This window comes from Melozone crissalis, unplaced genomic scaffold, assembly GCF_028551555.1.
Source record: "Melozone crissalis strain CALT ecotype California unplaced genomic scaffold, PUWL_Pcris_2 ptg000029l_1, whole genome shotgun sequence".
Taxonomy (NCBI): domain Eukaryota; kingdom Metazoa; phylum Chordata; class Aves; order Passeriformes; family Passerellidae; genus Melozone; species Melozone crissalis.
The window spans coordinates 707,291-777,480 of NW_026535807.1; the positions used below are offsets into that span (position 1 = coordinate 707,291).

General features: G+C 54.0%; 1 protein-coding gene across 1 annotated transcript; it reads right to left on the reverse strand.

The window, feature by feature from the left end:
• Positions 1 to 519: 519 nt before the first annotated feature.
• On the reverse strand, positions 520 to 20,077 carry LMCD1 (LIM and cysteine rich domains 1). The gene is made up of 6 exons (XM_054280808.1): positions 20,060 to 20,077; positions 10,009 to 10,097; positions 8,566 to 8,821; positions 4,585 to 4,914; positions 1,536 to 1,751; positions 520 to 729 (listed from the first exon to the last, which is right to left on the reverse strand). The coding sequence occupies exons 2-6, from the start codon at positions 10,095 to 10,097 to the stop codon at positions 574 to 576; spliced, it is 1,047 nt and encodes a 348-aa protein (XP_054136783.1). The 5' UTR covers positions 20,060 to 20,077; the 3' UTR covers positions 520 to 573.
• Between the last annotated feature and the right edge of the window lie 50,113 nt (positions 20,078 to 70,190).

The window sequence follows — 70,190 nt, forward strand, 5'->3', positions numbered from 1 at the left end:
TGACCAGCAGAGCCTGCCCTGCCCTCTCACCAGGGTGAGCCCCTTGCCCCCTGTGCCCACTCCTTGGCTTTTTTTGTTGCACAGGACAAAGCCCCAGCTGCGTGTGGCTGCAATTTTACACCATTGCTTTCAGCAAGCCGATCACATTCCTCCAACCCACTGCCTTGGCACAGTGGCAGCAGCCTGTTAGCCTAATTCCAGTAGGGATTTAAAAACCACAAACACCCCTTGTTTTTGACCACAACTCTAGGTTTAGTATGCCAGAAGTTACTGCTGAGATGTGTTATTTCCAAAAGACTATTGCAAGATCTTAGTCATCAGAAGGTTGGACAGACTTGACAAAAGCCAGCAGAGCCCAGCCCCTCCTTTGCTTTCCTCTCCAGGTGCTCCTGGCAGGTACACGTGGGCACAAGGGCTCCCTGGCAGATCCAAGAGGGCCCCAAGGAAACACCTTCCTCACGCTGTGCTGGATGCCAGGGCACAGGGCACAGTCAGACTCTTAAATTGGCAGCCTTCCCCTCGTGCTGTGTTTCCCAATGCCCCCAGTCCAGGTGGGAGCCCCTCTGGCCCTGCTCAGGCCCTGCTCTGGCTGCAGGTGCTGCACAGCAGGCTGGCGTTGGCCAGGGTGAAGGGCTTGCCCGTCAGCAGCGTCTCACACTCCAGGCAGGCAAAGTGCTTGTGGTGCCAGGCCAGCCCTTCCACCTGCTGGTAGTCCTCCGAGAAGATGATCTACGGGACAGACAGACAGACAGACGGACAACTGCTCATTTCCACCACCCCACCAAGCTGGAGCATGGCAGGAGCAGGGAGAGGCACCCCACAGCTCCCACCAAGCCCATCAGCCGTGGAGCTCAGGAATGGGTACACAGAATAATCCCAGGATGGCCTGGGCTGGAGGGGACCTGTGAAGGTCACCTTGTCCCACTCTCCTGCCTGGGACAGGGACACCTTCCACTAATCCAGGCTGGTCACCTTGTCTGACCCCACTACCCAGGGCAGGGACACCTTCCCCTTGGTCACCTTGTCCCACCCCCCTGCCCGGGACAGGGACACCCTCCCCTGGCACAGGCTGCTCAGAAGCCCTGGCTGAGCCTGGCACTGGCAGGAGCAGAGGGCCACTGGTGGCTCCCACACAGCACAGGGGGGATCAGAGGAGCTCCCAGACACCACCAGCACTCTGAGCTCTCCCTGCATTGCTGGCCTCAGGCTTTTGGGAACAGTGATTAGTTTGGATCAATTGCCTCAGGATTGGATTTGATTCCAGGGCAGGAATCAAGCCTTTAACACCAGAGGAGTCCCCAGCTGATTCCCACCTGGCCCAGGGGATCCCAGGGGCTCTGGTTGTTCTCCCCCCTGGCCCAGGGGATCCCATTGGCCCAGGTCCCTCTCCCCCGGCACAGGGGATCCCATTTGCCCAGGTCACTCCCCCCTGGCCCAGGGGATCCCAGGGGCTCTGGTTGTTCCCCACCTGGCCCAGGGGATCCCATTGGCCCAGGTCCCTCTCCCCCGGCCCAGGGCTCCATCCCCGTCCGTACCTCGTCGCAGCCGGCGCAGCGGGGCCGCAGGCTCTCGCAGTAGTGGCGGCCGCACCAGGCGGCCCCGCTCCTCCAGAAGTAGATGAGGTCCACGAGGGGCTCGGCGCAGCGGCAGCACACGAAGCAGCCGGGGTGCCACAGGCGGGAGTAGCCGGCGCGCTCGGCGTACACCACGGGGCAGTCCCCGGGCACGGGCTGCTGGCACGCCTCGCAGCGCTGCAGGGAGGGTGCAGGTCAGCGTGGGCAGGGGATACACACTGCTGGGCCGCTCGTTCTGATACACACACTGCTGGGCCGCTCATTCTGAGCCGCCTCTGGGACCCTCCCAAACAAAACCCCCACCAAAATACAAAGGTTCTCCCAGAAGAAGTTAAGAATTCCCACAGTGCAGCACATCAGAGATGTAAATCTGAAAAGAGATCAGGAGCTTTGGTCTTTTCCCACTGTTTTCTGTCTGTGCCTAACTCAGCTGTCACCCCACAGACTTCAGCAAGTGTTTTCTATTTCTAACAGGCCAAAGAGCCAGCATTAGATGTGATTAATCTCAAGATTAATGGCATCCATGCACATTAGACACCAGACAAAGTAGGCCTGCTCTTTATCTGTGCCTGCAGAGCAATCCTGTGATTAGTGAAGGGCCAGCCTTAAAGCTCCGCTCAGAGGCTGGCAGGATGTTGCTCCAGCTCCCACTGAAGCTGGGAGCAGCCTGTGTGTCACAGGGGCTGTGGTTACACTGCTGTGCCCCACCAGAGCCTTGGCACAGCAGGGTCCCCTCCAGGTGGCACAGGGGCAGGGATGGCAATGGCCCTGTGGTCAGATGACGAGTAAAAACACCCCAATTGAAGTCAACAGCTTCTAACAGGTACAATGACAGCACCACAGAATGGTTTGGGTTGGGTTCTCCCTGGTGGGTCACTGACCTTCCTGCAGCCATCAATCACACCGAGGGCTCTGCACCCACCACACCAGACCCAGGCCTTTTCCCAACGCCTCCCTGAGGCCCCAGATTTGGGGTCAGCCCAGAGCCAGACCCCACAGCTGCCTCTGCCCTGCCAGCCCCAAGGGGCCACAGCCCCAGCAGCCAGCCCTGCTTATCTTGCAGGATCTAAAGCAAGAACAAACACTGCAGCTTCCAGCGCTGAGCTCAAGTTTCTTGCCAGCAAGAACTGTTAAAAAAACAACTTATTTTGCTGTTTCTTTCTATGGAAATTATTCACAGGGAAAATCTATTCACAAGGCTTTTCCCAAGCATTGTATAACCTCCACATCCTGCTATTTACACACTACAAAGAGGTGATCCTTCAGGTTTGAGGTGGGATTACAGCTTGGTGCTCCTACATCTCCATCATGCAGGCAGAGGAGTGAACACTTTATTAGCTGAGGTGTTGGCCAAGAAAGTGTCCTGTTCTCTTGGCTTTCCCACCTGCTCATGCCCAGCTCCTGCTCTGCAGTGCCAGCTCCCAGGGAAGGAGCCCCCAGACACCACCAGCACTCTGAGCTCTCCCTGCATTGCTGGCCTCAGGCTTTTGGGAACAGTGATTAATTTGGATCAATTGCCTCAGGATTGGATTTGATTCCAGGGCAGGAATCAAACCTTTAACACCAGAGGAGTCCCCAGCTGTGGGGGTCAGGATTCTGAGCTCTGTGAGAGCACCCATCCCGTGGGACAGACTTGCAGCAGGGATGTGGAGGCACGTGGGGTCAGTGTCCTCAGTCCTCCCCGGCTCTGCCATGCCTGGGCTGCTCAGCCTGGCTGTCCCAGAGGATCTGCCACTGCTCTGAAAGCTGCTCCATTTTTCAGCTCGTGCCTTGAGAGAAATGATGCTTCAAACTATGGAGAATAACATCACAGTTATGTATTTATTTATTTGAAAGGACAAACTCACAGTTTAAGTAAACCTTCATTGCTAGGATGACTTATTGATGTGTTTAAAGGAAACCTTCCTTTTTTGGATATTTTTTATCTTAAAATTCAGTGTTTTGTTGCAACAGTGAAAATCCTTACCGTGCCACTGGATTCAAAGTCAGCAGTACGCTAAGAGACCATGGCAGAGGGGAGACATTACCCAATATGGACTGAAAATGAAAACTGCTCTTTCATGTACAACCTCAGTGCAGGAATGGCAGAAAGAATCTCCTCTTAAAACCACTTGGACACCATTTGCTTTTCCAGCTTTAAATCCTCTGCTGCAAGTCACCCTCACAAGGACCAGGACAAGGTATTTCCACTCACCATATTTTATGATGAGCATCTGCTCAGCAGCACTCCAGACAGCGCTGGGGGGATATAAATCTAAAAGGGTGTTGAGGAATCTCAGCCATTTCACTGTGGAAATGTATTTGTGTGCCCAGGGACCCAGGGCAGCTGTTTCCATTTCCCCAGGGTGATTACAGCCCTGGGAACACCATCTCCATGTTCACAGCTCTGCTAACTGGACAGCCCTCACCTCCTGCCATCTGAGGTCTTATGGGGTAAGAAGCCTACTTGGAAATACTGACTTGCATCACAGAATAGTGAAGGTTGGAAAAGACCTCCAAGATCATCAAGTTCAGCTTTCAACTGAAACGCAGCCCACATCACCCAGGAACGTGTCATGCCCAACCTTTCAACCTGCCAAGAACCCAGAGCTCAAACCAGCTCCCACAGCGAGATTTCCCCGGCCTTGGTGGCCCAGCAAGGCTTTTGCTGCAGAGAAAGGAGATGAAGAAGAGGAGAACGCCCCTCATCAGCCCTGCCAATGGACCCTTGTGCTCAGCAGGGCTGGCTGGAGCAGAGGAGCCCTCCAGGCCCTCACAGTGCTGCTCCAAAGCATCGTGATGTGACCGAGCCTGCAGCAGGCATGGGGAATGCCCTGGGAGCAGGATGGGGACAAGGCACAGATCACCCTGCTGGCTGTGAGGTTTTGCCCCTGGAGTGGAGACCAAATCTATTCCCAGTGGCTCGCTGAGCCTGGAGCAGCCCCAGAGCTCCCGTCCCATTATCCCATCCCATCCCATCCCGTCCCGTCCTGTCCCATCCCATTATCCCATTCTCCCATCCCTCACTCACGTAGTGCCCGGCCGTGCCCTCCAGGGCCCCGTTGGGTGACTCGGGGGCTGTGCTGGGCTCCATGCCCTTCTCTTGGGCCTTCTCCTCCTCCTTCTTCCCGCCGCCCTGGCCCGGCAGCGCCACCTCCCCGACGCCCAGGGCCTCGGCCTTGTACCTCGTCACGAAGTCGTGCATGAGCTGCTGCTCGCCCTCGGCCAGGCCGCGGCACTGCGCCGGGTCCTGGTCGTGCAGCGGGAGCTGCCGTGCCAGCCGCCGCCGCCGCTGCCAGGCGCCCTCCGTGCCCGCCACGGGCTGCAGCTCCTTGGGCACCAGCTCCATGTACTGCATGGCCTGCAGGGGACACACAGACTGTGTATTGCAGGGGACACAGCACTGCATGGCCTGCAGGGGACACAGGGGCCTTGTACTGCATGGGACACACAGCGCTGCATGGCCTGCAGGGGACACACAGTGCTGCATGGCCTGCGTGGGACACACAGACTGTGTACTGCATGGGACACACAGCACTGCATGGCCTGCAGGGAACACACAGCACTGCATGGCCTGCAGGGGACACAGGGGCCTTGTACTGCATGGGACACACAGCGCTGCATGGCCTGCAGGGGACACAGCACTGCATGGCCTGCAGGGAACACACAGCGCTGCATGGCCTGCAGGGGACACACAGCCATGCACTGCACGGGACACACAGTACTGAAATCATCATAACACAGGAAGAATGCAGCTAGCAGCGAGTCTGTGACACGGACCAGTTCCACCTGACTGCTGGTTTCACAGCAGAGGGAAGGGTTTGGTCACCGATGCCCTGTGACACAGGAAGGAAATGCCCAGAAAGTGCCCCAAATGAAGGCTCTGATTTAACAGGACCTCAGCAGCAGATAAACCCCTCTCAGTCCGAGGCTGGTTGGTGCCCGTGGGCCTCGGGGGCTGCACAGTTAACTGCTCCTGGCCCGAGCAGGGGAAGGGAGTTTCCCACTCCGGCATTTTCCTATTGTAGTGTGAAGAGGGACAGGGCAGCCAGTTGGCTCCCTGCCATTCCCTGCTAGACCAGCATCCAGCTGCATTAGATTTCCTTCTTACTGGGTCAGCACTTGAGAACTCCAGCTTAAAGAACTTAGCAAAGAGATTGAACTGTTTGTGGCACACAGGCTGGTTCAGGCTGGGCTTTTCCACACAGAAATGCTTGCCCAGCGCTGAACTCTTCAGCATGTCAGGAAAAACTTCCAAGTGCCTTCCAGCCTGGCTCCTGTGAGGCAGAGAGCGCTGCTATGGGCGGAATTCCTGACAGGAAATGTGCAACAGCAGCAGATAATGATTCCACAGAGGCAGGGCTTCTTCCCCCTCTTGGGGTGCAAGTTAAATCACTGCACACTGGGATATCAGGCACGAGCATGGTGCATTGTGCCCCTGTGCAAGGCAGGGCTGATGTCCAGTTTCCTGGGAAGGCTGCTGCCCTGTGGGACAAGGTGGAGTTTGGGAAGAGCTGCTTGGGGAGCTGTGGGATGCTGGGCAGTGACCTGGTGCACAAATGGCTTTCACAGACCTTAGGAATCCCAAGAGGAATGAGGAGAAAGAGACAAGGATTCCCTGACTGCTCCTCCCAGGCTCTGCCCCACAAGTGGACAGGAAACAACTGAACTGATGCTGTGAGAGCAGGACCACCAGCACAGCAGAGCTCCAGCAGAGCAGCAACGTGGGGAGAAACCTCAATCCACTGATGTGCCAAGACTAATGAACATTTACACCAGAGCAAGGGGCCAGCACAGGCACCTGGAGCCTCCTGGTCTGCCCCACCTCCGGGATCTTCATTCCCAACACAAAGTGTTTGTGCTGAGAGTGAGGAAAGCAAAGCCTCAAGGCTTTTTTCAAGGCTTACTTAAAGCCTGCTCAGGGGCAGGTTTCAGTACCTGCCCAGACAGGCAGTGAGATTTCAAGGGAATGCTTGAAGTTATAATTGTAGATGTCAATAAAAATGCGTCCAGAGAAAAGACTAGGGGAAAAAGTCCAAAAAGTCCAACCTGACACCAAAAACTGCCATGAAGAATAAGAAGAAATTGCTACATCTGCTGCTATCACTTACTGTTATGGCCAGGGCTTCACTAGGCTGCCTGAGTGCAAGTAATTTGGAGGAAGAGCATTTTAGTTTTCACTGCTCACCACTGGATCTTGGGGCTATTTTATGATCTGTTCTTTTCACTGTCTCCAAGGACCTAAGTATCTGCTTCATGACGTCTGCAGGCACGGCTTAACGAGAATGCTCTGAACTTCCTCCTATTATTGACCGTCCACTTGAGCAAAACAAGGTGAAAAGGCGTCCCAGGTTGGCAGCCTGCCTTCAGGAGGAAAGCCCTGGAGCCAGGCAGTTGTGCACTAACAGCCTTCTGGCCCAAGTCCCTTTGAAACCATCCCCAGAGTGGCTGACATCCAACACCTCTGCCCAAAGCTTGTCAAGCTGTTCTGCCAGCCAGAATTTATCAAGGTTTCGCCAAAGCTCCTGCTCCTTGTTTACTTGAACCAAGAGATATTCCAGCCTGTCCTGGCACCATAAAGAGACCAAAAACTTTCATAAAGGTTTTGAACCTCCCCCATCAGGAGGGTGGGACTGGGCTGGGGGCTTGGGAAGCGAAGGGAAGGGAAGGGAAGGTTCCGGGAAGGGAAGGGAAGAGCCTTGATGAAGCATCCCCAGCACACAGCTCAGCCCCAACCCAGCCTGTCCAAGCCCACAGGACAACTGGCTTTAAGCCAAATTAACCAGTCTGGCTGTAGGGGCTGCAGCTGGACTTTCACACCTATATCCCAAATACTTCTTTAAAAAGGTCTCTGGTTGCATTTTCAGCAGCTTTTTTTGTTGATTGGTATCAATAGCTTGCAGCTATTTGTTTCATTTGAGGAGCAGAAGCTCTTCACTGCTCACTCCTAACAGTGGCACCCAGAAGGTTTTACACCACAGCACAGTGAAAAGCCAGCTAAAGGCTTTCCCACAAGAAATGCTCTGCTGGCTCTCACCTCCCCATGCTGAAAACCACTTCCACCCCTTCCCACACAGCTGGTCCAGATGGAAACCAGGCATGGCAGGGAGGTGGAGCTGGGCTGGGGGCTTGGTTTTGGATCCAGCCCTCGGAAGGGGACCACACTCCCTATCTCACCTTTTTACACTGAGCTCTCTTTATAACACTGTTTTTATTTGGACCAGATTATGCTTAAACTGTAAGGAAGAAATCCCCAGCTCCAGGGCTGAGATGAGAGTGGTGCTGCTGGCAGCAGCAGTGGGCAGAGCTGCTGCCCACGCAGGCAGAGCTGCAGGCACTGAGCTCAGCTCTCACCAGGCTCACACCCGGGCATGGGGAGCCCTCCCACCCCTGCTCCTGGGGCAGGAAGCTCCTCAAGGCTGCTGGAACAGGCCTGGGCTGCCAGCAGAACATCTGATGATGTTCTTCATCAGAGGGACTGTGAGGGACCCCAGGAATGGGCCTGCGAGCCCACTCCCCAGGCAAGGACTCCTCCAGCAGCACAGGGATGCTCTCTGAGAGCAGGAGAGGAGGGGCCCTGGGGCACAACCACCCAGCTGCCCACCAGCCCCACTCCTGCTCCTCTGCTTGCCCAGCCCAGGCACCCCCAGAAGGCCTGGAGGAGTCGTTCTTACATCCAGCCTGGGGCTTTGGAGCAGGCATGGGCTGCGCAGGGCAGCAGGACAGCAGGGATGGGGTCTCTCCCCAGCCATGCTTTTACTGCAGATGGGCTTTACCAAAAGACTAAGAGCTTTCTAGTTGTAAAACCCATTAAGACCTCTGCTAGAAATGTAAACGAACCCATAAACCCCAAAGGCATTCCATCCCCCTCTCCCACCAGCTCTGCTTACTGACAGTGCTCCAAACACGAGTGCTCTGCACCCCTCTGCTCCCCGGGGCGCACACGGTTCCTGTTTCTCCCCATACCCATTGCAGGGCACAGCTCTGCTCCCAGCCCCCCGGGTGCCCTTACCAGCTTCTGGGTGAGGCCGGGGGGAGCCCACTCGTAGGTGATGGTGTCGAAGGTGGGGTCCTTGCCCGAGACGTTGGGGTTGGTGACGATCATGCGGTTCCTCTTGTAGACGCGGGCGCCGTCGCCGCCCTTGAGGCGGGCGGTGAGCGAGGCGTGCCGGGAGCCCGCGAGCAGCCGCCCGACCTTGCGGTCATCGTCCAGCTCCGAGCTCGGCCCGTGCTCCTCCTGGCTGCACTTGCACGACTTGCAGATCTTCCTGGGAGAGCCCGAGAGAGCGCCCAGGGTGAGCTGGGCATGGGCTGCCAGCCTCTGCCCAGGGGCACACACGGCCTGGGCTCGTGGCACGGACAGAAGGCTCAGGGGGAATGGGATGGGATGGGTTGGGTTGGGTTGGGTTGGGGGACCTCAAATCCCACCCAGTGCCACCCCTGCCATGGCAGGGACCCCTCCCACTGTCCCAGGTGCTCCAGCCCCAGTGTCCAACCTGGCCTTGGGCACTGCCAGGGATCCAGGGCCTGCCCACCCTCCCAGGGAACAATTCCTGATTCTCAATATCCCATCCATCCCTGCCCTCTGACAGTGTGTCTGGCACATTCCCTGTGTCCTGGCACTGCAAAATCTGCTGCCTCTCACCCACGGGGAGCTGCTTCTTCCCCTGAACTCTGGAAACCCCTTCAAGCATCACAAGATTGGAGATAATTCTCCTCACCAGATTCCAACAGACCAGCACCAGCCTTGCCTATTATGAATCTTTACATGCCATTAAAAAAGTGACCGCTGGAAGGAATTGATGCTTAATTGACTGTAATTTGAATGATAATGGGTATAAATCACACAGACAAGTGTGTAAGAACACTCTGGTGGCCAGCACTGCCATCAAACACTAATAGCAAAAGGGGCAAAGTAACTCTGACACAACCCCGAGGATTTCAGCAGGAACTTGGAGTAAGAATGAGTCCAGCCAGCCTTTAATGGAGTCAATTAAAAAAATGGCTATACTTCCACCAAATGAGTGCTTTAAAGTTTGGATTTCACACAACTGAGGCATCACAAGGGGAGCTGAAGGCATCCCAGGCATTCCAGCTGCAGCAGCACAGCCGGACCACAGCCTCCCTGCCCCACCACCACGGGCCCAGCACCCTGGGGAGCTCCCAGGAGCACAGAGGAGCCCAATGTTTGTGAGGCAGCACAGAGGGCAATGATTGTCTTTTAATGAGTGACATCTGGATGTCTGCATTCCGTTTCACAGCCCCTTTGCTGTCCTGCTGGGGCAGGGAGCAGCCCCTGCCCTGAGCTGGGCACTGTCCTGGTGTGCTGCTGCTACCAGGGGCTATGTACCCGAATCTGTGGTTTTAAGAGGAAAAGCTGGGAATGGAGCATCATTACAAGGTGTTGTGTCAGCAGCAGCCCATTTCAGGCAGGATCGGGCAGGACCAACGTTACCTCCAGGAGTGCGGCTCGAAGCCCGTGCACAGCCCCCGGCAGCGCAGGCAGGGCGCGCCTCGTCCCACCTGCGGCTGGCTCCCCGACATCTGCAAAACAGAGCACGCAGCTGGAGCGGCGCACACACAGCTGGAGCAGCACACACAGCTGGAGCAGCACACAGCTGGAGCAGTGAGGCAGGGCGCACCTTGTCCCACCTGCGGCTGGCTCCCCGACATCTGCAAAACAGAGCACGCAGCTGGAGCGGCGCACAGCTGGAGCAGCAGACACACAGAGCTGCAGCACACACACAGCTGCAGCACACACACAGCTGGAGCAGCACACACAGCTGCAGCACACACACAGCTGCAGCACACACACAGCTGCAGCAGCACACAGCTGGAGCAGCACACACACAGCTGCAGCAGCACACAGCTGGCAGGGCTCTGTCCCCGGGGCTCCCTGGGACAGCACTGACAGGGCACACTGCCCTGCAGACAGCCATCCCCTCAGCCAGCCCTTGTGTCCCGTGAAACCCCAGATCCCCCAACACCATCTGACCACGTCCACACAGCCCTGCAAAGTTTATCTGAGGGCGCTGGGTGAAGGGTTTCCCTTCTAAGCGAGGGAAGGTGGAGGGGCTGGCACCTCAAACCCTGGGAGCATGCCCACACACCGGGCAGCCACCTTCACCCCATCCTCAGAGACCTCAGGTGCCATTCTGATCCAGCTTACAGAGTTCATGTACTGCAATGGATGTGTGTGAGTCAGAAGGTCAGGCAGGACACATGGAGGTGCACTGCCATAACCTGGTGCTGAACTTGCTTTACTGCGCCTCGGACCTCCTTGGTGTGTGTCCAAGGGTATTTTGGGAATGTGGGAGGGTTCCATGCCTCTGGCACTGGACTTTAGGGGTGGTTTCCATAGTGAACAGGAAATACAGTGGGGAAATGCTCTGGGGAGCAGAGGGGGTGCTGGAGTGACAGGGGGGGCTGTGGCTGTGCTGCACTTTTTGCTGCTCACTGAAAACAGACAAAAGTCACCCGTCCTTGGGTGATCACTGCTGCAGAGACATGCTAACAACCTCCCAACAGGACGAAGACGAGCAAAAACCCACACCAGGAGCCATAACACTGGAGAACAAACCTATTTCCTGCCTGCCCCATGGATTTATCAAACACGGCTTTTTGAGCGTGAGGAACGCAGCAGGGTACTGCAGGAGACAGAAACAAAGTGCTGCAGGAGGCACCAGGGCAAGGTGACACCAGCAGACGCTGAATTTATCTCAGCCTGGATGTTTACACAGGAGCTGTCAGGCTCCTGCCTGAAAGACACGCTCGTTCCCTGGAAAAACGAGCTGAGGGGAAGCAGGGACGGTGCCAAGCCCAGCAGGAGCGGCAGCACCAGGGGAGTGTGAGCGCAGCCTGGCAGCCCCGAGCCCCTGCAGCCAGGGATCAGAGCCCAGCACCTCCATCCCCTGCATCCCCTGCAGCCAGGGATCAGAGCCCAGCACCTCCATCCCCTGCATCCCCTGCAGCCAGGGATCAGAGCCCAGCACCTCCATCCCCTGCATCCCCTGCATGCAGGGATCAGAGCCCAGCACCTCCATCCCCTGCATCCCCTGCAGCCAGGGATCAGAGCCCAGCACCTCCATCCCCTGCATCCCCTGCAGCCAGGGATCAGAGCCCAGCACCTCCATCCCCTCCATCCCCTGCAGCCAGGGATCAGAGCCCATGGGCTGCCCCAGCACCTCCATCCCCTGCAGCCAGGGATCAGAGCCCAGCACCCCCAGCACCTCCATCCCCAGGAGGGACAGCCAGGTGTCCGGGCTGGGCAGGTTCTGACCACTGTGCCCACCACAGATTGCCCTTCCCATCAGGGCTGTGGCACACACAGGGCCCACAGCTCCCAGCCTTTCTGGGGCCATTGATCAGGTTTTATGAAAGGTCTTTATCTCCCTCGAGGCAGGAGCTTGTTCTAGGACCTGTCTCTTGAGTTGTGCACACACACTGGGAGCCTGTCAGACTGTCAGAATATCTGCCTTGGGAGGGGCCCACGGGGATCCTCCTGCAGCTGGCCCCGGAGAGCTCAGGGCTCAGCAGAGCAGGGTGAGGCTGTGGAGGTGCCCAGAGTGGTGCCTGCCCATGGCTGCAGTCCCTGCACCCTCTGCCCTGCCTCAGTCCTGCAGTGCAACATCATGCACTATTTAAATCACCCTTTGGCACCTCACAAGAGGCTAATTTCAAAGGGAGGGACCAAGAGCAGGGAAAGGACTGAGGCGAAGAGCAGCTGCTGCTCCCCAGCAGGGACCCACGGGGCCCTTGGGCTGACCCAGGCTCTGAATCCTGCTCAGAGGCAAACCCAGTGATGATGCTGCAGCTCCTCTTCCTCCTATGCCAGCTGTGCAGGACAGACAGACACTGAGGATTCCCACAGAGCACTCCCAGCCCTGTCCCAGGTACCACGAACTGCTGGGGTTCAGCTGGCTCCGATCTTAGTGAGTCAAACAGGAGCTGAGCATCAGCAAGGGACTGCAAGTGGTGGTTTATCTAAAATACAAACATCTGGATTAAGGAAACTCCTTTGGAAAAGGCTCATTCACTCAAGGGGAAGGGCACAGGGAGAGCTGTGCCCAGCAGCACAGGCAGCTCCCTGGACAAGCTGGCACAGGGCAGTGCCAGGGCAGTGCCAGGGCAGTGCCAGGGCAGGAACTCACAGCCCCAGGGGTGCCCAGCAGGCTCAGAGCCTGGGGCCAGCAGCTCTGGAGGCTCTGTCTGGAGGACAGTGCTCTCCTCACTCCTCCAGAAGGGAGAGCTGAGCCACTCTCACTCCCGTCCCTGCGCAGGGCCAGACACGACAGGCGCCAGTGCCCGGGCACTGCACGTCCTGCCCAGGCACTGAGCTGCTCCTCACGCTCCGCTGCAGCTCCTCACATCGGCATAAAAGGAGATTTCTGTGCAAAAATTATGCAAGACACTGCAAAAACCCCAAAGCCGGTGAGATAATGTGAAACAAATGCTCTGTCCCAGGCTCCACCTATGCCCAAGCCCATCCGAGAAGTGCAGTTGAACTTTGGCATCACCTTAAGATAAAGGGTTTGGAGACATTTGTAATGCTTTTAAAAGGTGCCAAAACCCCAAAACCAGGCCTGTGTCAACAAACTGGCTGAAGAAAAGCAAATCCTGCTCACCAGGACGAGATAGACGCTCCTTGCAAGATTTCTGTTTTGGCTTTCTGTGCCTCACAGCATTCTTGCTGCTAGAAGACAGAAAGCAAGTCAGGGCAGAGGAAATTCTTGGGTAGTGAAATGATAGGAAATCGAGGCTGTTCTACCCACAAAAACATTGCTGAGCAGTGTCAGGAGCACACCAGTCATGCCATGGGTTGCCGCTACACCAGCCAAAGGCACGGCCATCAGTCACTGAGCAGCTGGAAATGGAGAGCCTGGAGGGACAAGTGACAAGGGAAGAACCCAAACACAGCCCCAGCTGCTCCAGAGCTTGAGGACTCCTCTGGAAAGGAGCACTGAGCTTCCCTGGCAGGTCTGGCGAGGTGGAGCCCTGGCCAGGAGCCCTGAGCAGGTCAGGCTGCAGCTGCACAGCCTGCTCTGATTGCTGCCCAGCTGAGACCCCACAGGGCTCTGGTTCTGTCACCTTCTGGCCAGCACAGCCCACCCCAGCCAAGGACCCTTTGCCAAAGGCTCTGCTGAAACCAGTTTGACAGCTGGGTTTGGAGCCAGGGACTGTCCCCAGGGGCAGCAGAACCTGTGGAGCTCGGACCTGAAATCACGTTCAGAGTTTCAGCAAGCGTGGCCAGCGTGGTGGTTAATCCAGGACCATGGGGGATCCAGCACACCCGCAGCACACCCCCAGCCCAGCACACCCCAGGGGCAGCAGGGGACAGGCAGGACTCGGCTCTCTCTGCGTGCTGTGCCCGGTGCCAGCAGGGCACGAGTGCCACCAGGGCAGATCCTGGCAGTGCCAAGGGTGTCCCATGGCAGCCGCCCCTCCTGGCACTGCTGCCTGAGCCACCCACGGCTCTCCAGCCCCCAAAGGGCTCGGGGGACACAGTGCCACAGCCACGGGCCCAGGAGGGGCTGGCAGAGGGGGCCCTGCTGCTTCCACAGAGGCTTCTGGATCCCAAAAGCATTTATTGCACAACACCCTATTTGGAGACCGAAATGGTGCTGGAGACACGTAACCACCTCAAGTATGTTTTCCCCTCCTTTTTAGGGAGGGAAGAGGAAAAGCTGGTTTCCAAAAAGTTACTCCAAGTTCACAACAGCCCTTCAGAGCTGAGGTCCTCGTTTCACCTCTCCCCACAGCCAGGGCTCCCCAGTGGCCAGGCAAGCTCCATCCAACCCTTCCTGCAGCACCAACACCCTGCCCTCGGTCCCAGTGTGGCAGGAGAGAGCTCCAGGGAGGCTGAGAGAGCTCCAGAGCCCTTTGAGAGGTTCCTCCAGCTGCAGTGAGTCTTGGAGATTTACAGCTAACTCTGAACCAGACCCATGAACAAAGGAACGGGGAAAGCCACACAATATTCACAGGGGTGGGACCAGTCTGCTCAGCACAATTGCTGAGGGATGGGATGGAGAGCAGATCATTTGTCGTCATGATTTGACTATAATAGAGCTAAGCTTGCATAATAACAGCAGGCTGGCTCAAACTTCCTTAAGGACTTGGGGCCAGCTCAAACTTCCTTAAGGACTTTGGATTTGGGGCTGGCTCAAACTTCCTGATGGATTTGGGGCCAGCTCAGACTTCCTGCTGGATTTCCACTAACTGGAGGGTGCAAGGGTTTCCATCCAAGGGAATGCTGCATGCCCCAGCTCACATGTTGGCCATTTGGCTGAACTCTTCCCTTGCTGCTGCTGACCAGCAGACAGAAGGGTTTGGGTTGCAAGGGGCCTTAAGCTCACACGTTCCATGACTGCCCCCAGTGTCTGGTGAGGGCCAGCTCAGAACCAGCTCCCAGTGCTGGCACAGAGCAGCCCAAACGTCCCCTGGGCTCCTGCAGAGGCAGCTCGGGTGGGACACTGGGGGCTGCTCTGGCTCTCAGCAGAGGCTCCTTGACTGCAAGGGGAATAACTCTGAGCAAGGCAAGCAGCTGCCCCCAGACTGCATTAACCAATGAACACATTCGCCACCGCAGCTCTGAGAACAGCAAAGGGATGTTTTGATTTATTTTCTTCTCATTTTCATAGAAAACATCCATTGTAATCATGACCTGCAAGCAATTTGTTTCCCTGCCAGATTCCAAGCAAGCGTTATCCCAATTACCACAGTCACAGGAAAAAAGTTCCCTTACAAAAGGCTGTCCTTCATCCCAAATTCTCTCTATTGGATTTATTTCAGGCATCAGTGAATGGGTTGATATCATCTGGAATACTGGAAGCACTTATTGTATTAAACTCTGCAGAGTAAGAAGTCTGCTGCCTTTCATTTTAGCAACATAAAGAGCAGGTAAAGGCACTGATAATGAAGGAAACTATTTCAATGGAGCTGCCAGATCCCAACCCACAGGATGACAGAGCTCCAACAACCAGGGCCTCTGCAAATAGCTCCCTCCTCCAAGAGCACATAGCTGGCAGCATTCCTTTCTTCACTAACAATGTGTGAATTAATGATAAGAGAAGGGCAAATGCTGAAAAATCAGATTCTTTCACAAAGCCAGACAGTGCTTCAGATACTTGGACTCAATTATAAACCCAAAGCAAGATGTGAGGAAGTGTCTGGAACGGGAAGAGCCCCCCAAAGCTGCTGAACCAGCAGATGTGCTGAGTCCCAGAGCACCCAGGGAAGGCTCTCAGGGTGGTCTCCAGTGACCTGCCCAGGACCAGCTGGGTGCTCCCCCTCTCCCACCTGGGGAGAAGGTTCTGGGTGCCACTGGGAATGGGGAGCCCTCAGGACACTGACAGGAGCTGCTTCCACCAAACCTCCATATAACAACTGGCCTAGGGCTAAATCCCCTCTGAGCAGCAGGAGAGGGGTCTTTGGTGGAGAGAACGGGAGGAAGCTGAAGGTGGCACGAGGGCAGGGCCCCCTCCCCTGTCCCCACCCCTGTCCCCCCCCTTCCTGCACTGCAGCCGCTCTGTGGCAGCCCCACAGCCTCACAATCTCACACAGGCTGGACACAAAGTGAGGAGGTTTGGAGGAGCACGTTTGCAGGGCTCCAGAAGGAGCACACAAACAGAATCTTGAGGCTGCTGATGCCCTGAAGCCATGGCAGGACTGTGCCACCCCGAACACTGGCAGCCATCAGGATGCTTTGGGGAGAGCTCACCCTCCTGTGCCCACCTGGCGTAACCGAGCCATGGGGTGGGTGCTGGGGGCAGGTGAGAGGGTACAAGTGAGCAATCAGGCTGGTGCCAGCACTAGGGAACCCCAGCTCTCCAAAACTGCAAACAGCTGCCAGGACACATTCCCCTTTCTCTGAGCCCATCTCCAAACGGAACAGCAGCTCCAAGATGGGACATCTGAGCGCTGCCTTTCCTGCATGGCTGAAATACAGTATTTCCTCCTTTAAAAAAGGAGAAAATCCCCAGCCTAAGCAAATACTCCAGACACTGCCTCTCCGCAGGACCAGAGGGATTTTGTAATTTGTAAATTGCATTTCATTGGACTCTGCTGAGCTCTGGGTCCAAGTCCCAAAATAAGGTCTTTAACCCCTGTGCTGCTTTATGATTCCCTGTCTATAAATACTTGCCCAGAGCCCAAGTTTCTCCATTAAGATCCACATCTGCACACACCTGCAGAGGGCTCTTCAAGCACCCAGGGTTTGCTGATGAACAGGGAGCTCCTGCCCCTCCCTGAGGCAGCAAGCCCCCCAGAGCATACCCTGGAGCGCATGTAGCCCTGCCACAGCAGCCCTGCTCCGTGTCCTGCAGGAGGATTTGGGTGTTTGCCAGTCCCACGTGGAGAACCCAAGGAAGAAAAAGTTAAAGAACCAAAATTTGTATTAACTGAGTAAACTTTACCTTGGCTCAGACGGGTGCTTTTAGCTCGGTGGGTTATTTTGTTCTGACAAGAGGGACAGAGTTTAGTGAGAACAGTACACAAGCCCAGGGGCAGCCTGGCCAGCTGGGCCCGCTCCAGCCCTCACGCCGTGCCAGCCATCGCCTTCCCCCTGCTCTGAGCTCCAACTCTCCACTACAGTTTAATCTAAACAAGCCCCGTGCCAAACAGAACGCTGTCCCACTCATGCTGCTTTAATTTCCTCAGAAAGAATCCCAGAATACTCTAGGCAAGACATCAACAATAATTAAACCCAACGGTGATTGAAAATCAAATTTTCGGGGCCTCGCGACAAGCTCTAATGAGTTCCAGACTTGCCTTCCCGACTTGCTCAGACTGGCTGTGTGACACTGCCAAGCTAAATTAAAACTTGACAGTATTCCACACCATGCCCAGAAAAAGTGCCCGCCTTAGGATTCAGGAAATGAAACAGCCGTCTGCTGCAGAGACACCCATTAATGTTGGGACGTCATTATGCAGACACTGATACAGCGTCTGCATTGTTCTCTTTCCTTGTTTTCATTATGTCATTTCATATCCCTTCTGAAGTACAAGCTGGCTGGCGTGTCTGTTTTCCCCCTGCAGTGTCCAGGTGAGAGGGGACACTCAGCTGGGCTGTGCAGAGCTGTGCAGAGCCTGGCATGCCCTGCCCACAGCGAGGGTCCCCAGCACAATGCACCTTGGCTGCCCTATGAGCAGTAATTTAAGTGACAGTAAAGGTGACATCTTGTCCTTGGCCCTTCCCCAATGGGAGCTGAGCGTCCAGCTTCACCAGGGCTCATCCCACAGCAGGGATTTGCTCAGCCCTCCCTGCTGCCCAAACCCAGCCCTGCTCCTGCAGCCCCCCGAGGCACCCCCAGCCTGGGGCTGCTGGCAGAGCTGGGCCCCGCTCAGAGCCCCCTTGTCCAGACCAGGCAGGGATTGAGCTGCTGCAGGGCCAGCCTGACACAGCCCAGCAGCAGCCTCGAGGAAAGGCTCCATTTCCACTCCTGTGGCACCCATCCCCACTCAGGGCCTGGCAGGAGCTTCCCGAGGGCTGCAGTTGGCACCCAAAGGTGCCCTCCCCATGGCAGCCAGGACCCGTGCACATGGCTGAGGTGCCAGCCACAGGGACCTGCTGGGAGAGGACATTGCTCTGAGCCTGGGGTGACACAGCAGCAGGTCCCACCAAACCCTGACCACTCCTGCTGGGACAGGGCCTCTCTGTGGTGCCGCACCGGGGGTGCCCGCCCCTGCCAGCCAGCACTGACTGTCCCCCACAGTGCAGCACACAGGGAAGGAGGAATCCTGAGTGCCCCAGTCCCACCTCGAAGCATCGTGGATGTCAGGAGAGCAGGGCAGGGGGTGCTGAGGAACCCAGCCCAGCATCCGTGGGTCACACAGACAGCAGCTCCTGCTGCCAAACAGCAGCCTGTGCCCGGCTGGCCTGCCAGAGCAGCCAGCTCACGGTAACACCAGGTAAGGCTCACGGTAACACGGGGCAAAGCTCACGGTGACACCGGGCAAAGCTCACGGTGACACCGGGTAAGGCTCGCAGTAACACCGGGCAAGGCTCACGGTGACACCGGGTAAGGCTCACACTGACACCAGTTAAAGCTCGCAGTAACACCGGGTAAGTTTTCCTCGGGTTCAGCAGCGGCTCAGCTCAAATCCAGCGGGACAGAGGGGAACAGCCAGGCTGAGCTGCCCGGTCTGACAGGCAGGGTGGGACCCAGGGCCAGCACTGCCCAAATACCCCATGGCAGAGGGCAGCACCCCCCCAGGGCAGGGTCTGGGGTGCCCCAGGGCACGGCCCGGGGAGATGGCATCACACAGGCTGACAGGGCTGCGGAACTCACCCCGAGCCACGCGGGACAGAGGCGCAGAGAGGAAGGTGACGGGAGCAGCCGCTGCCATTGCACACTTGGCTCCGGCCCGGCAGCCAGAATCCTCCCAGAGCGCAGTGCCAGGGCAGCGGGGCACTGCGGGAGGAAGGGCCGGCACCTCCCGGAGCCGACACTGCGCAGGGTCTAAAGGGGACAAGGGACTCCCTGCCTGCCTCCCTCCGTTCCCCAGAGCCCAGCCCAGCTGTGCCGCACACGGGCTCGTTCACAGCACAAACCGCTGCCCTGCCCGCAGACGCGCCGCTGCAGCGATTTTGGCACCGGAATGAGCACCGGGCGGGCACCGAGCGCTCCGGGTGCCCTCAAGGGCAGGGAGGAGGGCAGAGCGGCGGGCTCCGTGCCCCGGCTCGCACTGCGAGGGCAGCACGGCCGGAGATGAGGGATACCGGGAATAACCCCGGGCTCCCTGAGCCGGGCGGGGCGCGCGGCGCGCCCGCTGTGCCCGGGCATCTTCGGGCGCGGGGATCGGTACCGCCGTGCCCCGGGACTGGGATCGCTCCGGGGCTGTCCCGGGACAGGCATCGGGATCGCTCCGGGGCTGTCCCGGGACAGGCATCGGGATCGGTACCGCCGTGCCCCGGGACTGGGACCGGGATCGCTCCGGGGCTGTCCCGGGACAGGCATCGGGATCGCTCCCGGTGTGCCCGGGCTGTCCCGGGACAGGGATCGGGACCGGGATCGCTCCGGGGATGTCCCGGGACAGGGATCGGGATCGGTACCGCCGTGCCCCGGGACTGGGACCGGGATCGCTCCGGGGATGTCCCGGGACAGGCATCGGGATCGCTCCCAGTGTGCCCGGGCTGTCCCGGGACAGGGATCGGGACCGGGATCGCTCCGGGGCTGTCCCGGGACAGGGATCGGGATCGGTACCGCCGTGCCCCGGGACTGGGACCGGGATCGCTCCGGGGATGTCCCGGGACAGGGACCGGGATCGCTCCCGGTGTGCTCGGGCTGTCCCGGGACAGGGATCGGGATCGCTCCGGGGCTGTCCCGGGACAGGGATCGGGATGTTTCCCGGTGTCCCGGCACGGGGATCGGGATCATTCCCGCTGTCCCGGGGCTGTTCGCGGGCTGTCCCGGCACGGGGATCGGGATCATTCCCGCTGTCCCGGCACAGGGGTGGGGATCATTCCCGCTGTCCCCCGCTCTGTCCCGCTGCCCGTGCCCCTCACTCACCTCCGGCCGCTCCGCCGCTCCCGCGCCGCCGCCGCTCGCGCTGCCCGAGCGCCGCCTTTCATTGGCGGGCGCGGCGGCCGCGCGCCGCTCTCAGCCAATCCGAGCCCGCCCCGAAACTTTCCTGGCCAATGGTGAGCGGGGAAGCGCTGGGGGGGGGGGGGTGTGTGGCCGCGGCGAGGACAGAGGGACGGGGACGGGGACGGGGACGGGGACGGGGACAGGGACAGGGACGGGGACAGGGACAGGGACAGGGACAGGGACGGGATGGGATGGCGAAAATGGCCTCAGAGAAGGCACGGGGAGATGGGACACTGCAGAGGAATTGTTCCCTGGCAGGGTGGGCAGCCCTGGCACAGGTCCCCAGAGCAGCTGTGGCTGCCCCTGGATCCTTGGCAGTGCCCAAGGCCAGGCTGGGCAGGACTTAGAATAACCTGGGATAGTGGAAGGTGTCCCTGCCCACGCCAGGGAGGATGAAACTGAGTAAAGGTAATCCTGTTCAATAATCAAATCTGAGATTCTGTGCTCGGACAGCACAGTCCCTGGGGTGTAAAAAAGAGGGCAAGCAAGAATGGAATCGGTGAAAGTTCCCGCCCCAAAGCAGCAGTGCCAGAAAGGGCTGTGGGCAGGGATGGGGCTGGTGGGTTGGGGTACACAAGCACTGGCAGTCCCTGGCTCTACAGCCAAGCTGCCTGTTGTGGCTGGCCTGGGACTGTCCCTCTGTCCCCTGTCCCTCTGTCCCCAGTCCCTTTGTCCCTCCGTCCCCTGTCCCTCTGTCCCCAGTTCCTCTGTCCCTCTGTCTCCTGTCCCTCTGTCCTCAGTCCTTTTGTCCCTCTGTCCCCTGTCCCTCTGTCCCCAGTCCCTCTGTCCCTCTGTCTCCTGTCCCTCTGTCCCCAGTCCCTCTGTCTCTCTGTCTCCTGTCCCTCTGTCCTCAGTCCCTTTGTCCCTCTGTCCCCTGTCCCTCTGTCCCTCCGTCCCCTGTCCCTCTGTCCCACCACGCTCCCATCCCAGGCATGGCTGACACCGAGCACAGGGAAATGGATTTCCGAATCAGACAGGAATGTGCTGGGGCACTTTATCACAGCAGACAGACACGGAATGTTTTTAGCAGAAGAAACTGTCCAAACCCACGTTTCTCTTGTTATTTCAATGTGTGTTGAGCACTGAATGACAATCTATTGCCTTTTGTGTTTTGGGGGTTTTTTTCCATGGATTGGTGAGGTCTTTACTGCTTTAGCAAACATTCCTGCCTGCTCCAGCAAACATTCCTGCCTGCCCCTGCTGAGGCCGGGAGGGGCAGCACAAAGCCCCTTTGTGCAGGTGAGGGAGGCAGGGAGGCTCCACAGCTCCTGCTCCCTGCCCCGTTCCCCCTTCCCACTGATCCCGGCCATTCTCCCTCGCTCCTTGTGCCCGAGCCCAGGAAAACCTGAAACAACAGAGAGCAGGGTGCACTGCCTGCTGTGAGCTGTGAGCCAGGAGCACAACCCCAGCTCAGAGCTGGCTCCTTAGAGCTGCAATCCAAACAAAAATCCTGAGCTCTCCTTGATTTAATTTCTCCCTCCTTGGTACATTTTTTCCTGAAGTTTCTCGCAGCATTCCTGCAGAGAAGGGGAACAGGGAACCCGACCTCCCAGGGCCATACGGAGCTGGAGATGCTTTTCCAGCAGAAAGGCCAAGGGCCCTGGGGCTGGCAGCCCCTCTGGACAGCACGAATGTGCCCCTCAGTGAGTGTCTGAACAGTTTTGGAAGAGGCATTGGAACATCCTCAAACAAATCTGGGTTAAAAAGCAATGGCAGAGGAGAATTCTGGAAGGATGAAGTCCCTGCAGGGAGGGCGTTTGAAGCTGACCTTGCAGAGGCATCTGGGAGCGAGCACAGCGAACAAACAGCACAGGGATATTGTTTTTCAAGCTCCTGAAGGGCTTGGCAGCCCTGGGGAGGTTTGACATGGCAATGGGGTGACATTATCTGCCTTTCCCGGGGCACACACGCACGTGGGACATAGGAAAGAACTCACCCAGGGACTGCAGGGCGCCAGAGGCACGGGTGGCACGAGCAGGGGCACTGCCACGCTGCCAGCAGCACTGCAGGGACACTGTGCAGGGCCCAGGGGTGACAGGGCAGTGGCACTGCCATGCTGCACCAGCACAGGGACACTGTGCAGGGCCCAGGAGCAGTGGCACTGCCACGCTGCCAGCAGCACTGCAGGGACACTGTGCAGGGCCCAGGGGTGACAGGGCAGTGGCACTGCCATGCTGCACCAGCACAGGGACACTGTGCAGGGCCCAGGAGCAGTGGCACTGCCACGCTGCCAGCACTGCAGGGACACTGTGCAGGGAGGTCCCCATGGTCTGCCAGGCTCACAGGGAACCCAGCTCATGCCTTGGACAGGTGTGGAGGGAACGTTTTTGTGTGTGAGGGGGAATCCAGCTAGCAGGGGATGTTGGAGGTGACAGGGACAGCTGGGGTGGGCATTTTGGGTTGGTTTTGTTTTGAGCAGCAGTTGTAAAGCTCCAGGTGCTGAGCAGGACTGGGCACTCCCTGTGCAGCCAAGGCTTTCCAGCAGCACAAAACTAACATTAGAAAAAGAGTTAAACCCTTCTAGGGGCTTCCTTTTACAATAAATATACATCTGGAGCAGTTGTAATTGATGCTGGCACAAAGAGCAGGACGAGTGACAGTGACACAGGGCAGGGTGTGACAGTGATACAGGGCAGATGAGCCCACCTGGGAGCAGCGCTGTGCTGTTCACATCTCCCCGTGCCCTGGTGGCACACTGGCACCTGGCTGCCCCGGCTGGCACAGGGGGAGGCTGGGGCAGCAGGCAGGCACAGAGCAGGTGAGCCTGAAGGAGAGACAGAGCGGGGGCGCACAAAGAGATTCTAAAGGATTTTGTGATTTCCTCAGGAGTCCCAGCAAGGGCCAGAGCTCTGCCTGCCATTGAGGCTGCCCTGCTTTGCTGTGAGGAAATAGAGGCATCTGTGGGGAAGGGGGTGAAGCTGCAGCTGGAGGGGCTTGCTGCTCCCCAGGAGGCTGAAGCTGTGGAGATGATCAGCCCAGGGAGCCCTGATGCGTCCCGGGCACATCCACACCAGCAGTGCCCATTGCAAAGGGCTGCTTGAGCTGCTCCTCGATGGATTCACTGACAGTCTGGCCCCAGACAGCAGGAATGGCCAGCACTGGTGAATATTGACAGAAATTTATTAATTCACTGACAATCTGGCCATAGACAGCAGGAATGGCCAGCACTGGTGATTATCGACAGAAATTGATTGATTCATTGGCAATCAGGAATGGCCAGCACTGGTGAATATCGACAGAAACTGATTGATTCATTGACAATCTGGCCATAGACAGCAGGAATGGCCAGCACTGGTGAATATCGACAGAAATTTATTAATTCACTGATAATCTGGCCCCAGACAGCAGGAATGGCCAGCACTGGTGAATATCGACAGAAATGCATTAATTCATTGACAATCTGGCCCCAGACAGCAGGAATGGCCAGCACTGGTGAATATCGACAGAAATGCATTAATTCATTGACAATCTGGCCCCAGACAGCAGGAATGGCCAGCACTGGTGATTATCGACAGAAATGCATTAATTCATTGACAATCTGGCCCCAGACAGCAGGAATGGCCAGCACTGGTGAATATCGACAGAAATGCATTAATTCATTGACAATCTGGCCCCAGACAGCAGGAATGGCCAGCACTGGTGAATATCGACAGAAATGCATTAATTCATTGACAATCTGGCCCCAGACAGCAGGAATGGCCAGCACTGGTGAATATCGACAGAAATGCATTAATTCATTGACAATCTGGCCCCAGACAGCAGACATGGCCGGCACTGGTGAATATCGACAGAAATGCATTAATTCATTGACAATCTGGCCCCAGACAGCAGACATGGCCGGCCCTGGTGGGTGTTCCTGCTGCTGTGGGTGGGTGGCTGAGGTGCACCCAGCACGCCCCGAGGTGCAGCAGGGACCAGCCCAGCAGCACCCCTGGATGGGGCTGCCCCTCTGGGAGCCTCTGGGAGCTGCAGGAACAGGGGCTGGAGCTGTGGGTAAAGGGATTCCTGCACACTCTGCCGTGTTTTCCAGGAGGGAATCTGTGCTATTACATTCTTGGCTAATTTTCAATTTTTCTCCTTTGTACAAACATAAAGGGATAAATGAAGTAGAAAATACGGCTCTGCAGCTGCTTTCAGTTAAGTGTTTCCCCCTTCCGTGAACGTAGTAGTAAAGCTACAGATTTGGTTGAAATATTTTGGAAGAAATTTTCATCTCCTGGATCCCCAGTTGGCACAGAGCAATCAAAGGGAAATGACAGGAAAATAAATGGAAGAAACGAATCAAAAAGGCAGACAAAGGCCAGTTAAATCCAGGCAGCTCCTTTTCTATTAAATATTGAGTAAGATAACCTAAATTTTTGCATGGGCTGCTTTTGCCTGTGGCCGATTTACAGAGATACAGGATTGAAGTAGGAAGGAAAGAAAACACTGCATCAACTCTAAGAAATATTTTGTGGTGATACACACTCAGAGTTTTTTCACTGGTCGTGATCAAATGAGTCATCCCGTTTGTAGTCAGAAATAGATGCAGTGATGTAGATTAAAAAATAAACCAGCAATACGTGTGGTTTTGAGCACAGCTGTTGTGGGAGGGCTTTCCTAATTTGGCCATATTCGTGCAGGGTCTTTCTTCCAAAGTTTACGCAGTTGGTTTCATCATCAAAAGATGATTTGTAGTGAGTAAAGGGCTTGAAATCACGGAGCAGTCAGAGGCTGGGGCTCTGTGAGCCTGTCTGTAAAGTGAGCAATACAGTGTTCATGCAGAAATGGATTAATTACCTTTGTGCCCTTTTGTTTTGAGTCAAGGGCTTCCTGTGCTGCAGCCCGGGCTGCGCTGCTCAGGGGAAGCTGCTCCTGTGCTCAGGCACCTGGGGCTGCTGGGGGGGCAGCCTGGGCTGCCCAAATCCACCTGGGGTGCTGGGGGCTGTGGGACCATCCCCAGGCAGCTGTGGGGCTGTGGGGCCATCCCCAGGCTGCTGTGGGACCATCCCCAGGCTCTGTTGTGGGACCATCCTGCTCTGATACGGGCAGAGCTCTGTGGCTGGCACTGGCCGTGCCCGGTGCTGAGGAGGTTCCAGGGCTGCCACCTCCATCACAGGGCTGGCATCCCCTGTCCTGCTGGCCTCCCTGCCAGGAGGGCAAGGCTGGGAAGGGAGGACACTGAATCTGGAGGATTCCTCGCCAAAGCTCCTGAGAAAGCCGTGGGTGCACACAAAGGAAAGAAGGGATGTGCCAGAAGGGGCATCCCAGGGTGAGGGTGCTTCAGCCCCTGGGCTGCTGAAGGTCAGCAGCTGCTGCTGGAGGGCACGGGCCAGTCACAGGGCCGGAAGGGTGCTGGGGATGATGATGAGGGTGATGGGGGTGATGAAGGTGATGGAGATGATGAAGTGGAGTAGGATTGAGGTGCGGGAGGCAGAGGAATGAAGAGGCTGTGTAGGAGGCTGGAGGTGCTGGAGGCAGAGGGATGAGGAGGAGGAGGAGGGTGCATAGGAGGGTGAAGGTGCTGAAGGCAGAGGGGATGAGCAGGGTGGGAGGAGGATGAAGGTGCTGGGGCAGGGTGGATGAGGAGGATGAAGGTGCTGGGGCAGAGGGGATGAGCAGGATGAAGGTGCTGGGGCAGAGGGGATGAGCAGGGTGGGAGGAGGATGAAGGTGCTGGGACCAGAGAGGATGAGCAGGGTGGGATGGGAGGATGAAGGTGCTCAGACCAGAGGGGATGAGCAGGATGGAGGTGCTGGGGCCAGAGGGGATGAGCAGGGTGGGAGGAGGAGGATGAAGGTGCTCAGACCAGAGGGGATGAGCAGGATGGAGGTGCTGGGGCCAGAGGGGATGAGCAGGATGGAGGTGCTGGGGCAGAGGGGATGAGCAGGGTGGGATGAGCAGGATGGAGGTGCTGGGGCCAGAGGGGATGAGCAGGATGAAGGTGCGGGGGCAGAGGGGATGAGCAGGGTGGGAGGAGGAGGATGAAGGTGCTGGGGCAGAGGGGATGAGCAGGATGAAGGTGCGGGGGCAGAGGGGATGAGCAGCGTGGCAGGGCACACCAAGATGAACTGTGGCACACATGGCCATGGGATCCAGCTCTGCTGAGCAGCAGGGGTTGTGCTGGGGCTCTCCATCCTTCAGCCACAAATGGCAGAGGGCTCCTGACCCAACACCCCAGTGCTTTATTGGGCACTGAAAGCACAGGTCCACAAAGCCATGGCTGTGTCTGTGACGCCTCTGTGTGTGTCTGTGCCAGGGCCTTGGAGCTGTCTTTGGAGAATGAAATGTTTTGACATTGGGAACTTTACTACCAGGGAGAAATCTCAGAAATGCAAGAATGCAAAAGTAACAAAAGTAATTTTGCAGATCATTGCAGTTAAAAAATAGAACCATTAGCAAAGGAGGACTAACCTTATCTGATGCTCCTCTTCAGCATCTGGCATGTAGTTTTATGGATTGAGCTGTTTTTCATTTTGACACTAAGAGCCCTCTTTTAACTTTCCAAAAGGCACATCTGAAAACAGCTCAGGAATCTCAAAGAGAAAAAGAGTTGAAAACAAAGATTCCTCCTCTGCAAAGTCTCTTCTTCACTGAAACTTGGCCACAAAGGTCTGGCTCCCAGCTGCAAACCCTCTTTTGGAAGAAATTACGAGTGGCCTTTTACAAACAGAGCAGTCCTGCTGCCCCACCACGGCCCTGGGATGGACCAGGACGTACAAGGACGGACAAGGATGGACCAGGGTGGACCAGAATGGACTGGGATGGATCAGAATGGACCAGGATGGACCAGGATGGACCAGAATGGACTGGGATGGATCAGAATGGACCAGGATGGACCAGGATGGACCAGAATGGACCAGGATGGACCAGGATGGACCAGGGTGGATCAGGATGGATCAGGATGGATCAGGATGGACCAGGATGGACCAGAATGGACCGGGATGGACAAGGATGGACAAGGATGGACCAGGATGGGGGAATTCTCCCCATAACCTTTATGAGGAGCACATGGACGTTCATGCTGGGGCTGTTTCCCACTCTCTGGTCATTCTGCTGCTGCTGGCAGTGTGTAACAAAGGTGCCTCACCTGGCATTGCCCGTGTGCCACCAGGGCCATGGGAACAATCCGCTGCTGCTTGGGAACGGGCTCAGGGACTCCTTTGGAAAGGCTGCCAGATCACCCCCATTATTCACTGCAGAAGGACCCGTTGTGGTTTGATAGGAGGTGTCCCGTTTCCTTAAATTAATGATACCCTGCAGGGCTGCACCGTATATTTAAATTGCCATTTACTGTAGCAATAAATATTAATCATCCTCTAAAAGAAGAAATGGGCCATTGTCAGAAGGAAGTAAAGGAACATTTCATGTTACCCCAGGCTGTCTTGTTTCTGCAGGGACACAAGAAAAATTGTGTTTATCATCTGGTATTTCAACAGAAAAACACTGTAGGGCCTCTCTAAATCCATCCAGCTTAACTGGCTGCTTGCAAGTTCAAAAAACAACTATGGATTTAAAAGAAAGCATTTATTTCCCTATAGTTTAGCTAGAGTTTATCAGATGTTCTAGCAGGCTGAGGGGATGAAGGGCCTGGCTGTGCCAGCAGGGGCAGCGGCAGCTCCCAGGGACTCTGCCACCATCCGCACCAGGGATGCCACCCTGAGCTGAGCCCAGACGTGAGCCCAGATGTGAGCCCACAGCTGCCCCTGCTGCACCCTCGGCAGCTGAGCCTTCCACAGCTGGCCCTGCCGCACGAGCAGCTGGGTCAGCAGGGGCTCACCTGAGCAGGGAACTCCTCAATTCCCTTTGCCTCCCATTCACGGCAGGGCAGGGCAGGGCAGGGCAGGGCAGGGCAGGGCAGGGCAGATCGTTCCCCTCTGGGAGCACAGCCTGGGTTATGGCTGCGGTTCAGGGTGGGTGGGAGTCCCCAGAGCCTGTCCCAGGTCTGGCATGCAGCCCTTCTGACATTACCTGGACCTGCCCGGATTTCTGTCCATCCCTCCATTATTTTGTGTTAATCCTGTTTATTACCTGGTTGTTGCTCCTTAGCAGAGAGGGAGGGAGGAAGGAAAAAGAAAGAAAGAAAAGAAAGAAAAGAAAAAAAGGAAAGAAAGAAAAGAAAGGAAAAGAAGGGAAAAGAAATGAAAAGAAAGAGAGAAAGAGAAAAGAAAGAGAAAAGAAAGAGAAAGGAAGGAAGGAAGGAAGGAAGGAAGGAAGGAAGGAAGGAAGGAAGGAAGGAAGGAAGGAAGGAAGGAAGGAAGGCTGGCACTGGCTGGCTGTGCCCACGGTGTGTGTGCCCATCCATCACAGCCTGACACGCTCTCACATTCACAACATGGGTTTGGAATGTGGCTCCTGGCCCCAGATGGAGCAGATTTACAGCTCTGAGCTGCACAGCAGCCTGTGGAGGTAAATCTGGGCAAAGGAATTTCCTTGTACCTGTCATTGTAAAGATTTCACACAGCACTGCTCCAGCAGAATTATTTATCTCTACAATCGCAGCAACAAGGGAGGAGACGGCGTTATGTAAGGGCTGTGGATGGGTTTCATGTGAGAACAGCATAATGGACGTGGCACAGCACACATGGATTCATTTCCCCCCTTCCCCAGAGGGCAACAAGAGCTCCTCAGCCCAGGAGACGTGGCTGGGAGCAGGGTGAGGGAATGCACAAAGAAATGATGTTGGACAGCCCAGCACTCAGGGAAGTGCAGTCTGCCATTTCTAGGTAGCAACATTTATTTTTTAGAGGGGATAAAGTAGGAAAAGAAGTGACTTTGCCAACCTTACCAGCTTGACCATCATTCTAATTCCTTTAGAGAATGAATCTTCTGCCTTTCAATGAGTTCTGGTCTTTTGGGTTGAATTAGGGAACCAGTAGATGGTGATTAAATTAAGGATAGTCCTAAGTTACTGAATAAGAGAAAATGGGACCAGGGAAGCCAGGGAAGCAGCCCACACGTGCTCTGTAAGGAATATTCTTGCTGCCAGGGCAGTGACATCCTAGGGGTGCCCAGGTACCCTGGCAGTCTGAGAGCTGCACCCCAGCCCTGGGGGCTGGCCGGGGTCACCGAGCCCCCATGTCTGTAACTGCTGCAGGAGGGGAGTGGGGAGCCGTGCAGCCCGAGGGACAGGAAAAGGCGAGCAAACAAACTCCAGTGTGAGTTACAGCTACCCAGGGACTGCTCCAACTCACTTCTGGCCCCAGTTGGGGTTTGTGTGTCTCCGTGCTCCAGGCAGCCAACACAAGCAGCCTTGGCATGGAAACTGCCCCCTCACCATGCAGAGACACCCCGGAGGGGCTGGTGCCGATCAGCCCCAAGCCCCGGGCACACAAACACCAGAGGAGCTGCCCAGCCACACAGCGCCTGCCACCGACATCTCAATTTTAACCATTCAGAAAGGGTGTGAGACCCATCCCAGCTCGCGGGGGTGATGGATTTCCTGAAGGGACGCTGTGTGCTGGGGAGCGGTGTCCCATCACAGAGATCTCACCCATGAGTGCTCCTGCTGGGAATCCCAGCCCAGCCCCATCCTGAACCCAAGGACAAAACTCCTTTTTTAAGGTTCCCCACGGCCCGTACATACCATATTTGCAAAGCAGTGTCTGCATAACTCATTGCTGTGGAAAGAGTCATCAGGATGATGTATTGAATCCCAGCCATCTCCATTATGGTATGCCATGTATGTTTTTAGAAGCTATTTTTAAAATTAATAGTACTCCGTAATGCTGATAAAGTAGAAAGCATTTATAATTTGTTGCACTCCCAACCTCTTTCTAAGCCCACATTAGTTCACTTTCCACTCGACTGGAGGACAATTTTTTAAAGATATGATGGTTTGGAATTTGTTAATAGTGTATTAAGAGAAAAAACCCTTTGTTATTTAATGAGTACACGGCTCTGAAGTGTTCTATAAAAGCTGTTGTGCTTCCTTTCCATCCTGATTTACGTCTCAGTGTTTCATGGCAGCATTCCCAGCCTCCTGCCACAGGAACACTCCTCCTTATCTCCCAGGCTTCGTGCTCTGGGTCAAGGCTGGATGGGGTTTGGAGCCAGGGACAGGGACAGGAGCTCTGGATGCTCCATTGGCCAGGAGGAGCACACACACATGGAGGGGATGCCAAGGCTGAATGGGGTTTGGAGGCAGGGACAGGGACAGGAGCTCTGGCTGCCCCATGCCCCAGGAATCCACGCACCTGGAGGGGATGCTGGATGAGGTTTGGAGCCAGGGACAGGAGCTCTGGATGCCCCATGCCCCAAGAATCAACACACACATGGAGGGGATGCCAAGGGGAGGTGTTCAACCCCGCTGAGGAGGATTCAGGAAGCAGCCCTTTGCAGACACTGAACTCTATCCATGTCAATGCCCAGATTCTTGCCACCATTGGGTTCAAAAGCCCTGCATTTGCCAGAAACTGAGATTCTGGTGGTGTCCTCTGGAACAGGCATCTCCTTCTCCCCAAGAAAGGATCTCCAGGCAATTTCCCCTTTCAGTGAGCCCCGTGCTGCAGCACAGCCTGGGCAGGGCAGGGCAGGGCAGGGCAGGGCAGGGCAGGCTGGGCTGCTGGCAGAGCTCATCCCCAGGGAGGTGACACCAGGAGCCACAGGACAGGGCCAAACCCGCCTGGGCCCTCCTGCTCCAGAACCACACCGTGCAGGACACCGGTGCACTGGGACAGGCACCGGGGCACAAACCGAGTCCATCGGAATTATTAATGGTGTTTTTCTAACCTTTTTAACGAGGAGATGCTCACTTCCAACAGCACTGCCAGTGTTGGCATCCTCGAATTTTTTTCTTTCCAAAGTGGTTTAATTGAGCTAGGTATAAATAGCATATCAGTAAACAAGACCTTTTGGCTCTGTGAATCATGTCTAAAATATTTGAAGCCCTCCACAGCCTCTCTAATGGTGAAGAATGTGCTCATTAGGCTGGTCCAGATGCATTCTGCAAGCCAGGGAGGAGCTCAGTGTGCAGCAGATAAATCACAGCCGTGTTAATGCTCCTGTTCACAGGGCTCTGGCACCCCCTCCAAGGACCTGGGCACGGGTGGCTCTTGGGCCTTCCCAGATTTCCACAGTTTCACCCCAAAACAGTTTTGATACAAGAATTGCAGTTTATTTCATTCCATTGACTTCACCCCCTGCCTCAGAGAATGCCAGAATGACTCTAAAAAACCCATAAACAATCCTGCACTGGAAACAAAATGGACACTGGGAAAAAGAGCAACTTTTGTTCTGAGTTTACTTTCCTGGGAATTTCTCAGCTAAGCATTTACATGACAAACATCTCCAGTTAATCTGGCTTGGGTGATGTAAGGGAATGGTCCCATCCTGCCCAGGAATGCATTTTATTTTCCTTCAGTAATCTCCATGGTATTAATTACGTCTGGTTCGGGGTATGTGGAAGCGTTTGTAGCATCAGGAACTTTATTTTTAAAGCCACACTAGGCCCACAAACACGTGTGCAAGTGGATTCACACCTACCCCCACCCAAATGACTGCTGCAATTATAGAACGGGCTGGAAAGCTGGAGCCCAAAGGCAGAGAGCAAATGCCTCAGAGGTGAAGGGCGGAGAGGGCTGGTTGGACCTGAATAACAAAACTGAAATGCCCACGTCTAAAAATATCCAAGACTACACTTAGCTCCCAGATTCTTCAAATTTCCTTAAAATGCAAATATGGGGATTGGAGCTTTTCTTATCTCGCCCAACGCCTCTCGGAAATGGAATTTGTTGCGTTTATAGCCTGCTTTTATCTGACAGGCTGAAAGCCCTCTGCTGATCTCAATTAAAACTTGGCTGTGGAGCTGTGCGAGGTTGGGAACTCTTGGTCGAGGTGAGGAGAAGAACTCCATTAAAGACAAAAGAGAGGAGAAGAAGCCCCCAGGGCTGGCAGCAGGGGAAGGGCAGGGCCAGGTGCTGCCCAGCCACTGTGGGCAGCTCCTCTCGCCCAGCAGCAGCAGCAGCAGCAGCAGCAGCAGGATTCCAGCTCCCCTTGGGGGCTGTGGGGAGGGAACCAAGCCCTGTGCTCTGGTGATGCTCCTCAGCCTCCCTGGCTGCTGCTCTCGGGTCCCCTGGGAGCCACACACAGAAAAGCAACAGCAAATGCATTTTATAGAGCCTCCCTCTCTGTCTCAGAGCAATTGCGCTGCTCCATCTGATGTTTTATCACTGCTACATCTGATGTTTTATGACTTCTGCTGGGGATTTAATAGAATAGAACTGAACTCATGCATGCCATGGGATTATTAATAGAGTAACGCTGAACTCATGCTGCCCTGCAGGGTCAGGCATCTGGGGGTGACAGTGCCCTGGACATTTCCATCCTTGTGCATCGCCCCATGGTGGGGAAGTGTGGACACACTGACTGGGAGGGTGGGGAGGGTCTGCAGGGTCAGGGCTGGGCTCCATGGACCTCAGCACAGCTCAGTGACAGAGCAAAGCTCAAGCCATAAATATTTCCTGCTATTTTCCAGCCATCAGTGTCTGTTCTACCCCAAATCAGTGCCAGCAGTCCAGGCTGTGCTCAGGCAATGCACCCCGAGTTCTCAGGGTGTGAAATGTGCTGAGCTCACCCTGGCACTGCTCATCCCCCTTTCCTCCTGTCAGCAATTAGAGCCAATAAACATCTCAGGCATAATGAATGGATTTATTATGGTTATCTTAGTGCTAAGTAAACTCAGAGATAGGAAACACAAGATGGACCATCATCTTAAACTGCTCAGAATTATTATCTTAAGTGTTTATAGGCTGAGGAGAAGAGCAGCAGCTCCCACAATCGAATCCTCAGAGAACAACCTGGTCCAGTGGGAGGTGTCCCTGCCCAGGGCAGGGGATTGCAGCTGGGGGGTCTTTTAGGTCCTTTCCAACCCAAACCATCCCAGGATTCCTTGAAAGAAAGGTTTAATGGTTGGGCTCACTGATCTTAGAGGGCTTTCCCACCCAAATGATTCTGTGATTCAGTGAAAGAAAGCCAAGCACAGGCTGCACTCAGAACCACACGGGAAGGTCACAGGTGAGCTCAGGTTTGTTTGTTCATAAATCCCAGGTTATATTTGCTGAGATTCTCTTCTAGGAAAAGCAGAAAGATTGAAAAACCCCTCTTGACCATGTCATGTTCCCCTGGTGTCTAAGTGCTGGTGGCAATGTCCCCAGCGTGCCCAAGCCCAGGCTCAGGGTGGTGCTGGGCTCTGCAGGAGGGCTGGTGGCCCCAGTTTCAGTGCAGAAAGGTGAATTCCTGCGTATTACAGCACTTCAGGGGTGTGGACCAGGGCAGGTATCAGTTTGTCACTGTGGTGATCTCTGAGTGCCTGTATCTGGACAGGATTAAGTGCACATCTTCATGTGCCACTTTTAAAACACTAAAATGTTCTTTAGTCTCTCGCCCGTTTCCAGGCACTGCAGCTCCCCATGCTGGGAAAGCTCACATATTCCAATGAATCACATCCTTTTCTTGTCTAATCACCAGATCCCTGACCTGGCACAGCAGTAACAATTCACTTAAACTATTTGTAATGGTGAGCAGGGTCTGTAAATCAGCCTCTCTCTGCTGACTGCGCTGCAGCCGCGTGGATTTACTCCAGCTCTGGATCTGCTACGTTCATTTTTTAAACTGAACCTTTTCCTTTATTGATGTGGCATCTGTGAAGGTCACAGATATGTCTGTGTGATGCCATATGAAAGGAGACAGTACAAGGAGATGCTGTTCATCAACAGCCAGGCAGTTCATTCCTGTTGATGCAGAGAAATTCCCACAAGTGCTGCACGTCTCTCTCCCCATCACTGGAGCCACCAGCCGTAAATCTGTGACTCCAGCCATGGTGTGGGGCTCATTCACCCCTGGGCAATTCTGCTGAAATGCTCAGGAAATGCAGCTTGGGTCCAAACCGTGCTCCTGCCTGCCGGGGTTTGGTCTCGGGGCTGTCGGGAGCTTTGGTTTCATACTTCAGCAGTACTGGGGTTCTGTAAACCCGGAGCAAACAGAGGTGGGGCAAATGTTCTGAATAGGGAAATTGCATCTTCCTGAGCTCTGGGTGCCCCCGCAGTGCTGCTCTGAAGGCCCAGGGCTGGGCATGCGGGGTCTGGCTGAGGGGGCACCCCCGGCCCCGTGCCCAGCCCCGTGCCCAGCCCTACAGCACCCCCCGCACCCCTGGCACCGTCCCCAGCCCTGCAGCACCCCCCGCACCCCTGGCACCGTCCCCAGCCCTAGAGCACCCCCAGCACCCCCAGAACCCGAAGCACCCCCAGCACCCCCAGCCCCGTGCCAGCCCCGTGCCCGTCCCGCAGCAGCCCGGCCCCGGCAGCCCCATCGGGCTCCTGCTCCAGGGCAGGCCGCACTCGCCACCTACGGAGCCCGGCGGGAAATGCAGCAGCAGCGGCCCGGATCCCATCCTGCGGCCCGGATCCCATCCTGCGGCCCCGATCCCATCCTGCGGCCCGGATCCCATCCTGGGAGGTGACATTTCCTCCCCAGGCACAGAATCCCAGAGGAAAAGCCCTCCAGGATCCTCGAGTCCCAGCTGTGCCCGTGCCCACCCTGTCCCCAGCCCAGAGCACTCAGTGCCAGCTCCAGGGGACACCTGCAGGGATGGGCACCCCAGCCCTCCCTGGGCAGTGCCAGGTCCTGAGCACCTTTCCATGGGCAAATTCCTGCTCTGTCCCCCCTGAGCCTGCCCAGCCCAGCCCCGAGGATGGGCACATCCCTCCTCGCACAGAAACCTCCCCATTGTTGGCTCTTTGTAACCTAGTGTGGCCTTTTCCTCCATCTAGCTCTGTCCATTTCTTACCATCCTGAAAAATAAACCCTTGTGAGATATTGGGCAGGAATTGTTCCTGGCAGGGTGGGCAGCCCTGGCACAGCTGTGGCTGCCCCTGGATCCCTGGCAGTGCCCAAGGCCAGGCTGGACACTGGGGCTGGGACACCCTGGGACAGTGGGAGGTGTCCCTGCCATGGCGGGGGGGGCACTGGGTGGGATTCCATGTCCCTGCCATGGCAGGGTGGCACTGGGTGGATTTAGCCATTCTCTGGTTCCATGATCACTGGAAATGCCAGGTGGGGATATGAAAACAGGGAGTTTATTCCTGTGCAGAGCCCAGCTCCAGCATCAGCCCAGCAACACCTCGACCACCCCTACAGCAAACCCGTGAGAAATTTATTCAATACATCCTGCCTCATTTTCTTGTCACAAATTGCCAGTATTCACTATTCAGTTCATCACAAAGTAATTCTGGCAGACAATTCTTGATCTGAAGTTCATTTGTAGTTCATCTTCAGAATTAATTTCTTTTTGTTGGACACGTTAATGGCATATTACTGGTAATGCTCCTAATGAGGCTTCCAGCATGAGCACTCACATCTGCAATCTGAAATAGGGTTTATGAAAATATTCCCCACCAGGTAAAAATTGATTTACAATAGAATGTCCAAGTAAATTGCTAAATATTCATGAGCACTGGGCATCAAACACACCTGAGCAAGTGTGAAAATAGCTGAAGAGGTTGGGGCTCCACGTCTGGCTCTCTGTGAGGGTCCCCTCTCTCCCTGTGTGACTCTGGTGCTGTTGCTGTGTCCAGCTCTGGGCAGCTCCTGCTCAGCCTGCAGGATCCCCTTGGACAAATCCACCCCAGATGCAGCCAGGGAAGGCTCCTCCTCCCGCCTCTGTTCCCCAGGAACGTTCTGGGCTGCACGTTATCTCTTAGCAGACTCACAGCTAAACGCTTTTAAACTTTATCTCTGATTTCTCATTAAAACTTGCCTGCATTGATGTTTTCAGCTGTTCTGTCAGATTGTTGCCCTCTCTGTGTTAAACACAGAGTTAATGAGCAGCTTCTGTATTGAACCTTCTTCACTTTTTTTTAGTTCAAAATCAGAATCAATAATCCCTGATCAAGAACACGGAGTTATTAAAAAAACCCTTGTCTCTGGAATTAGAAGTTAATTTTGGATTTTGCAGCGAAACATAAAACATTTGGGAAGGGAAAGCTTCTCAGCACAGTGGCACATTCAAAGCACAGCTGCAGCTGCCCAGAGGAGGGAAATCTACTCCTGCAGGAGCTCCCTGGCCTGGGGTGGGAAGGGCTGGGCAGGGGCAGGGGCAGGGGCAGGGGCAGCAGCCCCGGGCAGTGCCTGCCTCCCTCTGATGGCACTGCCAGTGTCAGACAGAGCACCAGGCTCTGCTGTTCTGCCACCAATTAACATCTGGAAACATTAAAAGGGCTTCACAAATGTTCTCCTAGCTGCTGAACAAATTTAGAGCTTGAAACATTTAAGGGAAGGAAGGAAGGAAGGAAGGAAGGAAGGAAGGAAGGAAGGAAGGAAGGAAGGAAGGAAGGGTGATACTGACACTGAAATTTTACCTGTGTTTCTTTGAACAGCAAGCACATTTACTCCTGTTATTATCTGACACATGGAAAGGTAACAAAATGTGGCTTCAGCCATTCTGGGATTCGTGGCTTTTTTGCCCTTTCTCTGCAAATTAACAGTCTGGTTGTAACATCTCTGTGTCACTTCATTGAGGACGTGAACCCCGCTCTGATGGTGCAGCCTGCACATCCCATTCCCAGAGAAGAGCCCAGTGTGAAAGCAGGGCCAGAGCCCAGCAGGGCTGTCCCCAGAGCTGTGCCTGCCTCAGGCACCGGCGTCCAGGCAGGAGCCAAGGGGGGGATTGTTCAGGTGTGTAAATACACACCCCACAGCGGGGATAAAGAGCCAGACAGACAGTGGGGAGATGGCAGCTGCGCTTGGAACAGCTGAGCGGAGTTCATCTGATCTTTCATTAAACTCTATTGAATTTATCCATTAATAATTTACCCTGGACATGAGGCATTTTCTCCCTGAGCAGTTCTGAGCACTGTGAGACACATCAGGGGCCAGGAGGGAGCTGAGAGGCTGCTCCTGCTGGGGCTGCTGGGCTCGGGCTCTGCCCTCACAACACGGGCGGGGTTTGGGGTTTGCGAATTGGGGTTTGGGGTTTGGGGTTTGGGGTTTGGGAATTGGGGTTTGGGGTTTGGGTCTGGGGTTTGGGGTTTGGGAATTGGGGTTTGGGGTTTGGGTCTGGGGTTTGGGATTTGGGATTTGGGATTTGGGGTTTGGGATTTGGGGTTTGGGAACTGGGGTTTGGCATCTGGGGTTTGGCATCTGGGAATTGGGAATCGGCATTTGGGAATGGCTGTCACGGAGCAGGAGGTCCCTGAGGATGCTCTCTGCCTCCCCCAGGCTCTGGAATGCCCTGGGCCAAGGCCCAGCACAGCTGAACGAGGATTTTTTGGCTTTGTATTCGTCACTGCTCTCCCTGTCAGACTGCAGCCCCTCACAGGCAGGACTTGTTTATGTCACATTTGTATTTATTTATTCTCACTACATGTTAAATGCTAATAATGGGGACCTTGAGGACAGACTCTGTTGGTTCTTATTTGCTGCTCACATTTCAAGGCCTCCTCTTAGGCATTATCTAAATTAATTCTTTATTCTTTATCCAGCTGTGATCACGGATGTTTCACGGAGGAAACCCTGGAGCAATGACCTGAGTCCTTTTTAAATCAATGAGAGAACTCCCAGAGAATTAAACCTAAACTAATCTCTACATAAACTCCCTCCATAGTCTTAACCACAATTAGGGGTTGATTTACAGCCTGGGGGCTGAGGTGTTTCACCTCCTTGTGTGGCTGCTCACAGCACGGTCCTGCTCCTTGCACAGACACAAAATGCAGGATTTTAAACATTGAAATATCTTAAAATCTTTGTACAATTAGAGTTTTGGTTTTTGTTGGGTTTTTTTGTACTTACCACTTATCTCCTCTTATAGTACACAAACATTTCCTGCACACAGATACTCAGAATTTTTAACCAAATTGCCTGAGTGTAAATATCTCTATTGGTCCTCTGGAACATGCAGGCTCCACACAGATCTTTAGCACTGAAGCACAGTTTTTCAGGCAGCTCCTAGGAAGGGTGTGCAAGAAAGTCTTGTCTCTTAATTTACATTTGAGATGAGAATTTCCCTTTTATTTCATGTGGCAGAAGAAACTGAAGGTATCACTGAAGGAAACTGAGAAAATCAATCAATTTCTGTGCAGACCCACCTCCAGAGAAGCCTTGAGTTCCACCAAAAAGAAAATTGAACTAATCCACAAAATCAGGGAGACGCTGGAGCTCAGTGAGGCTTGGCTGCAGGTGTTTGCTGCAGGAGCAGGGACCTGTGTGGGGTGGGACAGACACCCACAAGGAGCCCTCGGTTTTTGGGTTTTGGGGTTTTTTGTTTTCTGAGAGCCGCCCCGGGAATGCTGGAATTTAACCAGAATTTAATGCAGGAAACGCTGTATTTTAACCAGAGACCCCAGCTGAGCTGTGAACGCCCGTGGGTGCCCTGTGCATTATTTCTCTCTCTCTCCCTGTCTCTCCTGCACCTGCTGGGCCGAATTTCCCCAGTGCTCCCCGTGCTGCCATCGTGCCTCCTTTGCAATGAGGAGCATTATTGCTGACACTGAGGGAGTCCTGCAGAGCCCAGATCCCTCCAATGTCTCCATTGCTCCTTGTCTGCAGGGCAGGGCCGGAGTTCCCGGTGTTCGGGAGCCGGGCTCGGTTCAGGGCCGGAGTTCCCGGTGTTCGGGAGCCGGGCTCGGTTCAGGGCCGGAGTTCCCGGTGTTCGGGAGCCGGGCTCGGTTCAGGGCCGGAGTTCCCGGTGTTCGGGAGCCGGGCTCGGTTCAGGGCCGGAGTTCCCGGTGTTTGGGAGCCGGGCTCGGTTCAGGGCCGGAGTTCCCGGTGCTCCGGAGCCGGTCCCGGTGCTGGCCGGGTCCCTGCGCGTCAGGACAGCGGCGGTGCCGTGTCCCCATCGCGGTCCCCAGCCTGTCCCATCCTGTCCCCACCGCTGTCCCCGCCTGTCCGGGCACACCGAGCCCGCAGGCCCCACCGGGTGGCACTGTGTGACAAAAGCTTGGCTCGCTCCGGCCGCTCCCAGCGCCACCGCCCGCAACGGCAGCAGCGCCGATTGCAGGGCAGGAACGCGGATTGCAGGGCAGGAATAGGGATTGCAGGGCAGAAATGCCGTTTTCAGGGCAGAAACGCCGATTTCAAGGCATCTTTAGAGTCCGGAAGATAGGCTGGATCTGTGGGAATACTCCCGGTCTGTAATGGGCCGAGGATGTTGTAAATGATGTTTTAGGAGATTTGCCTGTTGCTGCACTCTGCAGAGTGCCTCTAGTGCTCACTGACACACATTTTAAACCCTGTGGATCTGTAGGGCTGATGATGAAACCCAGGGTGAACGGAGTATCTATGAACAAAGCCTCATCCCTCGCTGGATGGACACCCCCTTGGCTGAAAGGCAGCGCTGCCAGGGACAGACTGTGATGCACAAACCATCCCTGCCCACGGGCAGGGCAGGGGAACAGCTCAGAGCCTGCCCCAGCTGCTCCGGCACTCAGAGCCCCCTTCCAGCCCCGATATTGTTCTGCATTTCCCAGCACCGAAAGCAAACCCATTTGTTTTTAAATGTAAATCCTCTGCTAAAAGCCATAATGCTAACGGGAGACAGCAGAAGCTCCCCTGGCAGCAGCAGGGTAATGAATGTCAGGGCTTGTTCAGTATCTCTCACTCTCAGCATCCCAGGGGACTGTGCAGATGATGCCCTGCAGAGGCTTTTGGAGCCAAAACAAAGTAACAGCTGGTCCAGGGCACTTTACAAATCCCATTCCAGATCTGCTCTCCCCTAAAGCCGCTGGACTGATTTGCCCCCCAGAGCTGAACCAAGCCCTTTGTTTACTTTTGGTCCTTTGAAAAGAAAAGAGAAATGAATTATGATCGTTTTTCTCAGCACCTCTTGTGGAGACCAAGTTCAGACCTGCCCAGATATCTGACTGGCACACAGGGAATGAGGCTGGGCTTGACACACAGCCTGGCCACAAATAAAGACTGTGCCAGGGTTGTGATCACAAACACTGTGCCAGGCTCTGATCACAAACACTGTGCCAGGGTTCTGATCACAAACACTGTGCCAGGTTCTGATCACAAACACTGTGCCAGGTTCTGATCACAAACACTGTCCAAGGTTCTGTGACACACCTGGAAATCCCAGGTAAGTGTTACAAGGCTCCATAGCCTTGACAAGGCCTCATCATCTGAGTGAACCTGAAGAGATTTGTTAACCTGATGAGTGGCAGCAAGGACAGCTCCCAGCCCTGCTCAGTCTGTTCATGGAGCCCCAGAACAGAAATGTTGATATAAATTGTTCTGTCCCTGTGGTGTGAGGTGCTCACAGCTCAGGTGTTTGACAACTCTTGGATGCTTCCTTGGAAGCTGCAAGCTGAACCTCCCAGCTCTTTTGGGTACCACAAAGGCAGGAGAACACAAAGTTGTGCCAGAAGCACAGAACTCTCTGCAGCCTTTGAGGGGAGCTTGCAGAGGGCTCTGTGCTGCCAGTCACAGGGTGCATGAAAGGAGTGGAGGATGAGAGGCACAGAGCTGTCTAGGAAGGGGTGGGAGGGGGAGGAAAGGGAGACTGATGCTGAGAGGCAGGACAGAATAGGAATTATGTAAGCAAAACTGGCAGAAAATGGAAATAATGAAGAGAAGGCTGGCAAAGTTTCCTAGAGCTGCCAAGTTTCTGTTTGTGCCTGTTTTACTGCTGCTGCTTCACAGAAGGCACGGTTAAGGGGGGTGCAAACCCCTCCCTCCTGCCTGAACGATTCACAGCTCTGAAAAGCAGCCTCAAAGCCGGCAGCACCTGGCTGAGAGTGTCCCTGGGGCCCAGAGTGAGCCCGTGCTTGCACAGGCAGCTCCAGCATGGGGATGGACAGCGGGGCCAGCCGGGGCTGGCAGCCGTGCCCCGCAGTGGCACCGGGGCTGGCAGCCGTGCCCTGCAGTGACACCGTCCCCATCAGCCGCACAATCGCTCAGATTGCCGAGCAGCCCAGGCAGCGGTGCTGGGTCCCTGCAGACAGCCAGCCCAATGAATTTGGCTTTCCCGGCCCTTTTCCCTCCCTGGCTGCTTTAATGTGCCCGAGGCCATGCAGGGAACGTGCTGAGGGCAGGAGCTGCTTCAATGGAGGTGCCTGTGCTGCTGCTGCTGCCTTTGAGCCAAAATGAAAGTCATCCTCCCCGTGTCCTTTTGCATCTCAGAGCCCGTGAATGCCCCAGCTCTGCCCTGGGGAGCAGCACATCCCGCTCCTCTGTGTTGTCAGGGCTCAGACACCTCGTTCTGCTGTTGTGCTGCAGGGCCTTTGCCAGGGGCCTCTCCTGGGAGGCATTGCCACTCTCGTTCTGCAAAGCACAGCAGCAGCAGCTGGAGAGGCAGAGCCTGAGCTCAGAGGGAGCAGCACAGCAGCAGCAGCAGCACAGAACAGCCCAGTTCCTGCTGGGATCACCGAAAGGATTAAACTCTGCTCAGCTCTGCTGAAATCCTGCTGGTTACCAAAGGATGTGGTGATGTTTGGTCTCAGGTTGGATCCAGTGCTCCGGGGCAGGGCAGGGGTCTGCTGGCACACAGGGATGGGGCACAGCTCAGGGAGGGCCCAGGGCCAGGGAACTGCTGCCCAGAGACTCCCTTGCTTCCCAAGTATTAACTGTGCTTTCAGATTAGAGGGACAGAGACCCTGGAGATCTATTTGGGGTTCTTTTGTAATTTTAATCCTTTTTTTCTCTTACACTTGCCCTTATCCACCTTCTATAAGGGTCCTAAACTAGCACCTATACCCTGAGCTGGTTCAGCTGTGAGGAATAAGGAAGAAAAACATCATGGGAGGCTCAAGGAAAATGTCCATGGGATAGTGTTGTACTGCTCCATATTACAGCACCGTGTAGCTGCACACTGGGCTGGGCTCTGAAGTGCTCTGCCAGCAGAGCTGTGCCAGCTGAGCAGGGCTGAACGGGGCTGAACGGGGCTGAACGGGGCTGGGCAGGGCTGATTTAAAGGAATTTATCCAGGCACGTTACTTGTGAGAGAGCACACTTTGGGAGGTAGTTACTCCCAAGGCTTTGGAAGGACTCTGAAGGCTGCAGCCACTTGAATCCTGTTGAAATTCAGTAGCTGTTGGTTCCTCCTGTGTTTGCATTCAAGTAAAGCCTCACGTTTTATCTCCCTTCCTGTTTAAAATGTACCAGCTGTGCTTGACCTTGTGGATGATGAGCTCTCCTGGGCCCGTGTGGATCTGCAGCTCATCCCCGGCTGCCCCAGGACCTGCTGCTGTGTGCTGGACCCTGCAGGGCTGCACTGGGAGTATTTCAATCTCTCTCCCCAGAGATCCCTCTGATGCCCCAGGGACACCTTTTGCATGGGGAAGCTGTTTCTGATGCCAGTGATCTCTGGATGCCCAAAGATGCATGAAGCAGTGCCCAGGCAGCAGTCCCTGCCTGTTCTGAGCCCCATTTAACCCCAGCTGAGGGCAGCCCCAGCCATCCCCTGCTCTCCTGCCCAGCCCAGCCCAGCCCGTGCTCCACACAGGCTGGTTGTGGTGTCACAGCCCAATTCGTTATGGATATTCAGTCACACAACTCCCCTCTCCTGGAGGATCTGCTCCTCCTGTGCTAAGGGCTCTGTGGGCAGGGACTGAGACCCTGAGGGCTGGGGATGCACACCCAGCCAGGAGAACCGGCTGAGAGCTTGTTCTGGGGAGAGGAGCCCAGGAGGGCAGGGATGGCCTTTATGCATCATGCATGCAGACATTTCATGCACACATTATCCCTTCCCCAGAAGATTTTCTGTTTGCTCCAACGACAACATTTAATTTTTAAAATATAAGCTTCTTTCACCTTCATATAAAAGATCAAGTCCCCACTCTGTTGCAATTACAGGAGCAATAATGCTGGGGACTCTGCTGGGAGAAGCAGATCTGTCTGTCTGTCTGTCTGTCTGTAACCTGGAATCTGCCATAGTAATGATGCCCATGCAAACTCTCCCTCCCCAGCAGGAGGCACAACTGCTGCTCTTGTACAAATACTGCCGTGGCTCCTGCACTAATCAGGAGCTCCTAATCTTTAGATTCCTCAGCGCTGTAACAAATCTTGGCTTTGATAACCTTTTGGCTTTGGAAAGCACAGCTTCAGATTGTTCTGTGCAGAAGAACTGTGTGCTATCCATTAGCAAATTGGAGTTCTTGCAGCATTGCTCTCCTTTTTTCATTTTCAGACTCACAAGAAAAATAGCTTTTTAATGACATTTTAAAGCTATGCCCCCAGTTTCAGACAAGATCTGTCATCCCCCCGCACCACCAGGTCTGAGTTACCCCAGTGCCCTGTCTGCCCTCCCTGCTGCACCTGTGCTGCTCCTGCAGGGCAGTGCTGGATTGCCCCCAGCTGGACCTGCTCGGTGGCATTGTCCCCAGCTGGACCTGTCATTGGCATTGTCCCCAGTTGGACCTGTCGGTGCCATTGCCCCCAGCTGGACCGGTCAGTGGCATTGCCCCCAGCTGGACCGGTCAGTGGCATTGTCCCCAGCTGGACCTGTCGGTGCCATTGTCCCCAGCTGGACCTGTCAGTGGCATTTCCCCCAGCTGGACCGGTCAGTGGCATTGTCCCCAGCTGGACCTGTCGGTGCCATTGTCCCCAGCTGGACCTGTCAGTGGCATTGTCCCCAGCTGGACCTGCTTGGTGGCATTGTCCCCAGCTGGACCTGTCATTGGCATTGTCCTCAGCTGGACCTGCTTGGTGGCATTGTCCCCAGCTGGACCTGCTTGGTGGCATTGTCCCCAGTTGGACCTGTCGGTGCCATTGTCCCCAGCTGAACCTGTCGGTGCCATTGCCCCCAGCTGGACCTGTCGGTGCCATTGTCCCCAGCTGGACCTGTCATTGGCATTGTCCTCAGCTGGACCTGCTTGGTGGCATTGTCCCCAGCTGGACCTGCTTGGTGGCATTGTCCCCAGCTGGACCTGTCGGTGCCATTGTCCCCAGCTGGACCTGCTCGGTGCCATTGCCCCCAGCTGTGCTGGGCAGCCAGGGTGGACAAAACCCGGCCTGGGGCTGCCCCTCCTCTCCCGGGAGCTGCCCCTGCCCTCCTGCAGGGCCTGGGGCTCGGGGGGCACCTGCAGCCCCGCCCTGCCTGGGGTCACCCCCTGCCCCAGGGGCTCTCCAGGGGCCAGAGCACTCTGAGGACTCCTGAATTAACTGCCCTGGAAGGCTTTTGGAAGGTAAGAGCAACTTGGGCAAATCTTTCCACAGGTTAAATTCTGCAAGAGGGAATCAGTAATTTGGAAGTTTAATCTCTGCTCCCACCTAGAAAGGAGAGGACAAAGGCAAGTTGCTGTGTGATGTGAATGAGGGCCTTGGCAAGCAGCAATTTTTTCCCTGCTGTTATCCTGGCCTGTAGAAAAGCCTCAGAAAAAGATCAAGAATTGGGAAGGAGTCACAGATATCAGAGTTCTCATTCCCAGGGCTTGAAAGGCCCCAGGGAGAAGTAATTGGAAAATGCTTAAGATCATATTGTTATAAGGCAGCCACATTTTGCTTTAAAATTGCAGTGCAATAATCTTCTTTACTGATGGCAAGAAATGTGGTGAATTTAAAACCCTGCTAAAGAGCAGGTGGGCAGGGCTGTGTTTGCAGCTGCCTGTAGTGCATGTGGATGTCCCAGAGGAGTGCTGCAGCACTCCAGCCTCCTGTAGAAACCCCAACCCTGCCTCTCCATCCCTGGGCTCCTCCGCAGCTGTGTGTCCCTGGCTGCGGTGCCAGTGCCTGCCTGTTCCATGGGGTTTCCCTATAAGGGGTTTAAATCATCCCTTGCTCTTGCACTGCCATGGCACTGGGCTGAGTTAGCCTCTCCTCCTGTGCTGGGATGGGTGCTACAGGGATTTTCATGGGAGGAGACAGAGAAAATGTCATTTTATTTTTTTTAATGTATGTTATTTGATCTCAGACTCCCAGGAGATGTAAAGGAAGGAAAGGATAATGACGTACCAGGAGGGTGCAGCTGAGCACAGGGAGGTCAGGATTTACACCCTGTTCCATGTGAAAGGAAGGGCAAAAGCTGCTCCTGCAGTGCAGGCTGTGATGTGGCTGTGAGCGTGGGAGGCTTGGTGTGTTGTTCCTGTGTTCCTCAGATATTTTGTGTTCTGATGTGAATTCCTGAAGTGCTGAAGCAAATTAATTCATTGTTAATTTTGATAAATGACGAGATGCTTACACATGGCTTTTAAACACCTGTGCCACGTGGCTTGGCAAGCAGCACAGTTTGTGAATGTTTCCTGAGCAGCACGGCAATGTCAGAGCAGATATTGTGCATTTTCCACTGCTCTGTCCTGGGTCTGCTCACTGTTTCATTGCCGCTGCTAGGTCATTAGTGAAGTGACACCCGAGGGGGAACAGAGAAATCAAATGACAGTGTAGGTGATGTCTGACATTAGCCAAATGTCAGCCTTTCTGATGGAGGCATCAAAATTAATCTGAAAATGTTACACCATTTTAGTCATTTTCCTAAGAGATTGCAAATACGAGAGGCAGGCTGATGACATTTTGATTATAGTTTCAGATTGCAGAGACCTTGCAGAACACGCCTTCTTCTCTCCTCTCGTGTAATTAAAACCTGCTGTCACCTTGATCTTTATTATATTTTTCCATGTCCAGGCAGGTCTCTGGAGTTCTGTGTGCTATTGATCCTTGTTGTTTGAGCAAATTCAACATGTCAATATTGCTCAGACGAGCAAGTGGCTCTGGTGTTCTGTATTTAAGGGCAAAGATGAGAGAAGCACGTGGCACAGTGAGAGTATCAGTAACAGTGCACAAAGAGGTGCAAGGAAGTGAACTCAGTCATGGCTCAGGAAAGGCTCCAATCCCTGGGGGTGATTCTGTTAGCGTTCAAAAACACGTAATCACGGGGGATTATATGCGGTGCTTTTTATGAAGAGCTCTGGGAATCGGGGTATATTCAACCCAAATCTGACTCCGACCATACATCCGAAATGATCATGTTTTATACTCTATTGTTACATAACTTTCATGTTAATTATTAAATTATATTGTTCTATTGTATACATAAATTTAGCCCCTCTCTGAATTTCCAACATAGTTTCTCACTATTCTTCTTATGGTTATATAATAATTACAGTTAATTACTAAACAATCATCACATCTAACAATTATGTAATTTATCATACTGCTTATGCAGGTGCAATTGATCTGGGAAAGCACAAAGCCGAACATTTTAGATTCTATTCTTAACTTTTTCCAGGGTTCCACTATCAATTCCACGCAGGGTGATCCCAAAGGGATCCCTGGGGCTCTCCCTGGGCAGGAATGGTGTTTGTAGGGCCACGGTGGGACAGCAGTGCCCTGTCCCCAGGGCTGGGCTTTGGGCTGGGCTTTGGGCTTTGTGCTGGCAGCTCCCCGTGCCCACCATCCCTGAGCTGGGTTTTCTCTGCTCTAAATTACTGCCAGGCCATGAAAGCCAAGTGTGTGCAATGTAGGAGTACTCTTAGAAGGGATTGATTACTGGCTGCAAATCTGATTTTTGGCAGTAAATTCTGCTGCAGAGGGAACCCAGGGATGGTGGCTGTCCCACGAGGTTTTTCTGGAGTGCCTCGGCCTAAAGGTTTGCACAGGGTTTCCTGTCAATAGGTTTTATTTGCTGGTGCTTCTCCTGACAAATGCCTTCTGAAAAGCAAGTGGTCTTTAATTCAGCTGTGCTCAAATTTGCATTCCTTTAATGCAAAGCAGATGCTCTGATATCACCAGTGGCAAGGAGATAAGCTCAGTCCAGAGTTTTCTCAGGGAAATTAAAATGTTATGGAAGACAAATGCCCAGACAGGAAAAATCCCACAACAGCCCTAAAGCAATCAGGGAAAAAATTATGTGGATATTTGGACTTTACATTTTAATGAGACTCTTTGGAAACATTAAATCCATTTGCTTTTCCTTTTCTAGGCTTACAGAAGGGACGAGACAATGACTGTAAAAAGAAAATTTGGCATTAATATCAGTGAAGAAAAGGGTTATGTTCAGTATTAAATTCCTTCATGGATACCTTCAGCATATAGTGAATAAGTAGAAATAGATTTAAGAAACACTGTAAAATTAAACTTTATAAGATTACTTTTTTATGGAATATGCAGTAGCTGCCACATAGAATAAATGTATGTTTTTCATTATATTTTTATTATGCATTTAAAGCACATTAAGGAGCAAACAACCATCAAAGAAAAAGAAACTTATTAGATTTAGCAAGTAATCATATCAGTTTTATGTATGGTTATATTTTGTGGAAGAAGGGAGAGATGCATGTCAGGTGTCCTTTCAGGCTATTCAGTGAGCCATTTTTCTTTGGGAGAACAATATTAATGGCTGTTTGGCTCTGTTCCTGCTGGATTGCATGAGCGTTTTGTCTTCTTTATTACAGTTCCTTATAAGAGTGCCATTACAGCTGGAGCAACCAGCAGAGCATCTGGAGAAATGGATTGCTTTGATTTTGGTCTCTAAATGGGCCTTGGTTTGTGCGTGCTCCTAATTTGTTTGAACATTTTGGGAAGGGTTTGTGGCTGCGAGTGGTGTTGAGTTGTTGCAGGCTGTCCTCCAGAGCTGAGACTGTGCTGTGGTGGGAGAATCTGCTGATAAACCTTGGGTTGGGCTGGTGGGGATCCAGGGCTGGCTGTGTCCTTTGGTTTCCCTTTGGTGGATGATGCCCCTTGTCACCTTTCTGCTCTTGGTCCCTCCCAGACCAGGATCTGCTCTGTCCTGGCTGTGCCAGCTCAGCAGGACCCCCTGCCCTGCCCTGCCCGGGCTCTCTGGGCTTTGGGAGCTCTGTGGGTTCTCCAGGCTGAGTTTGTGAACAGCCCAGCTCCCCCAGCCTGTCCTGGGCAGGGAGGGGCTCCAGGGGCTGCACAGCGTCCTGAGAGCGCTCCTGCAGGGGCCCTGGGCAGGAGCAGATCCAGAGCCTCAGCAGTGTCACACCGTCCTGAGAGCGCTCCTGCAGGGGCCCTGGGCAGGAGCAGACCCAGAGCCTCAGCAGTGTCACAGCATCCTGAGAGCGCTCCTGCAGGGACCCTGGGCAGGGAGGAGACCCAGAGCCTCAGCAGTGTCACAGCATCCTGAGAGAGTCCCTGCAGGGGCCCTGGGCAGGAGCAGATCCAGAGCCTCAGCAGTGTCACAGCATCCTGAGAGCGCTCCTGCAGGGGCCCTGGGCAGGGAGGAGACCCAGAGCCTCAGCATTGTCACAGCATCCTGAGAGAGTCCCTGCAGGGACCCTGGGCAGGGAGGAGACCCAGAGCCTCAGCAGTGTCACAGCATCCTGAGAGCGCTCCTGCAGGGGCCCTGGGCAGGAGCAGATCCAGAGCCTCAGCAGTGTCACAGCATCCTGAGAGCGCTCCTGCAGGGACCCTGGGCAGGGAGGAGATGCAGAGCCTCAGCAGTGTCACAGCGTCCTGAGAGAGCTCCTGCAGGGACCCTGGGCAGGAGCAGATCCAGAGCCTCAGCAGTGTCACACCGTCCTGAGAGAGTCCCTGCAGGGGCCCTGGGCAGGAGCAGACCCAGAGCCTCAGCATTGTCACAGCATCCTGAGAGAGTCCCTGCAGGGGCCCTGGGCCAGGTGTGCCGGACAGGGAGGGGCTCCAGGAGCTGCACAGCATCCTGAGTTCATTTCCTGCAGTTCCCTGGGCCAGATTCCTGGGCATGGAGGAGATCCAGGCCCCCAGAAACTTCACAGCATCCTGAGAGAGCTCCTGCAGGGACCCTGGGCCAGGTGTGCTGGGCAGGAGGAGCTCCAGGAGCTGCACAGCATCCTGAGCTCCCTGCAGGGATCCTGGGCCAGGTTCCTGGGCAGAGAGCAGATCCAGAGCCTCAGGAGCTGCACAGCATCCTGAGTTCATTCCCTGCAGTTTCCTGGGCCAGGTTTCTAGGCAGGGAGGAGCTCCAGGCTCCCCAGGTGTGCCAGCTCCCGAGCTGGGCTGCCTCACCTGGCTGCTCCTGCTGGGCTCAGCCAGCCTGGGCACAGGGCTGGGCACGCTGGGCTCAGCATGGTGCCCTGCCAGCTGCGCCAGGGCTGTGCTGCTGCCCCAGCCCCTCAGCCTCCCTGGGCACGGTCTGTGGGAGCTGGCATCCGCGCTGGCAGCACCTCTGGCTCAGCTGAGGTTCCCCTGGCTGGCCCCGGTGATGGCACTGCGGTGGAGTTAATGTGGGTAATGAATGGGCACTTGAGCAGAGCTGCTGAAAGCCAAAAGGGCAATGCTTGTGTTCATGCTGAATCACTACAGTAAATTTAGCAATGAGACTTGACATTCTCTGCCTAATAAGAGCAATTTTTATGCTCAAATTGTGACTCTCTTTATATAAAAGGAAAATAACATTAAGCAGTACTGTATAGCTTTAGCAGTGTTACAGTTTCTATAAATGTCAAAGTACTTATTCATTTAGTTGACAAATGTCACTTCAGAAGCAAATTATTTTTCTTAGTGGCAACATGATTTATGTATGCAACACAGTCCACTTTTTGAAAAAGTGGGTTTCTTTTCAAGAGCTATTAATTACAGATTATTTTCAATAATTATTTTGAGGATTTCATATTTTCATAACACTTATTAGAGCAACATCTCTGGGTTTTTATTTTTTGTGGAAGAACCTTATACAGAACTTTTCACTTGTGTGTTAAATGTAGGTTTATTAATCCCTAGATGATTGCAGGAAAATTGAGTATTCAGCAAGAGTGATCTGGGGGGGGCCCTGGAGGAGATGAAGCTCCGGTGCCCCAGGCAGGGATGCAGCTGAAAATTGCATTTGAAGCTGTGAGGAGGAGGAGGAGGAGTTTGGCAGCCGGCAGGGGAAGGGTGTGGGATCAGGGCTAGCTGGTTTAGCTCAGGGCTCTGTGCTGGGTACCCTGTGGAAGCCAGGCCAGGTTTTCATTGCTCTGATGCAAAGGTCCTGGTGCATCCCCAGCTGGCTCTGAGCTGTTATGGCCCTGCATGCCCTGGGCAGCATTGAATGTGCTGGGAGCCCAAATTCATCACCAGGAACCATCTGGAGCAGCAAGCTGTGAACACCTCCCAACCCTGAAGGGTGGCCCCAAATGCTGCAAGAAAAAAGATTTAAAAAAAGTTAATGGGTACAGAACTTCTTAAAGCACCAGTAAGGAGATTCACCTTTTGTATTTGCTTGGAAAAATGTGATCCAAACGCTGCTGCTCCAGCAGGGTGAGGAATGGGGGCTTGCCACAGCTGCAGCCACTTGCAGAATTTCAGTCTCATTCTGCTGAAGGTTCAGCTGAGTTTTTCCTGACACAGGTGAGCCTGCTTTGAGGCTGTGACACTTCATGTGGCTTTGGACTGATGGAAAATTGCAAGTGTTTTTTCCTGGCTTTGCTGTGGTTCATGTAGGATAACAAATAATAAATAAATAATGTTTAAAAGTGCTTTATTTCCAAGGCTGTGTGATCTCCCATAGACACTGTTTATTTAAGCATAATTACACCTTAAATACAGCCATTCTTTGGAGGTCTCAGCCTCAACAGAGGCAGAAAATGTGATCCAGGTTTATATAAATAATAGCTGGGGTTTATTTTCTGTCCCAGAGGGGGATAATGCAGGTGTGTGCCTTTGTAGCAATAGTAAAAGATTTAGCAAGGAATGGCTTTAAAATTTAATCTGTGCGTTCTGCTGCCTGAAAATCAACTTTGTGCTGCTGTGGAGAGGCTGCTGCTGCTGTGTGGGACCCTCTGTGCTGGCAGCCTGGGCTGGGGCCTGCCCAGTGTCTGCAGCTTTTCCCTTCTCTTTGCCTTGGCGTTCCTGACATTATTTTCCCAGACTAAGCATCTGTATTTTTAAATACAATTTTCTCGAATAATTTGAATTAATGTTCAGGCAATTACCAGGCTCTTCATGTACTTAGGGTACATATGTAATTGCATCATTTGGACAGTTAATTGCCCTGTTTAATGATGTTACATCAATTTCCTTATTAAGCATAATGAATCAAATGCAACTGCCGTGCACATGGGGGTTTGAAGGAGCAGTTTCTCACATGGTGGCTTTCACAGCAGGAGGAAGCCTGACAGAAATGCTTGGGCTGGACTGCAAGATGCTTCCCACTGGCTTTGATCAGAGATGCAAACTGAGCTTTGGTAGGGAAAACTCTGCCATTGCAGCATTTTGGGGTCCTGCATCAGTTTTAAAGCTTTAGCAATGAGAGAAGACTTAACAGAATGAGCTGTACGAGAAAGGGGTGAAAGGAGCAGAAACGCAGGAGCTGTGCTGCCCTTGGGCCATGGCTCTGCTCCCTGAGCTGTGCTGGGGGACATTGCAGGAGTTTAAACTCTCCCAACGTGCGTGCAAGGAGCAGAAACGCAGGAGCTGACACCCTGGGCAGGAACAAGGGGAGCTGGGACCCTGAGGGGGCAGTGATCAGCAATGCTGAAAACAAGGGGAGCTGGGAGGGGCACGCACAGAAGCTGCAAGCAAAGGAAAGTTTCTGTATCGTTTCCTTATGTTCATTAGCAGTAACATTTCCAAAAGGTTAAGCTGGATTGTTGAAATGAAGACTAACAGTGTTTGTGGTGCATTTGAGAAGCGACCTGCCCTGATGAAGAACTCGCAGCCCATTTTCCTTGCTCTGCAGTTTTTGCATTGATGATGCATTGTTGCAGCACTAATGCCAAACTACTCAATGATTGTGTCGTACCTGCTGAGAACTTCCCTTTTTGGGGATGCTAGTGCTGGTTGTTTCCCCAAACCCTGCCCAGGAGGGATTTTTGCTCAGCTGAGGCATTTGGGGTGCGTGTGGGGGCGGCCTGGTGTGACACCTGCCTGGTGTGACACACCTGGGGTGTTTGGGTGCTTGGGCGCCACCAGGGCCACGTCACCTCTGCAGGGAGCGCTGTTTTGTGATGTCTGATGAGGGAAACACAGCAGACGGGAAAGGGAGCATTTTGTGTTGCTTTTAGAAGCCAAAATATGAATGAATTTTCTTCTGCCGTAGGATCAGTGTGCAGAGTAGCTACCAGAGGCTAACATGCAATATTATAGGCACAAACAGATTTGACAGGGTTTTCTTTTCCCTGTGGAATTTCTAGTAAATAGAGATAAATTATCTCATCTGTTTTCTGTTTATTAGCTGGGACTGTATCAAATTAAGTGCCTCCAGTATTGCTGTGAGATGGAGAAATAATCACTGCCCTCCATTTAATCATTTCTCTGCCAACATGGGCTCGTGGCAGTGGCACCGGAGGAATCTGCTGGCCCTGCCTGGCCGTGTGTGTGCCTGTGCAGAGGGGAAATACCTGAAAATACCTGCCAGAAGCTCTGTGCTCCTCCTGCTGCTGTCATTGCTCCTCCTGGTGCTCCTGGTCTCTCACCTACAGCTTTGGCACCACCTCACTGCTTGTGACCACACAAATTTGCCACAACACAATCGTTTATGGCCAGCTGGACATTTTCTGTGCAGAGAATGTTTTTTTCTGAAACGAAATATGGATTTTTGTGTGAGTGAAGCCTTGGAGCTGTGGCACAGGTTGGAGTGCAGCTCTGCAGCCTGGCTGGGCCCCCTTGGGCAGGAAAAAGCAATTTAGGGTTGCACCACTTTGCTTGGGGTCACCTCCACTTGAGCTGTGGGGTCTGCAGGGCTGGGGATGGCGGGCTCAGTAAAGCTGATGTGAGCAGCATTGCTCGTGGGAATTGTCATGCAGGGAATGGAGGGACTCCCCAGGACAGGCCAGGGATGCACTGCAGCCTCCTTGTGTGTTATCCTTGGCTTGAACAGCCTGCCCTGCTGCTGAGGCTGAAAGCTGAATGATTTGAATGATGTTTCAGAAAGCAGGGGGTACTGGGAGGGTCCATGTCCTCAGCCTGGTTATTCATTTTTGTCTCCTCTGCAGTCACTGTTGTCCTGCAGTAACACACAGCATTCTAACAGTGTTAGTTGTATTTATGGGGTAGATTGAATTGGTTTGAGCGAGCTGTAATTCTTTGTTCAAAACCTCTCCAAACCACCTTTATTGCCTTTCCCACTCCACCTTTGTGCAGGCTGCATTAGCATTTAAAAATGGCTTTTCATTGCAGGCTCTCCTCCCCTGCTCCCCTCGGCCTGGGAGGGCACAGGGCACCTTTGGGATTGCTCACAAATCTCTGCTTGGTTACACTTTGATGGCATTTCAGCAGCCCCGGGGCCGGGCCAGGGCAGGGCAGGAGCCCCAGGTGCTCAGGCACATTCCTGGGATGGCAACTGCCCCATATCTGTTTGTGATTGGGTTTTTCCTCCCCTAATCCCTCTGTTCTCCTCAGAACCAGCCTTGTCTCACCAGAGGGGATGTCCTGGCACCCTGGTCACCCTCCCTGTGCCAATGCTGAGCATCTCCCCCTGCCTTCCCCGAGCCACAGGTGCCAGCAGCTGAGCCAGGCAGCGCTTTGAGTCGGCACATGGAATTCTCCGAGTGTGGGACTGGCAGGGAGCTCTGGCTATGGCAGTGATGATGGTGAGGGTTTGCTGCCAAGGCCCTTCCAGAAGCAATAGCAAGCAAATTCTTTGTGGAACCAGGGCTCTAAGTGAAACCTGAGGTCTCACTCAGGAAGGGGCCATCACTGCAAGGGTTGCCCAGATTATCATGGCTGCATTTTTCCCTGTGCTCCACTGCAGCAGCACAGAGAGCACGGAGTTTAAAGCAGGCAGAGGCTGAGCTGTGGCAGGGGAACCCTCACTGTTACCCACATTAACCCCAGGGCTCCTGCTGCCCCCAAACACTCAGGAGTTCCATACACTGCCCCTAAAGCATCGCCCAGCCTGGTCCCTCACCCTTTACATGTTAGATCTGGCACGTGCAGCATTTAAATCAGCCCCTCATTGTGTCCCTTGTTTGGGTGCAGATTGGTGGGCAACAGGGGTGGGAATTAAAGATTTGTTCTGTGCCATGGGAAGAGAAGAGAACAAAAGCATCTGTTGCAAGGGGAGGTTTGTACCAGCTAATAAAAAACCTCTGTAAGTGGGAGGGGAGTTCAGTAAATAAATAATACAGTGCAATAAAGAGTCACTGGGTTTTGTAGGATCCCTACACCTCCCTCTCCATGGCTTTTGGGGACAGAACAGGTTGTGCTGGCAGACCTCTATGGTTGATTCTGCTTTGTGCCACTGGGATGGACTGGGGGAGTATTTTAGCCTAATTTTTTATGTTCCTAGGACAATTTGTGCATATCAGCCCAGCAGAAATCCTTGTAGGAAGTGATTTCATGTTGGGGTTTTCAATCCCAGTCACAGTTCATGAGTATCCAGAGTGCTTCTTGTACATGTGCTCTGTTTAAATAAAATGTTCTGTGGTGCTGGCTTGTTTTACCTGAATCCATTCGATATTTCTGTTGTTACTGATATTGGATTTTTTTTGTCTGTACGTTTTGTCAGCTACTGAAATGTGATTTAGCAATCCAATAACACTAATGTGCTGCAGAAATATGGCTTTATCCACTGGCCATGGGTAACCCACAGAAGCACTGCTGGAGTTTTAAGCTGACCTTTTCTGTTATTTAGCACAAAATCCACGATTGCAGAAGGAAATAGAGATTTTCCTTTGTGGGCAGGATGTTTTCCTTCAGGCTGGGAAGGACTGAGGGGCTGGGCTGCTTTCCCTGGGCCAATCCAAGCAGAATAAAGACATTTTTGGTCAATAGCCCATGACAGTGCCAGCAGGGGTGAGGATTGCCGTGGGATCATGGAGTGGTTTTGGCTGGAAGAGACTCAGAGCCCACCTCAGCAATTGGCATCAAATGGGCGGCAATTGGCATCAGTGCTGGCCCTGGGACTGTGGGATTGTCCTGCCAGTGCTGCCCCTTTGAACTGGTTATTCTGGGATTGGCTGCACAGGCTTTAGTGCTGGATGAAACTGTAAATGCTCCTGGTGAAATTTGTGAGGAAAAAATATGGAGCCCTTTCTAGTAGTTTTATAAGAAGAGATGTGTTCTTATAGAGCTCTGTTCTCTGTTCTGAAAAGGGCCTTTCAAATCAGGTATAGCTTTATCACCACTGGGCAACTTCTTGGAATCATCCTATAAAGTTTAATAAAAACCCAAGGTGTCAAAGAAATTATGCAAAAGGATGCAAAGTACTCTAAAAGAGAGCTTCTCTTTTTCTGCTAAATGCAGTATTGAGAACTTCCAAGTTCCCTATAAAAATATGCTGATGTTCTTTTATAAATATCATGTACCACTTTATAAATATTTTATGAAAAATATTAACACTTTGCTTTGGAGGAAAGCTTTTGAGGCTTTTAGGCACATCACAATTGCTTTCTCCAGTCCTCCCACACTGCAGCATTTCCCCACTGCTGTTGTCCTTATGCAGAGTGCTCCTGAGCAAGCAGAGGTGGCTCAAACCTCTCCAGGGGATCAGCTGAGGGCAGAACTGGTGGGGTGGAAAAGGCCTTTGAGATCAGCAGGTGCAGCCCCCGGCCCACCGCCATGGTCACCATTGAATGTTCACCATTGGAGCGTCCCCAGTGCCACAGCCAGGGGGCTTTGGGGTGCCACAGCCAGGGGGCTTCGGGCTCCTCCTGTGAGGTACCCCTGCTCCAGGGCTGGGCACCTCGTGTGGGGCTGCTGGTTTTGGGGGGCTGGCACAGCCTGTGCATGGTCTGTTTGTGATTCCTGCCTCCCTCAGCATTCTCCCCAGAGCTGTGCTTCATGATTCTTCTCCTTTGGATTCTTGCACTGCCTAATTTTTATCTTGAGGTGTTGTTTTGCCTTTTTATTTTCTTCCCTTGGCTGAAGGGGATGAAGGAAGGACGCCTGAGTCTGTGATCCCACAGCCCCTGCGAGGCAGGGTCCTGTCTGTCCCCTGGGCACAGGGAGAGCCGGGGGATAACGGGGGTGCCCCCAGCCCGGGGGGGCTGCAGGGGCAGTGCCAGCAGTGCCCCCAGCCCGGGGTGGCTGCAGGGGCAGTGCCCCCAGCCCGGGGTGGCTGCAGGGGCAGTGCCCCCAGCCCGGGGGGGCTGCAGGGGCAGTGCCAGCAGTGCCCAGGATGGCTGTGGCAGTGCCCCAGGGTGGCTGCAGGAGCTGCAGCAGGTCCCTGTGCTGCGGGCCAGCTCAGCACAGTGCCCTGCAGTGAGGGCAGCCCTGAGGAGCCAGGGCAGTGCTGTTCTCTCCGTTCCACCCTGCCTGCCTGTGTGGCTGCAGTGCCAGCTCCCTGCCTGTGTGGCTGCTATAGCAGCTCTGTGCTGCTGGTGCTCCTCCTGAGCTCCCAGGGCAGCAGCAGCAGCGCTCCAAATGGCTCATTATGGGTTTGTGTGTGTTCCTGGACCTGCTGAACCTCAGGGTTTTCTTAAGGGCTCGGCCTTTTTTGTTGTAAAGCTTGACAGTGTAACCCTGCTAATTTGAACATAAATGTTTTGGGTTTTTTGTGATGAATAAGCTTACAGTTCACTTCACATGGACTCCCTGATGCACGGCCCCGGTGGACGTGGTGTTGTGTGCTCTCTCTTTCTCCCCCTGCCCTTTCCCCTTCCCACACTGTGCCTCCCCAGCCCAAAGGCAAAGCCCCACCACCCCTTCATCATCTGAGCCTCTCATGTCCTCCCTGGCTGCTGCTCTGCAGGAGAGCTCGTTCCTGCTGCTCATAATGAGCTTTCACTCAAGGGGCTGATCAATAGCAGAGCCCAGCAGGTCTGTCTCCATTGCTTGTTTTCTCTATCTTGAATCTGCCAAGAGAGATTAGACCATTGCCAAGGTCACTCAATAGGCTGTGAGTGAAGGGAAAGATATCTGGCTGACTTTTTCAGGACAGGCTGCAAAAAGGCAGCAGTGGGGCTCAAACTGGGTGCACAGAGACAGGTTAAACCTGCCTCAAGGGCACCAGGGGCTGCAGGAGTGAGCCTGGGGTGAGACACACACCCCTCCAGGGCAGGTGGGTGCCCCAAAGTGCCCTGGCAGCACTCGGGGGATGCAGAACAGAGCAGAGATGATGCAGGGGCTGAGGGAGGGCCCGCAGTGCTGAAATCAGGGGGGCTGTGCCCGGTTTTGTGGGGCACAGATGGGGCTGTGGCACTCGGGGCCCTGGGGGCAGCCTGGTGGGCTCCTCCTGCTGGCACTGGGGACCCTGGGGAGCCCCAGAACCTGCTGAGCACTGGGCTCGGTGTGCCTGAGCTGCTCCTCAGAAATGGGAAATATTATTAAAAACAAAAGCAGGAGTCACTGCAAGTTTTTTGTGCTGCCAATGAGTGGAATGACGGGGGGAGGCTTCTAGGAAGAGGCAATATATTTAATGGCTCTGACTGCTGGAACAGGGACAGCAGTCTCCGTGGCTGCTGCGTCTGAGAGCTCGTCCTGCTTGTTTTCCCCCAGGTTCCAGCAGCTGATCTAATAAAACACACTGTCTGGATAAATCTTGCAGCCTCAGATCATCGTGTCTGCCTCAGAACAGCTAATAAAACAGCAGACAGAGTCCCCTAATATCCTTTCCTCATTTGATGGCCACTCCACACAGACCAGGTAATGTTCAGGAGCCTTGCACAGAAAGCTCTGACATGTGGGTTTACCTGGCTTTGCAAATACAACTGAAATAACTGCTTCCACAATAGCACAAATTAAAAATCCTCCCCACTCTCTTTTCATTCAAACTTCTCTTGAGTTTGAGGCTATTTGGATCTGTAGGAGACAAACCCCCCTTTCTGTGCCCTGGGAGATGTGGCTGTGCCCAAGCTGTAATTCTGCTTTTATACCTGCTACATTGGTAGCTTGGTTTCATTTCAGTCTGGTTATTCCCAAGCTTTTAAGCAGCAGTGTGCAGTTAATTGCTGTCTTGGCCCGGGACCAGAGCAGGCAGGACAGCTCTGAGGAAGGAACAGCAGTTGTGGGGTTTTTGCAGGGCTTTTGGAGATAAAACGATCCTTTTGAGTTCCTCTGCCTCCCCATGGCCACCAGGGTGAGGCCACGGTGTCAGTGATGGTAAGGGATGAAGGAAGTAAGGAAGTTGTGTTCATTCCTTCAACTGTAAGGGACAATCTCATGTAATTATCTGTGAGAGAAAGCCAGCAGATAATTGCAAACTGCCACAGCTCCCACTCTGGGTTGTTCTGTGTGGCCTAAAGGCTTCAAAGCCTGAGGATTTAAATCGTGTGAGTGGCCTGACTCCAGAGTGACCAAACTGGGCTGAAACCAGGCAAACAGAAGAGACACTGGCTCTGAGTGTGCCTGTCCTTATCTTACAGCTTTATCTGGGCTTCTAATTGAATTTTAAAGATGCTGATTATAGGCTGAGGCTCTGGCCCAGATGGGGAAGGACCAGCGGGACCGAGCTTGTCTAGAGCTCCTTTTGGCTTTGAAACCCTTGCTGTTCTCCTTCCCAGAGCTGGTCAGGCCAGGGGCTCCGGTCTGGGCCTGGGTTTGGTGCCAGGGCTCAGCTCAGAGCTGTCCCAGGGTGTCCCCAGTGTCCCCAAGCTGCAGAGCTGCCCTGTTTGCAGCTCTCTGGTGGCTCCCCAGCAGTGCCAGGCCTTGCCCAGCTGTCTCCCCCCTCTCTCCCTGTCGTTTCTGACCCACGGGGTGTTGGTATTTCAGTTTCAAGCCCAGTTTGGCACGGGGTGAGGGAGATGCCAAAGCTGGTGGGGCCTGTCCCTCCCTCACCCCAGAGGCTGCGTTTGCTGGGGCTGGAAGGGCTTCTCCTGGCTCTGCCAGAGGATCTGCAGGAAATCACTTCAATTTGAGGAGAATCCTTGCTCTTCTCAAAGTTTGGAGCCAATCCTTTCCTGCTGCACTGTGGGATTTGTGCAGTATGGAGACTTGACACAGGATTGTCCTGTGGGTGAAGGCTTGGCCAGAGCTGGAAGGAAAAGTGTTCAGGAAGGGTTTTTGTTGGGCTTTGGATGTTCCTTTGGGTTTTCCCTGTCCCTTAACCTCCTGACTGTGCTGTGGGCAGTGATTCCACTTGCCTTAGTGGGCTCTTATAAGAATATATACATAGGAAGTAATGAGAAATGCAAATTGTGGGGCTGTTCCTTGGCCAGGAGCACAGATGAGCAGCCAGCAGGGATGGAGATGTTTCCTTGCCTGTACCATGGCCTCAGTTTGCAGAATGGCAGCACCCTCAGCTGTGGGCTGGTTATCCCTTGTTTACATCCATGGGCTGGTTATCCTTTGTTTACTGACTGCATCCTCACTGCACCCTCAACATGGGCTGGTTATCCCTGGTTTACTGACTGCGCCATCAGCCATGGGCTGGTTATCCTCTGTTTGCTGACTGCCATGGGCTGGTTATCCTTTGTAACTGACTGCACCATCAGCCCTGGGCTGGTTATCCTTTGTTTACTCATTTGTCTCATTGTGTTGCACGCTATGAAATCAGTTTAAATGCGATGGAATGGGATGCACTGAACTTCAGGTCTGTTAACACAATATGGCAGCATGTTTGGATGCATTAGTTTCACTTCATGGAGCCACAACTGGCTCTGACAGTGGTGGAGCTGGTGGAGGCTGGGACAGGGCATAACACAGATCCCACTGCCAGTGCACTTGCCTCAATGAACCTTGGCATCATGCATAATTGTTCCAAAAATAAATCTAAATTTATCTTGTAGAGTGCTTGAGGAGAACAATGAAGTCCAAATTGAGTATAATTTCTTCCCCATTTTCTGTCTTGAAGCAGCAAAACCTGCAGGTTTAATTTAACTTGGATTGCCCAGAGCAGCTGGGGCAGCCCCTGGGTCCCTGAGGTGTCCAGGGCCAGGCTTGGAGCAGCCTGGGACAGTGGGAGGGGTCCCTGGGTGGGCTTCAGCACGCCTTCCAACCCCAAACTTTCTGTAATTCTCTAATTCTAGTCACCTTTCTATCACTGCTGTGGAAGCTTGGGGCAGGAGGTAGCTGGGGATGATTTTGGTGCTTCCTCTGGTGATCTGTCTGTTTTTTCTGTTGCCTGTGCTTTGTTTGATGTTCTAAACGTGTTTCAAATGGATCTCCCTGCTACAAGGAGAATAACCAGTGCCCTGAATGAGGCTCTGTCAGTGTTTGGGCAGGCGTGCAGCTGTAACTCAGTGTGGGTACCTGGGGATTGGGAGTGTGCAGGGAATGCCCTCGGGAAGGGCTCAGGGCTCTGTTCTGCTGAGGTTGGTCCTGCTGAGGCTGGGCTGGGGCTGCTCCAGACCCCCCAAACAAGAACAAGGCTCTGAACCCCTGGGGCAAGGCTGGTGACACAAACAACTCTGCCTTTCAGCTCCTGTTTGCTCCCTTCCCTTCTGCCAGCTGAGATGTTATTAACTCTGTCAGCTCTCTGCAGATTAATTGGAGCTGTAAACACTGGAATTACCTTTGGGTTGAAGGAGTGAGCTTATTCAGACCTTGAGGAGGACAGGGGAGCTGTCTGAACGTTGCTTGGCTTGGTCACAAAAACCTTTGGATCTTTGCAGGTGGAAAACAATGGTCTGAGTGAGCGAATGGAAGATGTTTGTCTGTTTTCTCCTGCCTGTGTCACTGAGATGTTGAATTGGTTTGGTTTTCAGCTCCATGATTCTGTGGCCTCGTAGCAGTGGAGATCCCAGAGCTGGTTTGGCACTGTGCTGGGTGTATGAAATGCTGAGTGCTGCAGGAGCACCTGCAGCTCTCTGTGTGAGCATTCCCTGCTCTGGAGGTGCTTTGTGCAGGGCTGTGGTTTTCCATGCCCACCCTGGACAGGGGCTGGGGTCTCTGTGCCAGCTGCAGCCCAGGGTCCCAGCCCTCACCACAGCTCCCTGATGCCATGCTGACCTTGCTCTGTCCCTCCCATGGGTTCTGGAATGAGCTGCTAGAAAACAAGCACGAGCTCAGTGTTTAGGAGCTTTTTCTACCAGAGTTTCTTTGTGTAACTCACTGCAGCCTGTCTTTGCAGGTGTGGTGTTTTTCTCCTAAAGGGCTCTGCATGTTTATGGATCTGCAGGAAGGTGCGAGAGTGTCAGAGCAGGAGCAATCGAATGGAAATACAAATGGAACCTGGGGCTGGAGGCAAACTGGGGGAGCTTGGGCCTGCTGCAGGCTTCCAGGAGCTCATTATTGAGCTGTTGATTTCATTAGAACAAAACCAATGCTGTCTGAATAATTAACAATTTGCTTTGTTGGTGGCACGCTTTGTCTCCCATGGATCCATTTACTTTAAATTGCCTTGAGTGCATTTGGGGGGTCAGACCTGTGCTGTGGGACAGGGGCCCTGTCCTTGCTGTGCAGTCAGGGTGTGTGTGCAGCTCCCTTCCTTAGGGGCTTGCTCTGCTTTGCACTGAAACTCTTCCCCTCTCAGAGCCTGCCCGGGTTTCACATCCCTGGGGGCTGAACAAACTCCTCCTTTATGTTTCCATATAAAACAATGTCCTATAAACCAGGCAGAATATTTAATAAGAATATAAAGGTGTACTGTAACAGAGGATTTATGCATTTTTATTGGGTTTCCTGGTGCTACAATAATAGCCATCATTTTCTGAATGTGTTTTCTTGTGGTGGGCAGAAATTGTGAGGCTGGATCCTGATTTAAGGAGGGTTCCTCACAGCAAGCTGGGCATTCCCAGCCCTTGCCCTGGGAGGATTTACTCCTCTGTGAGCATCCCTGAGACCTTCACTGCCTCTCCTGAAGGACAGGACCTGTCCTTGCCCATCCCCACTGAGCTCTGTAACCCTGCACTGGGAAGGGCAGGAGGAGTTTGTTCTGCTCACCCCAAAAGGTGTTGCTGGAGGATGAAGCTCTGCAAAGTCAAACTCAGATGTGTGCAGGATAAATGGGGATGTGACTTTGTCTCTGATTTTCAAGGCAAATGAAAATTGTGACGTGGGAAGAAGGAAATGAGGGAGCTGCACCCAAACATTGTGGAACAGGAATTTGTTTTGTAGCTGAAAGGAGCAGTTTGAAAATCCCTGTTTTTCAGCACAAATTGCTTGGGAGCAGTGAGGGAAGCACAAAGCTAAACAATTATAAATGGTAACCTTTAAAAATAGAGACATATTCCCCAACAAACAGCTCCTCTTCATTATCAGACACTTGTTAACTGAAATATTTATTTGGGGTTATGGGATGTTTAAAAATGCAGCAGCTGCTCCGTTTGCTCTGTCCCTCTGTCATTTATTCAGGGTTGGTGCTTGTTCAGTAGCAGGAGGCAGGGCAGGCAAGGAGGAGCTCCTGGGGGCTCTGGGGCAGCAGAGAGAGGTGTGAGCTGTGCTGGGAGTGTGCCCACACCTGACAGTGTGAGCTGTGCTGGGAGTGTGCGCACACCTGAGAGTGTGAGCTGTGCTGGGAGTGTGCACACACCTGAGAGTGTGAGCTGTGCTGGGGGTGTGCCCACACCTGAGAGTGTGAGCTGTGCTGGGAGTGTGCACACCTGACAGTGTGAGCTGTGCTGGGAGTGTGCACACACCTGACAGTGTGAGCTGTGCTGGGAGTGTGCGCACACCTGACAGTGTGAGCTATGCTGGGAGTGTGTGCCCACACCTGAGAGTGTGAGCTGTGCTGGGAGTGTGTGCCCACACCTGAGAGTGTGAGCTGTGCGGGTGTGCCCACACCTGACAGTGTGAGCTGTGCTGGGAGTGTGCACACACCTGAGAGTGTGAGCTGTGCTGGGTGTGTGCACACACCTGACAGTGTGAGCTGTGCTGGGTGTGTGCACACACCTGAGAGTGTGAGCTGTGCTGGGAGTGTGTGCCCACACCTGACAGTGTGAGCTGTGCTGGGAGTGTGCCCACACCTGAGAGTGTGAGCTGTGCTGGGAGTGTGCCCACACCTGAGAGTGTGAGCTGTGCTGGGTGTGTACACACACCTGACAGTGTGAGCTGTGCTGGGTGTGTGCCCACACCTGAGAGTGTGAGCTGTGCTGGGTGTGTGCCCACACCTGACAGTGTGAGCTGTGCTGGGTGTGTGCACACCTGACAGTGTGAGCTGTGCTGGGTGTGTGCACACACCTGAGAGTGTGAGCTGTGCTGGGTGTGTGCACACACCTGACAGTGTGAGCTGTGCTGGGAGTGTGTGCCCACACCTGAGAGTGTGAGCTGTGCTGGGAGTGTGTGCCCACACCTGAGAGTGTGAGCTGTGCTGGGTGTGTGCACACACCTGAGAGTGTGAGCTGTGCTGGGGGTGTGCCCACACCTGAGAGTGTGAGCTGTGCGGGCGTGCCCACACCTGAGAGTGTGAGCTGTGCTGGGGGTGTGCACACACCTGAGAGTGTGATCTGTGCTGGGGGTGTGCACACCTGAGAGTGTGAGCTGTGCTGGGTGTGTGCACACACCTGAGAGTGTGAGCTGTGCTGGGGGTGTGCCCACACCTGAGAGTGTGAGCTGTGCGGGCGTGCCCACACCTGAGAGTGTGAGCTGTGCTGGGGGTGTGCACACACCTGAGAGTGTGAGCTGTGCTGGGGGTGTGCACACACCTGACAGTGTGATCTGTGCTGGGGGTGTGCACACCTGAGAGTGTGAGCTGTGCTGGGGGTGTGCACACACCTGAGAGTGTGAGCTGTGCTGGGGAGGAGGAGGAGGAGGAGGAGGAGGAAGGTGCCTGCACAGGTGCTCCAGCCTGGCTGTGAGAAACCTGGGGTGTCAGGGCTCCTGACAAGCCATACATCCCCAGCTCTCACATAGGCTGAGCATGAATATTAACCTGTCAAAAGCCACCTGAGAAAGAAATTGACCTCATTTGCAGATAGCTAAAAGGAATTTTTTTCTCGGGCTCACAATGCTATGAACATTTTTTGTTCATAGAAGCCGTCGAGTGTGACACAAACTTTATAGATATAGGGAAAAATCACTTCTTGTCATTTAGCTCACGTAATTTTCCACTTTCACTCCATCAAAATGTGGGTGGGACAGCCAAACCCTGCCTTCCCCTCCTCTGATTTGCTTTGGGGCGTTTTGTATGCAGAGGGTGCAAAACAGAGTTGCTGTGGCTGGCATTGCCCTGCTGGGCCCTGGGTACCCCCAGTTCCAGCTGCAGGTGGCACTGAGCCCAGCTGGCTGTGCCCAAACCCCAGCTGTGCCAGCCTGGGAACAGGCTGGGACATCACCCCCTGTGCTCCTGGGGCACCAAGTGACCTGCCAGGGTGAGTGAGGTGCCCTGGGTGTCCGGAGGTGACAGCCCAGGGTGGCAGGGTGGCAAGGTGGGGTGCCCTGGGTGTCCCTGAGGCTCAGAGGTGACAGCCCAGGGTGGCAGGGTGGCAAGGTGAGGTGCCCTGGGTGTCCCTGAGGCTCAGAGGTGACAGCCCTGTCCCTTTCAAGGCACACAGGCACCTCACCCTCTGTGCTGCAGTGCCAGGGCCTCCCTGGGGGCAGCACCCAGCGCTGCCCTGGGTCACTGGGTGTCCCTGGGATTCTTCCCCCAGCCCAGGAGCTCTGGGATCGCTGCTGCTGCTGCTGCTCCCAGTGTGCCATAAGAGCCCCAGTGGGTTGGTGCCTGTGGGATGGTTGCTAAGGTGACACAAACAGGCTTTTGCTTCAGCTGCTGGAGAGGACAGTTCAGCAGGAGGTGTTCAAATGAAGCTGAATTCAAACCTTTTTGCATTCTTTCACCCTGAAGTAAAGCCAGTTTTGTTTCATTGAGGTTTGGTTTTGCACCCCCTGAGCTGGGGTCATTTCTAGGCCAAGCAAAAGCATCATTCTGTGTATCTGCAAAGATGTCTGTGCTTGAGAGAGAAAGAGGAGTCTGACACAGAGTGTTTCCCTTGCAATCTGTGTTTCAGTGCTCACTGTGCTGCTGCACACAGGAGCGCTGGGCTGGAAGGTTTCTAATGGCTGAGTTTATCAGAGATCACAGGGGCAGAGCCTTGGTGATCCCTCTGTGCCGTGTTACTGCCCAGCTCTGCCCTGTTTGCCCGTCTGAGCTGCAGATGAGGGTCCTTGCATCGCTTGGGCAGATAGATAAGCACAGAGCTTTGCCAGCAGATCTCGGGTTGCGCCGCCGTGCTCGGCTCTGGCTCAGGAGTCGCTGCCTGTGCTCAGCTCTGCCTCTGTCAGTGCCCGGAGAGCTGAGGAGCTCCTCGCTCTGGAGGGGCACGGGGGCCCTGGGGCCCTGGCAGCCTCCTCTGCAGCTCCCCTGGGTGCTGCTGCCACCTGTCCTTGTGAGCCCTGCTTGCCTTGTGGCCGCTCCAGGGGCTGCAGCCTGGCCACTGCATTTATATCCATGCCTGGGGGGAACCCAGGCTCTTGGGGGGTGCAGGGCTCTGGCCATGCTCTGCCCACTTTGCAGGGCACTGCAGGGACCCCTGGATGGTGGGTGCTGCCCCTGAGCCCCCGACTATCTGCAATATTGGTGTTATCTGTTAATTCTCACAGCTGCTGCACAGGGTTCAGCCCCCGTCTGTGCTGGCTGGGGGCTCCTGGTGGTTCTCCCCTCGCAGCCCAGCTGTGCCAGGGCATCCCAGGTGCCAGGGCCAAGCAATGCCCCTTCCTTGCAGCCAGCTCCTCTCCCCTCAGCAGGAGCTGGCTGTTCCAGAGGGCTGGGAGAGAAGGATCAAACCTCCCCTACACACCTGCCCTGCCCTGATGGGAGAGAAGGCTCAAACATCCCCTCCAGTCCTGCCCTGATGGGTTATCCCTGTGCCGTGCATGGAGAGAAGGATCAAACCTCCCTCACAGACCTGCCCTGCCCTGATGGGTTGGTTATCCTCCTGCTCTGCAGGGACAGAAGGATCAAACCTCCCCTACACACCAGCCCTGCCCTGATGGGTTCTCCTCCTGCCCTGCAGCAGCACCCGGGCTCTCGTGGCTCCACTGGCAGCAGACAAATTTGCTTTATTTATGTCTTGGCCGTGTGACCCGGACACTCTGTGCGTTTGGAGGCTGTCACACAGAGCCCAGAGTCAATAAATCCCCTCATAGTTAATCATACCCTGGACACAAATCATTCACAAATGCAAACAGAAGGTTCCTTTTTGGAAGGTTTAGCAATGGGTACGTTTAAAACCAGAGTATTTGAGCAGAGTGTCAGGTTTAATTTTCACTTACTAAGAATATTAGTTAGGATGCTATTTACTTAAGAAATTTGCCATTAAGAATTTATTCCTAGCAAATGCAAGGACCTCTGAAACCTTTGTTCTCAGTTGAAACAAAATGCTTTGTGGGATTATTAAACACTGCTCTGTGAACTTTGAATTTCAAACAGGAGTTGGGTTCAAAAGGGTCCCAATGGATTGAGGAGATGGAAGAGACCAGTGGGGACCCCCCTCTGGCCTTGAAGGAGTGCTGACATTCCAACTTGTGCCTTGATTTGTGTGGGGAGGTATTTACACTCACTGACCTGGTAAATTGTAGAAATGGAGCCAGAATTAATTGTTCTCCTCTGCAGCAGGACTTCAGGAGGCTTTGTTTGTGCCAGCAGCAGCACACGGGACCCTCCTGGGTCAGTGCTGTGCCTGCGCTGGGGTGTCTGGGCTGGGCCTGGGCTCTGCTTTTGGGGGGAGGCCCGATCCTGTCATACCCCAATGTCCCCTTGTGCTGATTTTTATTCTCTTACCTTCCCTGATGTCCATTTGTGCTGGTTTTATTCTCTCAACCTCCCTGATGTCCACTGTGCTGGTTTTTATTCTCTCAACCTCCCTGATGTCCACTGTGCTGGTTTTTATTCTCTCAACCTCCCCCTTTCTCACTTCTGGAATCTGTAGGAATAAGGGCACAGTTGTAGGAGGTTGGACAGAATTTGTGAAAGCGAAGTTGTATTTTTGAAAACCTGGGTGCATTCTTGGTGTTAAATCAGTTTCACCTCATGGGTTTGCACCTCAGCCACTTTTATGTTATTAGAGTACAACCAGAAATGGAAGGAGCTCTCCTCCCTGTGCAGGGTTAGTTAAATTCTCCGTATGCTGGTAGGTTAAATGGGTATTGAGCTGTTTAACATTAATTAAACAGCCAAGGCTGGGGAGTAGCCAGGAGCACACCAGCCAATTAAAGCAGTTGCCTCTGTGAACAGCTGCCCATAAATCAGCTTCTCTTGTGCACGTAACAATTGTTAATTGAATAATTGCTTAAAATGAATCTCTTCATTTTTCCTCGGGAAATGCACTGCATTGACTTGGAAACATTGAATTTTTGAGCAGGTCTTGATTTACCAGAGCTGAGGTGCAACGTGTGTGTGAGCAGGAACAAAGGGCTCAGAATGAGGCTCAGCTGGAGGGACAGGACGGTTTGGGAAATGGACAGGAGGGTTTGGGGTGTGGGGGAATGGACAGAAGGGTTTGGGAAATGGACAGGAGGGTTTGGGAAATGGACAGGAGGGTTTGGGGTGTGAGGAAATGGACAGAAGGGTTTGGGAAATGGACAGGAGGGTTTGGGAAATGGACAGGAGGGTTTGGGGTGTGAGGAAATGGACAGGAGGGTTTGGGGTGTGGGGGAATGGACAGGAGGGTTTGGGGTGTGCTCTTGGTCAAAAGGTGCTGGTCAAACCACTGCTAAAATTCATTGTTTCCAAGGGTACAGGGAGGGAGATCCCAGTTTGGGCTGAAAACATCCAGTGCACAGACTGGACACAGAATGGACAGGAGGGTTTTGGGTGTGCAGGAGTGCACAGGAGGGGTTTGTGTGTGCGCAGGAGGGGACAGGAGGGGTTTGTGTGTGTGTGCAGGGGTGTCAGAAGCTCTCTGGGAGCCCTTTGGAGCTTAACCTTTCCTTGGCCAGCCCAGGCAACACTGGGCATTGGGCAAGGATCAGGCTTGTACACTTTTTCTCTGCCACTGTTCAAAAGTTCTGAGATGTTGAAGCTCAGACTCCAAACAAGGACTTTTGGTGTATTTCAGATTATTTGATGTGATCTGGGAGAAAAGCATCAACTCGTGTTTGTTCTGGGCGAGCTGGATGTGGCTCCCTTATGTGTGTCAGGGAGCCCTTGGCACTGTGGGTAAGAGCACCCCAAGGTTAGGAAAGCTTTTATCTGTCCTGCTTGGTTTATAATTTGAAAGAAAAATCTGAGTCTGCATCTTTAGCTGCTGCAGGTTTGTGAAATTCCTTTGAAGTTGGCACTCTGGTATGCATACATAAAGGATCAGAATAATTTCAGTGAAAATCTGCTAATACAGATGTTTTCTTCTTTATAACAATAACAGTGAATTTTGATCACTCCTAAACAAGATCAAAGGCATCACAATCTCCTCTTTGTTTTAACATTATAATGAGAATACAATGATGCCTAAAACACTTGAGTGGTTGGAGGCACAGTAGCTGAAATAAACCTCAGCTGCCTGAGTGATGCCTCAGTGCTGGGCCGCAATAACCTGGATTGTCTTGGCTGCTGGATTCTGCTGAAGGGAGCAGCGCAAGTGGCTGAGGACAGGAATTCATTCCGTGTGCACTGGTGTACACAGCAGCAAAGGTTCTCCCTTGAAGTCCCCAGCAGTGGGAAATGAGAGGGAGTTTTCATTTCTGATGGGGGCGCAGTGGCCTCAGGAATGAGAGTTTCCTGTGCCTGGTTTGTTCGGGTGCGCTGGGCAAGGGCAGGGCCCTGCAGGTCTCACCTGTGCACCCACTGCACCTCCTGCTCGTGCCATGGCAGCTCCCGTGCTGGGAGGGAGCAGGGAGAGCATCCCTGGGGCTCAGCTCCACCAAACCCCTGCAGCCACAGCTCTGCCTGCTTCCCCTGAGGCGCTGAGGGGTTTGGGGTCCCTCCCTCTCCCCCATCCCAGCCTTGTTCTGTTCATGGAATCCAGGAATGGTTTGGGTGGAGGGACCCCCAGAGCTCAGCCATGGGCAGGGACCCCTTCCTGAGCTGAGCCACGGCAGGGCTGCAGTGTTTGTCACCTCCCAGGGCAGGCAGGGCCCAGCTCAGGTGTGTGCATGGCCAGGGAGGGCTGGAAATGGAGCAAACCCCCAGCAGCAGCAGCAGCAGCAGCAGCCCTGCTCTGGCACAGACATCTTTTATGGAAAATCCTTTCCTTAGGATTTCTCCTCCTGAGAAACTGAGAGACCTCAGGGACAAAATGTAAGCAATGGTTATCTGCTGCTGTGGAATGCAACAGGTGCATCTGGGATTGGTCTCATGGGGTTGTTTCTAATTAATGGCCAATCACAGTCAGCTGGCTCGGACAGAGTCTGAGACAGCTGCCTTTGTTATCATTCTTTTTCTATTCTTAGCCAGCCTTCTGAGGAAATCCTTTCCTCTATTCTTTTAGTATAGTTTTAGTGTTGCAAAATAATAAATCAGCCTTCTGAAACATGGAGTCAGATCCTCGTCTCTTCCCTCATCCTGAGACCCCTGTGAACACGGTCACACTGCTGTGCCCTGGGGCCAGCCCTGCTGTGCCAGGGCCAGCCCTGCTCGGGTGCTCAGGAACCCATCCCACCCTGTCCCAGAGCCACCCTGGCACAGGAGCTCCTGTGGCTGGGTGAGCTGGCAGCTGCTGGGGCTCTGAGCTGTCCCCCAGGAGCTCCTGAGCAGGGATCTCAGGGATTCTGTCCCATATTCCCCCTCTGGCTGGGCTGGATGTGGTGCAGAATGAGGCAGCTGCAGGCTGAGTGCCCTCTGCAAATGCAGCTCTGCCACCCTCCCAGCAGCTGGAATTGGATGCCCACAGAGGTGGTAATTACAAATCCCAGCCAGGCTGCACAGGCTCATTTGTCTCTGTTTATCATCAGAGCAAGAATATTGATCATTACTAAACCATTAAATGTCTTTGGAGAGGAAGGAGAAATCAGATTAATAAAGGTTGACATGCATTGTGGAAGGTTCTTCTTCATGAAAGTCAGGTTTGGCAAGTGCAGAGATGACAAATGAAATCCCTGTGCTGGCCTGGGGGCAGACAGCACCTCAGAGAAAGGCACTTGGGGCTCCTGTAACTCAGCTGTGCCTTTATTTCAGAGCCAAGGGAGTCCTGTGTGTTTACCTGTGTGTGTGTGTGTGTGTGTGTGTGCAGCTCTGGGCTCTGCTGGGCTCCCTGAGCCTGGGGGCAGAGTGGGATGGAATTCTGGGCTCAGACCCTGCCTGGGAGGAGCTCTGAGCCTGGGGACAGCAGGGATTCACAGATACAGCCCTGCCTCTCCCCCTGGGATGGAGTTCTGGGCTCAGGCCCTGCCTGGGAGGGGGCTCTGGGTTCAGGGCTGCAGCCCTGGCTCTGCCCTGGGCTGGCACACAGCTGCACCCTGGGCACTGCTCAATGCAGATGTTACACCTCTGTCTCAGCAGGGCTGGGTGTTGGCAGCCCAAACTGGGATCTCCTCTCTGTACCCTTGGAAACAATGAATTTTGGTTTGACCAGTACCTTTTGGCTAGGAGCATTGTCACCAATTTC

Coding starts and splice junctions, on each gene's coding strand:
- LMCD1 (XM_054280808.1), bottom strand. CDS start 10,097: ATGTCGGGGAGCCAGCCGCAGGTGGGACGAGGCGCGCCCTGCCTGCGC. Junction 4,915..8,565: donor CCGGCCTCACCCAGAAGCTG/GTAAGGGCACCC, acceptor TGTCCCCTGCAG/GCCATGCAGTACATGGAGCT. Junction 730..1,535: donor GCTGCGCCGGCTGCGACGAG/GTACGGACGGGG, acceptor TCTGTCCCGTAG/ATCATCTTCTCGGAGGACTA.